The sequence below is a fragment of the Temnothorax nylanderi genome, unplaced genomic scaffold (assembly GCF_030848795.1).
Source record: "Temnothorax nylanderi isolate EJ_2023f unplaced genomic scaffold, tnyl_v1.0 TNYL_tig0382_pilon, whole genome shotgun sequence".
Lineage (NCBI taxonomy): Eukaryota > Metazoa > Arthropoda > Insecta > Hymenoptera > Formicidae > Temnothorax > Temnothorax nylanderi.
Genome location: NW_027249444.1, coordinates 104,746 through 176,834, shown reverse-complemented (window position 1 = coordinate 176,834; position 72,089 = coordinate 104,746). Strand labels below are relative to the sequence as shown.

The 72,089-nt window shown below is 42.1% G+C and overlaps 3 protein-coding genes and 2 pseudogenes across 3 annotated transcripts; 3 read left to right on the top strand and 2 right to left on the bottom strand.

Annotated features, from left to right (window-relative positions):
* Positions 1-910: 910 nt before the first annotated feature.
* On the bottom strand, positions 911-1,603 carry LOC139782026 (uncharacterized; annotated as a pseudogene).
* Positions 1,604-8,456: 6,853 nt separating this feature from the next.
* Positions 8,457-9,299, top strand: LOC139782025 (uncharacterized). The gene has a single exon (XM_071720928.1). The coding sequence runs from the start codon at positions 8,457-8,459 to the stop codon at positions 9,297-9,299; it is 843 nt and encodes a 280-aa protein (XP_071577029.1).
* Positions 9,300-26,292: 16,993 nt separating this feature from the next.
* On the bottom strand, positions 26,293-28,006 carry LOC139782024 (uncharacterized; annotated as a pseudogene).
* An 11,116-nt stretch (positions 28,007-39,122) lies between these two features.
* Positions 39,123-43,436, top strand: LOC139782023 (uncharacterized). The gene is made up of 5 exons (XM_071720926.1): positions 39,123-39,245; positions 39,472-39,792; positions 39,952-41,038; positions 41,272-42,840; positions 42,943-43,436. Exons 1-5 carry the CDS (start codon positions 39,123-39,125, stop codon positions 43,434-43,436), a joined length of 3,594 nt encoding a protein of 1,197 aa, XP_071577027.1.
* A 194-nt stretch (positions 43,437-43,630) lies between these two features.
* LOC139782022 (uncharacterized) lies at positions 43,631-44,794 on the top strand. The gene has a single exon (XM_071720925.1). The coding sequence runs from the start codon at positions 43,631-43,633 to the stop codon at positions 44,792-44,794; it is 1,164 nt and encodes a 387-aa protein (XP_071577026.1).
* Positions 44,795-72,089: the final 27,295 nt, after the last annotated feature.

Here is a 72,089-nt window from a genome sequence, read left to right as displayed (position 1 = left end):
CCATAATACCGTTAGAGTGTAAAGTCGATTCGAGATCGCGCGTTGTCGTCGTTTCGTAGTCACCGTCGTCGTCGTCGTTGTCGTCACGGACCACGCGAATATCGCTATCCACATTTTCGTCTTTTTCATCGTTGCGCGCGTCCCGATTTCGCTTTCGCGCTACGCGAACAAAGTGAAGATATCGCCAAAGTGCCTCTTTATATTTTTTCCATTTCTCCCCGACGTCGAGTGGCAAGGGTGAATTAAGAATGCGACCCATCTCCTCATCGAGTCGCGATAGAGGTGTCCCGGGTGTACGCACGGTAATATTTGTGTTCTCCGAATTTTCGCTGTTTTCCATCGTTCGTTCGCTACCGACGACGGCAAACGCAGCGGGGGGAGCGTTTTGTTGCGATAATTGATGCTGCATTCTTTCGATATTTTCCGTAGTGATCAAAACCATCTTCTTTGCCCTTTCCATAACGCGCCCTTTTAATCTCTACCGCCGCCGATAATCCGCGACAGTAAGGCGGTTAATATAGGTCCGATAATATAGGATAAGAATCCGCCTCGTTGTACCAACAGCTTTCTTTTATCCTTCAAATTACAGCATTTTGACGCGATGCGACGCAGTGTCGCTTTGTATTTGCTCAATCGATTTTTTTCACGTCGCTCGAGCGGCACGTTACCTTTGAGCGTGTTGAACACGCATTCGCCGATACTCCGTATTAATTTATCGTCTGCGGTCCGTAAGAAGGTCGCGCGTTGATTTTTGTTCAAATACAGCAACGCCTCGAGAAGACAGATATTTTTCTTTCCGATCGAACGTCTGGCGTTTTTCGTCGCTCTGTCTGATTTCGCGTTATTTTCCTTCTTTTCCATCGCGAGAAAACTGACACGACTGACCAGCGCGAGCGCTAGTGCGCGCCTTTTATACGTAACCGTTGGAAAATGATCTACGCGGTACGTAGACGAAATGTGCCGTATCGTCGGGAAAGATACACGTTCGAAAACGATATTCGTCCGGAGTTGATTGTTTCAGATCGAGTAGTAGATACCCGTGCGGCCTCGACGTGGCGTCGTAGTATGCCTCTTCTAGAAACTTTGGATCATTGGGAAAGACTTGACGCGCTAAATGACGAATTTGCGCACGATCGCGAGGATTCTTGAAAACTACGATGTAATTTGCATTGAGCGATATATCGCGTTGCCCGCGTCCCTGATGAAAAATATTTTGCGAGATGAGAATTACGCTGAGATTCTTATGATGACTGCCTTTGGTAAAGAGATCCACGATCGCGTCGCTCGATGACGATTCTCTCATAAGATCGTCGATTATCACCAATTTTGGGGAAAGCGGATCGGCTGAATAATCTTCCGGACGTGGCAATTCCTCGCGAAATTCAATTATATTTTTTCTCTACGGCACTGCTTCCTCGCGCGCGTCGTATTGTAATTGACGATAAGCCTCCTGCCACTCCGCGTAATAAAACAAAACTCTCTTGAAACGTACGTCGGACATGTGAGATAATTGTCGGAGAAAGGTTTTCACGAAGATCGTCTTCCCGCAACCGGTGGGTCCACACACGATCGACGTCCAGGGATGTTTCCAGCGCACGTCCATTTTGCGAAATGATTGACTCGAATTCCGCGCGTGACTTCAAAAAGAATAATTTGAAGAGTAGAGGGTGGGAGAGGGGAATAAGCTAATCAACGGCGGCGGCGGCGGCGGCGGCGGCGGCGGCGAACGCGCGCACCAGCGTACCCCCGCAAACGCTCGCACGAGCGAACATCACCGCGGCCGTCGATCAGCTGATTCTCGCGCCGCGGTGCTCATAAGCTTATCCATGTCTTACAAGCTTATTACGATTCCGCAGCGAGAGCATCGCGATCGACGAGCTTGTACGCGATGCTCTGGGCGGAGAATAAAAATTGTGAGAAAAAATAAGCGCGGGGAAAGGGAGGGGATGAAATTATATGATGCAACTATTTACGCATTAAATGTGAAAATATTTTATTTTTTTTTGAGATTTTCTGAGGACAGAAAACAAATTTCAAGAAATTTTATATTTAAACACACACACACAGAATATATTTACATATCGCTACATTATATTTTTAGTTACATATGTACAAAAATCCTTTTACACTTACAACTATTTTTACAAAATTAAAAAACTTTACAATATAATACGAAAACATTTTTTTTTTTTACCCTAATGTGGCAGAAAACGTGTTAGCCTAACTTAAAAATAAAGAAGAAGAAGGAGAAAAAGTTATTCACTCCACGTAACCGTACGGAAGTGAATAACGATTATTGATAAATCTACGTTTTACCAATACCGGTGCACACGTTTTCGTTTCTTCGCGAGTTATAATGTCGTGAAACGCGGTGCGTCGAATTGCACTAAAACGCAGATTTATTGCCGTCCCCGCCGACGACGTTCCTCCCTCTTCCTCTCTTCTACCCTCTCTCTCTCTCTTTGTATTATTAAGTTTTTAATACTATTGAAATTTACAGCTAAAGAATTCTTATAATTTAAAGTAATACCTTTTACTTTACACGACTCTACAGTACGTCCGTCCGGTGTACGAATAATATAAGCGTAGAATTTTGGCCCGCCCGACACGAACTTCTCGATATAGGTGCCGCGGCCGTAGCTCTCGAGCTCGTCCGTCATGTCGCCGAGGAAGTTACCGGTGCGCGGTTCGTACTCGTTCGGATCGCCTGTACTTAAATATATACAAGAGTCGGTATCGTAATATAAAACGCGCCTATCTAATGCTTCTAAATATTCGTATAGTTTTAAGCGCGCTTGTGCCGTCGTGTACGCCGCGATCACGACATTTGTCAGTGGGGAAGCCACGACGGCCTCATCTCGTAGCCGCCACGAAGCATATATCACCTCGTCGTTGACGGGTAATATGTCGATTATCTCGTGTTCGGGACTCGTGAGCAAAGTCATGAAACGCTGACAAGATTTCACGACCTCGGTCTTAGGCAAATTGGTACGCTGGCCGAATTTTCCCCAGAAAGAATTTAAGCAGAGTTTCGCGACCGAGCGCAGGCCAGGATTCCGGACGATATTGTTCTTATCGAGAACAACACCCTCGGTTTCCGCGTATTCCCGTAGGTATCGTTCTTTCGCCTCGTCATCATGACAATCGCTCGGCCACCCACTAGCTTCTTGTTTTAATTTTAAAAACGTATTTATATATTCGGCGAACAAACCGCCCTGCCGAGTACCGGGGTCATATCGCGCAACTTTATATTGCCATATTTCGCTCACTTTTGTCACGAGATAACCTTTCTCGATGGCTTTGCGCAATTCGACGGATACCCAAGTACCCTCGAATTCACGATCGGCGGGGTTATCGTGAGTGCACGCGGCCTGCGAGAACGTTTTGCAGCAACTACGACATAACGCGAACAATAATTTTCCGCGTACGCGATATGGGAGTACCGGGTGAAAAAGATCGCGCGGTGCAAGTACTCGACATCGGATGAGACCTTCGAGCGAATCAAAATTATAGTTCGGCGCAGTTCCGATTAACGCTCGGCATTCTTCGCCGATAAAAATATCGGGGTAACCGATCGGAAAAGCACCGGTTTTCAATACGTACGGGTACAGAGAGCATACGTTCACGTAACGTATTTTCTCCGTACCCCGAATTTCGCGACGGGTGGCGATGTTTCCCGTGCGTCCTCCGTAAAACGCGTCGCGAGGATCGAGAGGCGCGTGTTTCAATAATGAGTGATTTTCTAGATAATCCCTCATCGCCTGATTTTCTCGCAACTCACGGTCGAAAGCGCACTCCCACATCTCCGTCACAAGGTACCCCTTTCTTTGGAGACGACATGTCATCGCGAGTGTTCGTTCGTAGCGCGCGTCGATCGTGTCCTCGCGATTTGCGGTCGAAGGCGTTTTATCGCGATTTACCTGAAAACATGTGGGACATTCGTGCCAAAAGCAACCGTGAAATTGTAGTACGTAACGTCGCGTCTCGTTGTCGTCGTCGTCGTCGTCGTCGTCATTAGTCGGCGTCTCGTAATATCCGTCGACGCGCGTGCCGTCGATTTTATGCTCGCGCCCCCGCCCTGCGTGAATTATGGGATGTCCGAGCTCGCGCTCCATCCACACTAACCACTGTAGAGCTTTGCGCGAGTGATTATCGACGAATCTATATCCCCTCGCAGGAATGACTCCTATCTCTTCCTTGCGCAGAAAGTTTTTGCGAAAAACTCTCATGCACGTAGAGGCGATAGTCGTGCATTCCACGAACGGACACACGTTTCCGCATTCCAAAAAAATTTTTCTGTAAGCCATGCACGCGCGTCGAAGAATATCCACGTCGTTACGGCAATATTTAATAATTTCACTTTGAAAATTAAAAATGAAGTTGTTACGCGTCATCTCCGCGTGCCACGAAAGAAACCGTTCGCGTTCTTCCGCTTTCATATGCTCGGGAGAAAAATATCGTGTGTCGGGTATCGGACCGATATAATCTTGATTTTCGCGGGTGTTAAACAAATGTGGAAAAATGCCTTTATCCGATGTATCCTGTAGCCCGAAAGCTTTAGGTAATTCTAATAATTTCATCGGCATATAATTTAAACTATCGATAAATTTTGTATGTCCGACCGTCATCACGACAATTTTCGTTCCGTTTAAAATTACTTGTGGCTGTTCCGTCATTTCTGTATTTTCAACTAAATACTTTAGAATAAATTGCGCGTCGAACTCTTTCGCATTATGCGCGATGCAAATAATTTTTTTGTAACATTTCGTCGTTCGCGTTACAAAATTGACGAACTCTTGTACAGGATCGCGACGAAATACAAACTCGCGCACTCCGCACCAACGGCATCGCACCGACATGTCGTCTATCGCGGCACACGTTTCGCAAATCTGTTGCGCAACGCAGAGAGTCGGTACGTGAACTTTGACGTTCTCCGTACCCTCGAGCGTCTCGTCTTGACGCGTTTCGAAATCATAGAACACGAATGCGACGCGTTCTTTTTTGCTACGTTTGTTCGTTGCTTCCGTGCCGACATTTTCGTTAGCAGGCGCTACCCGCTCTCCCCGTGCCAACGTAGTACTCGTACCCTCGCCCGGGTCTTCGTTTACTTCGGCATTACGGTGAAGAGGCCGCATGAAACATAAATGATTAGCGGACTGCAACGAACAACACGTCTTGCAATACGAAACGCCGCATTCGTGTCGCGAACCTCTCTTGACGAATCGCCCGCAATTATCGCAAATCTTCACGGAACTGCAGACGCTCGCGAGCGATTTACCGTCGTAAGATTTTTGCGCGAGATGACGTTCGAAACACGAATTTCCGAAAAACGCACGATTACACGCCGCGCACCTGACAATTTCTACTTCGGGATTCTCGCACGAAGGAGTGGTGTAACAACGCGGACATTTTTTCGAACAGCGATGTCCTCTGTCTTTACGATACGCAGTGTTGCACGACACGCAAAATTCTTTTTGAGTACTGGCGGCAGCATTCAAATTCAATATCGGGTTGTAATGGTGCGTACGCTCGTAATACATAATATTTAAACGACACGTAGGTTCGCGTTCTAACGAGGCGAGTAATTCGGCGCCGTCGTACAAAGGATTATCGCCTCTACCAAAGTTGTTGGAATTATATACGATTATTGCTATATTTTCATTTGCGAGAAAATGTTGAAAACGCTCGATCTCCGGAATTCCGCACCCGTCTTCGGGTATCGTAACACCGGCGTTCCTCACCAGCTCCAACGCTAATTCACGCTGAAGCGCGGAAGTCCGGCATCTTACGGTATTCCACCTGTCGTGCAACACTCCCGTACATAGATTTACGCGCTCGCGATAAATTCGTGCCAACACGAGGGAACGAGGTAGACACAAATTATCGCTATTCCCGAGATCTAAAATTGACCGCTTAGTGATGGCCGTTAACCTCTTTATCGCACCCCCACGCCCCACTGACATCGCAACGTTGAAAACGCGCACGTCGAAATTTTGCGCGATATCTATTCCCCCGTTACTTTGCGCGATCGAGCTCACGAGATCCCATATATTCTCGGGAGTTAAGTCTCGTACCGGGCGAAACGATAGCCCCGCCGGACCGTGCGTTAGTTCCGCCGACTCAAACGATAATCCGACGTAATCTCCCGGCCCAGTCGTACGTAACGCATACGCGTGAATCTCGCGGAATGCGTTTTCTAGCCAACGCACGGTATCCTCGCCTACGGGTATCGGACGTACTCGAAAACTGGCCTCCCTACCGAGTAACCGGAAATTTCTAAATTGACGCGCGTTTTCTGCCACTAAATCTATATAATTAAATTGTCCGACCTGGCGATCCTGCTGACGTGCCTGTACCAGATGTTCCTCTTGTTCCCTCTCCACGGGGATATTTTCCCCCTCCTCCGCCTGTCCGACTCTCTGCGACTGAGATCCGTCAGCGTCGGTAGCAGCAGCAGTATTTTCCCCCTCCTCCTCCCCACTAGCACTCTGCGTTTGCGAATCATCATTGTCAGTTTTCGGAGCAACAGCAACGGTAGGACGGTCCGCACCTCCTCCACCCGACTGTACTGAAAAAATTAAAAAACTTAGTCTCATATAATATTGATTTATATTGAGTTTAAAGAGTTAAATTTTTTTTAACGACCGCGATAGAGCATACTAAGGTAACTCACCTTTAGTTGCTTTTATCACTAGCGTAGGTCGGTGTTCTTCTTCTTTTTTAATCTTTTTAAATCTTTGTCTCTTATTCATTTTCCGGAGACAAAGGTCGAACCGGGGAGTAAGAAACATCTAATCAGAAATAATTACTTGTGATTAGATCAATAAATTACGGAAATAAAAATATAATATAATAGAGAAATATTATTACCTTCATATTCGTTAGGTGCGTATCTCTCGTCGTCGTCGTCGTCGTTATCGTCATCGGAATCGCTAATATCATCATCGATATTATTAATATTATTTTCACTCTTCTCCTCCTCCTCCTCCTCCTCCTCCTCCACCTCGTCCATCACCTCCTGCGTATCTTCTGCGTTTCGAACTTCTTCTTCTCGTTCTTGTTCTGGTTCTTGTTCTTCCTCTTCCTCTTTCTCCTCCTCCTCCTCGTCGTCGTCTTCCTCCTCCATCTCTTGCTGCGGCTCTTCTGCGTTTCGAACTTCTTCTTCTTGTTCTTGTTCTTGTGCTTCCTCCTCTTCCTCCTCCTCCTCCTCTTCCTCCTCGGATTCCATTAATATTCGGTCGATCACCTCGTCGATGCCCGGAGTGAAAACATCATCATCTAATTGCGATTCTTCCCTTCCTGGTAAAATGTAACATTTCGGTTATTTCTTTTATTCGCTGCTAAATTTTTATCTTAACTTATTTTTTTAAACTTACGAGGCGTAAACACGGCCGAATTGGGTGAGCTCACAATTCTCACCTCCTCTTCTTCTTGTTCTACTTCTTCTTCATCATCATCATCTAAAACAGTATAAATTATATTTTTTATTATACTAATATTGCAAGAGTTAGCTTTTACGTGTTATTATTAGTCTCTTACCAGAAGATAAATCGATGACGGGGATGTTTGCGGGTGGTGGTGCCGCGAATCTAGCTCTTCCTATAAAATTTAATATTTATAATAATCGTTATATTTAATAATTAATTAATTTTATTATTTCCAACTTACGTGCTGGTACTGCCTCCTCAGCAATGTCCTCTTCCGCTCGACGTCTCTGTCCTCGTCGGACCGGTTGGACAACGGCAATGCGGTTCTCCACTATTAAATTAATTTAAATTTTAATGATAAACTCCGCTATATTAAAATTTTAAGGTACAATTTTTATTTCTAACACTTACCTGTTCCTCCGTTACGACGCAGGAAACTTGCTATATGGCCTCTTCCTGCGTCTTCTTCCACGTGGCCAACAGCTCTGCGCGTTTCTATTTCGTTTAAAATAATGTTCACCAATGCTTCATTTCTTCCACAGTAACCCAGTTCGTTCATCACACATAACAACGTGGATTTATTACTACAACCGGAAAATTTATTGATTTATTGCTTCCGGCAGAAGAAGAGCTTGGATAGATTTTTGTTGTTCCTTTATTTCTTAGAAATATTTTTATTTAAAAATTTTTTAACTATTACACTTTTTGTATAAAATGTTTAGCCGATCTTTTTATTAACAAATTTTCTTAGCTCCCTATACTTCAGAATTTATAGTTTAAACTAACAAAATCTAGAAAAGTCTAGAAAAATCTAGAGTTTTCTAATTTTTTTCTGCGCGCGCCGACTAATTTTTCTAAAACGACGCAAGCGAAGTTAACATTTTGACTAACGTTACGAAGTCAAAATCATTCGAGTCCCATCGTTCGAAGCGACAAGTCGTACACCAGTGAAAAAGTATAACTCTCACATCTGACTTTTCAATTAGTGTGTGTGTGTGTGTCTGTCGATATTACGAAGAAATAAGAACAATGGCTAGTCACAGAGAAGACGCTAATAATTCTGAGAAGCGGATGTTCACACGCGTTATTCCTGATAAAGGGATTTCCGATAAGGGACGCTACTTCGAGGGAAGAAACGAGCAATTACATATGCTGCTATCGACAACATATGGACTCAACAGCTCCCATACGAAGAGAATTCACGTGGGTTTACAAGCAACATCCGAGGGGGTTTTCGTGCCGCTGGTCAAATTAACCGGCAACTGTGCGGACGGCGTTTATTTCGACGAGAAATCGTGGCAGCAGTTTCAAGAGAACATGGGACTCGTGAGCGAATATTTAAATGGAGAAACCAAATTGAAGCCGAACTCTATCTCCATTAACAATATCTCCGTCAATTTTACATCGGCCTATGGAGCAAGATCCATATTGCTGGCGTACAAGGAAAACGAGGAGAGTACTTCCACCGGGATGGATCAACGAACAGACGAGGAAAATTGTCCACCGACGAAGAAACGAAAAACTTTCGCAGTGGCAATTGTGATGCAGAAGCCTACATTTATCGGACTGAAAAATATTGCGAAATGTATCGATGCACATTTATCACAATTAAAATCAGTGGCTGAAAATGTTAACAATTGCGCACGTTATCTTATTAAAGAAATAGAGTTAAATCTTCCTAACAATTATATAGATGAAGATATTGTGAAATTAACTCTCAGAGGAAATTACAACAAAATCGAGCGTAATGTACGTACGCAAATAACCGATTTAACTTTCCTTGATATGTATTTTAATATAGTATTTTTAGAACTTATTTTGCTGCGCTTTACCGAAATTCGTCGTATAATTTTGTCGAATCGCGGATTGTAAATTTTATAAAATTATTGTTTGAACAATTTGTATTTTTCCCATGAAAAAGAATTTGTAATAAACATTTTTTGTAACTTCTACTTTCTTCTATTTTTTCAATCCTCACGTTCTCCGCAACAAATTCCTTTTCTCTTATTTTTCAGAATTAGTTGAAGTCTACCTCGTAAATTTTTTTCGAATGCGTTCAATAATAAAAACTTTTTATTTAAAACGAAATAATTTTGTCACGTTACAAAGCGAACCTGTCCGTTGCTGTTTTACCCTCTCCTTTCTCTAGAAAATAAGTTTCACGTATTTCATTGTTTCGAAAACTCTTTGTCCAGACCCAAGTCCTAAAAGGGCACGGTCATAAATCATATATATAACTTCTACTTTCTTCTATTTTCCAATCCTCACGTTCTCCGCAACAAATTTCTTTTCTCTTATTTTTCAGAATTAGTTGAAGTTTACCTCGTAAATATTTTTCGAATGCGCTCAATAATAAAAACTTTTATTTAAAACGAAATAATTTTGTCACGTTACAAAGCGAACCTCTCCGTTCCTGTTTTACCCTCTCTTTTCTCCAGAAAATAAGTTTCACGTATTTTATTGTTTCGAAAACTCTTTGTCCAGACCCAAGTCCTAAAAGAACACGGTCATAAATCATGAAAACTATTCTCTGAAAAACTAAAATTCCACTTTCCGTTTTCGGCATCTTAGCATCATATCCATATTTTAGCTTAGCGTCGTTTACCACGTGCTCCCGCCAAAATGGCGCTGGTCGACACTTCCGCTATTTTTCCTTGTGACTTAGCGTCGTCCACCACGTGCAGGCCCAAAAAGACGCTGGACCTTTTAGGCGGGAGAGCCAATCAGACGCTGGGTAGGTATGGGGTATCCAATCAGAACGCGCCATTTAGTTACTATTTCGAATCCGACATTTTTGTTTCGTAGTCTTTTACCACGTGCAGCCCCAAAAAAGTCACTAGACACTAGACACCCTAAGCGCGGGAGAGCCAATCAGACGCTGGGTAGGTATGGGGTATCCAATCAAAACACGCCATTTGTCCCCACCATTTTTGTCTACCACGTGCTACCCCCTCAAAGCCACCAGACGCCTCAGGGGGGAGGGCCAATCAGACGCTGGGTAGGTATGGGGTATCCAATCAAATCGCTCCATTTAATTATCTCGTTACCCCCACCCCTCAGGCGGCAGCCAATCAGAGCGCTTCGAGGTCACGTGGGAAGACCGTCTGGCCACGCCCCTGGCGCCGGAGGGGTCGGTGGAGGGGGTTTGTTTTGACGCCCCATACCTACCCACTTACTACTGATACCAAATATCACTTATTTAAAAACATTTGGTTGCTTGGCATATTTTTATGTTAATAAGAATGCGCGTAATAAACTACAACCTAGTGGAAAGAAGGCAATTATGGTAAATTATTCACGAGAAAGTGTAGGTTACCGATTGTTTGACCCGGAACGAAATATAATTATAGAGGAACGAAACGTAATTTTCGATGAAGGTGTGAAAGGCAACTATTACCTTAACAAACAAAATTTAGACCAAGAAAATAATGAGAATTGGAATATTGAAGATGTTCTTAATATATCGGATTGCGATGATACGGTTGTGACTAACGATGATAATAAAAGAAACAATAGTGTTGAGAATCGAATAAGTGAATATTCCTGAGTGCGAACATTCTTCGAGATCGCTCGAGTGGCTCCAAACCGCGAAGGTTTACTTTTTTTGTTGTTTTTGAGCCAACGGCCAGGTGTTTCTCGCGTGATCGCAAGGAGCACGACCAATAGACGATTTGGAGCCACTCAGCATTTCTCACACCACCGAATTCCTCGCGGCCTAACGCGAAGCTCCGGCCGCGATCCCTTGCCTGCTCCGGCCGGGACGGACGAGTGAGCCCTAGAAATCCGTTCGCGACACTCGTGCTTCTTGGCGAGTGTTCCGCGACAAAACGAATCCGATCGTTACGCGTGCGGTATCGTATCGGAGCGTGTGCGCGACAGTAAAGGTGCGAGCGCGAAACCATAACCAGCTGTGAAATAAAGAACTATTTTTACGCTATCTCCGAACGTCTTATTCATTGTGCTTTCCTCGACTTCCACGGCGCAAAAACCGGAGCGGTCCACTAACAAATAGTGACTCGGATCAAAATAATGAAATGGAAACGCGTCCGGTAGATATTAATTTACAAAGGGATGAAAATAGAGACCAAAATATTAGAAATCCAGTAGGTAGACCAAAGGGTGTTACATTGGCCGAAAGTTTGAGACGAAAACAAGAAATGTTAGAGGATAGAGAAGAGAAATTAAGACGGGAAGGTGTAAGACGGTCCAAAAGATTAGAAAAAATCCAACACGCGAAAGTAGCAGATGATATTAAGATACCGTGTAACTTTAATGAAGCATGTAACAATGAGAATTGGTGGCAAGCGATGGAAGATGAGTTAGACTCATTAAATAAACATGATGTGTGGGAGGTGGTAGAACGTCCAGAAAATGTAAAAACAGTTAAAAGTAAATGGGTTTATGAAATTAAAAGAAACTAGCTGGTTACCCGGGCTTCGCCCGGGGGTCGTTTTTCTTAAAACGACTTCATTTATGTTTCAATATCCTTATTATAGACAAACATAAAGAGTGTTCATGGATTAAACATGTCGTAACCAATCTTTTCCTACTCGGTCAATTATTTCCAGAAAAATTGAAAAAATTTCTGATACCGGTTTCCAAAAAGATCGATAACGAAAAATTATACACTTTATGGCACTCCCCGGGAAATTCTACTCCTGTTTTATATACAATTCTTTAAGATTCGGTCAATTATTTCCCGAAAAATTTGAAAAATTTCGGATACCGGTTCCAAAAAAGATCGGTAACGAAAAACTATACAGTTTATAGCACTCCCCGGGAAATTCTACCCCTGTTTTATATACAATTCTTTAAGATTCGGTCAATTATTTCCCGAAAAATTGGAAAAATTTCGGATACCGGTTCCCGAAAAGATCGGTAACGAAAAACTATACACTCTATAGCACTCCCCGGAAAATTCTACCCCTGTTTCATATATAATTTTTTAAGATTCGGTTGAAAACTGTAGATTATCATAGCGGACAAACATACATACATTCATTTTTATATATATAAATAAAGATAAAGATAAAGATAAAGATAAAGATAAAAATAAAGATAAAGATAAAGATAGTGAGAACGATAGTATCAGATATAAAGCGAGACTTGTGGCAGCCGGATATAATCAGATAAAAAATAAAGATTATGACGAGTCATATTCCCCGGTTGTAAGTATTGAAGCGTGGAGGGCATTAATTGTTATTGCTTCTAAGAAAAAAGATTAAATGTAAGATTTTTCGATGTTAAAACTGCTTATTTACATGGTAGACTAAAAGAGACAATATACTTAGAACCACCCCCGGGTTTCGAGAAAAGATTTGGAGAGGGAAAAATATGTAAATTAAAACGAAGTATATACGGATTACCTCAGTTAGGACGAAACTGGTATTTGACGCTAAGAGAGGAGCTGTCAAGAAACGGTTTAAAACCTTTAAGTTCAGACAGTTGTATTTTTGTCAATAAAGATCAAACATGTTTCTTTATATTTTGTTCCTATGTCGATGATTTCACCATATTAGACGATAATAATAATACTTGCGAAAAAATACTCAAAAAATTAAGAGAAGTTTTTGAAATTAGAGAGACGACAAACTCAAAAATGTTCCTTGGTATAGAAATAGAAATGAACCCGTCGGGTATATATTTAAGTCAAACTAAGTATATTGAAAAATTGTTAAGTAAGTATGAATTATCCGAGTGCAATCCTGTCAATACTCCGATGGTAACCGGTGAAGATAAAATATCGCAAGAAACAAGTGAGAAATATGATGTCAAATTATATCAGGAATTAATAAGAGAAATGTTGTATTTAGCAGATAGAACAAGACCCGATATAGCATTTGTAACTTTATATTTACCCCAATATAATCACTGCCCGGAAAAACGACATTATATGTTAAGTAAAAGGGTATTACGTTATTTACAGGGAACCAAAGATCAACGTCTTTATTATGATAGAGAGATAGGTACATTAAAAGCATATTCTGATGCCAGTTGGGGTAATGCCGAAGGTGGTAAGTCATTTTCAGGGGAGCCATATTTTTAGGAAACTCCCTTATTTCATGGAGATGCCGAAAACAACGAACAGTTGGAACTTCCACATGTGAAATAGAATTATTCGCGTTATCAGAAATTGTTAAAGATGTACTATGGCTTCAGAATATGCTTACTGAACTGAATTGTATGGAATATATTAATAAGCCACTTAAGGTCTTTTGCGATAACCAGGCTACCATACAATGGGTGAAAAATGCTAGATCTTCAATAAAGACACGACATGTTAATTTAAGATTCCACTTTGTTCGTGATGAACAGGAAAAAGAAATTATCAGTTTATCGTGCATTAATTCTAATGAAATGATTGCAGATTGTTTAACCAAACCAGTATCCAAAGAAAAACTTGAATGGTGTATTAAACACATGCGTCTAGTTAAGTAGAGGTGCAAATATTTTTTTTATAATATTAAGTTATACCGTAGATCGATTTGTAGGGGGAGAGTGTAAGAGTTGTTTTTATGTTTGACAAACCGATCTGAGTAGCCATCTATGTAGTTATTTAGTTTTGGTTAGTAATGCGGAAGTAAGCCCAGAGGGCACTAGTTTATCTCTCCCAGTGATTTTTCTGTTCGTGCCCACATCTAGGGGAGATATAAGTTTTTAGTTCAGTCTTGACGATTTTGCCGCTGAGTGTAAACGTACGTCTTCACTTATCGTAATAAAGGTTCTTGTATTTTGGAAGTGTGTATCCCTTGCTTGAGAATCCCAACAGTTTTATTGTGACTAATATCTGTTATACTAATTTATGATATACTATTATAAAAATCAATTAAACCTTAATTTAAAAGAATTATATATAAAATAGGGGTAGAAAAGAATATAATAAAATTAGAAAACAGCCCGATAAATTTGCGGACGTTAGAGCAACCACGGACATTTTCAAAATTTTTTTAAAAAAGAACCCTTTTACCGATCATCACCAAATTCAATACCAACCTTCCTTGAATGATACTCTATCGATTAAAAAAAAACATCCCAATATCTAAAAAATTACGGAAGTTATACCATAAACAAAAAAAAAGATAATTTAACACCAACCTACCTTTAATGATACTTTACGATTTTTCGACGTTTTCGAACATAAGCAACACATTGGCATCGAAAACTCCAAAAACAATTTTTACTTTGGTCTTTTCTACCCCTATTCCTATATAATTCTTTTAAATTCGGTTGATTAGACTTAGCTTTATATGCAAGCAAAATTATGGACCTTTGATCGCGTATAAAGCTGGGTCTAATCAACCAAATCTTAAAAATTATATATGAAATAGGGGTAGAAAAGACTGAAAAATATAATAAAATTAGAAATAGATCGATATCTCCAAATTTGCGGAAGTTAGAGCAACCACGGACATTTCTAAAAAAATTCAAAATTTTTTTAAAAAAGAACCCCTTTACCGATCATCGCCAAATTCAATACCAACCTTCCTTGAATGATACTCTATCGATTAAAAAAAAAACATCCCGATATCTCAAAAATTACGGAAGTTAGAGCATAAACGGACAACAAAAGCGTACATACATACACACACACATACACACGGACATTTTGTACAAAAGTGATTTTTCGACGTTTTAGAACATTTTAAACACTTTGCCAAAGATACTTGAAAAAAAATTTTTTCACGAAACAAAGCTTCCTCTATGAGGTAGCAAAAAAGAACCCTTTTACCGATTATCGCCAAGTTCAATACCAACCTTCCTTGAATGATAATCTATCGATTAAAAAAAAACAGCCCGATATATCAATATTTGCGGAAGTTAGAGCAACCACGGACATCAAATCTGCACATGCACGCACACACACACACACACACACACACACACACACACACACACACACACACACTGCCGTCGAAAGTTTCCGGACAGGGGTATAATTCGGGAAAATTCTTAATAAAACTAATTATTATGAAAAAATATTGATAAATTTTATTTAGTTGACAATTAGAAGTAACAAAACTGAAAATCTCACGAATCAGAATCAATCCTTAGCTTAGAGCTCACACTTTCTTTTCATCGAACCAACCTCCCTTGGTGGACAGCACCTTTTGCACCAATCGCGGCATCCTTTGTACGAGTTTTTCCTAAACAGAATTTTGGTATTTCACTCCATGCTTTCTGGAGGATCTTCCAAAGGTGCTCCTGAGAGGTGGGACAGACCGGATTAAGATCCGGAGATTGAGGGGGCCACACCATTATTTTGAGCGCTCCGCTTTCCTCTTTTCGATGCAGATAGTTGGAACATAATTTAAAAGTGTGTTTCGGGTCATTATCTTACTGCATGACAAACCCACGACCAATTAAACGTGTGCCAGACGGGATACAATGCCTACTCAGAATCCAGTGGTAGCCTTTTTGTTCAAGTATTCCCTTGATTCTGTGGAGATCTCCCACGCCCGTATAACTGAAACATCCCCACACCATCACGGATCCTCCGCCGTGTTTAACTGTAGGAGTTATGCAGTCTGGGTGCATTTTTTCCGAAGACGCGCGACGGACATACTTTCTTCGTTTTTGACTAAGAACCTCGAACTTCGATTCGTCGGTCCACAAGACTTGTTTCCACTAGAAAACCGTTCCTCCGGCGTGGGAACAGGGCGAAGAGACATCAGTGGGCTCAAAATCACAAAGACTGGACCATCGAAGACTGGAAACAAGTCTTGTGGACTGACGAATCGAAGTTCGAGGTTTTTGGTCAAAAACGAAGAAAGTATGTCCGTCGCCCGTCTTCGGAAAAAATGCACCCAGACTGCATAACTCCTACAGTTAAACACGGCGGAGGATCCGTGATGGTGTGGGGATGTTTCAGTTATACGGGCGTGGGAGATCTCCACAGAATCAAGGGAATACTTGAACAAAAAGGCTACCACTCGATTCTGAGTAGGCATTGTATCCCGTCTGGCACACGTTTAATTGGTCGTGGGTTTGTCATGCAGTAAGATAATGACCCGAAACACACTTTTAAATTATGTTCCAACTATCTGCATCGAAAAGAGGAAAGCGGAGCGCTCAAAATAATGGTGTGGCCCCCTCAATCTCCGGATCTTAATCCGGTTTGTCCCACCTCTCAGGAGCACCTTTGGAAGATCCTCCAGAAAGCATGGAGTGAAATACCAAAATTCTGTTTAGGAAAAACTCGTACAAAGGATGCCGCGATTGGTGCAAAAGGTGCTGTCCACCAAGGGAGGTTGGTTCGATGAAAAGAAAGTGTGAGCTCTAAGCTAAGGATTGATTCTGATTCGTGAGATTTTCAGTTTTTGTTACTTCTAATTGTCAACTAAATAAAATTTATCAATATTTTTTCATAATAATTAGTTTTATTAAGAATTTTCCCGAATTATACCCCTGTCCGGAAACTTTTCGACGGCAGTGTACGTATTTTTTTTTATCGGCTTCGAAGCATGTTTAGGAGTCGAAACAACTCTTCGAAGAAATTCCATATATTTGATTATGAGTAAATATCTCTGAAACCGTGAGGTATATAAAAAATGAACGCGTGATCGCCACGCGCGTTAGAAGTGAAACTTCTGAAGGCAAGGGCTTTGCCATAACTTTTCTAAAATTAATACAAAAATAATACAACGGCATTAGTCACTCCACGCAGCCGCCCGCAACCTCGAAAATGTGTTACACGCAGACGCAGTTCTCTCTCTACCCGTCTTACCAGTGCCGTACGCCTATTGATTGGTCGAATTTTTGTGACGCTTTGTCGTGTCACAAAATCGAACTTACCACCGTGTCAAAAGAAGTTTTATTTTAAAAGCGAGAAACAGTTTTTGTGTCGCTCGAAATTCTCGGAAACATGCTTATTATTCGAGGAATTAGATTTGACAAATGTATTTAGAAATAAATTTTATCTAACATTTGATTGCGAGATTTACGCGAATTCCGAGGAGGGATTAAATTTATAATATTATAACGCAGACGCGAACACTATCTATTCTAGGTAATCTATAGATTATAATTGAGAACGCTGAACGCACTGTCTGCACTGTCTGGACTGAGAGCACATGCTTTTCAAGTTTTGTGTCGCAAAATCGAACTTACTACTGTGCCAAAAGAAGAACACGCAGTCCTCGCTCTACCCGTCTCGTCAGTGCCGTACGCCTGTTGGTCGAATTTTCGTTACACTTTCGAGTTCGTGTTGCCAAATCGAACTTACTACCGTGCCAAAAGAAGTAGCCGTCTCGTCAATGTCGTACGCCTATTGGTCGAATTTTCGTTACACTTTCGAGTTTCGTGTCGCCAAATCGAACTTACTACCGTGCCAAAAGAAGTAGCCGTCTCGCCAATGCCATACGCCTATTGACCGAATTTTTGTTACACTTTTTCGTTTCCCAAAATTCGTGACGCTTTTTCGTGTCGCAAAATCAAACTCACTACCGTGCCTAAAGAAGTTTTACTTAAAAATGTTTTAGACAAAAAAGTTACGGTATTAACCCATACAGCACACTTGTTCAAAAGCGGACATAAGACGTCTAAAAGACGTCTTACTAAAAGATGGCTAAAAGACATCGAAAAGACGTTTTATGTCCCGATTTTGGACATGGTGCTGTCTAGGAAGTAATCTCTGTAATGGTGTATTTAGATTTTTGAAGTGAAACTTCTAGGCACGGTAGTGAGTTCGATTTTGCGACACGGAAGAGCGTCACGAATTTTGAGAAACGAAAATGTGTAACGAAAAGTCGGTCAATAGGCGTACGGCATTGGCGAGACGGCTACTTCTTTTGGCACGGTAGTAAGTTCGATTTGGCGACACGAAACTCGAAAGTGTAACGAAAATTCGACCAATAGGCGTACGACATCGACGAGACGGCTACTTCTTTTGGCACGGTAGTAAGTTTGATTTGGCGACACGAAACTCCGAAAATTCGACCAACAGGCGTATGGCACTGACAAGGCGGGTATGCCCGTTCTAGACCTGAGGATAAAAATCATACTGAAGTTAGCTTTCAATCGTACCAACCCAATCGCGTATAGCTATGTAGGAATTCATACGTTCGGAATTCTACTATTGGCCAAGATGGCCGTTAAGGTCTGCGTGTTCAAATGATGACTCGTTGATTTTGGACGATGCATGTATTTACAAAAACGTAACACAGTATGTACAATGTTAATAATGTTAAGTAGTATTTACACTGGTAGGTATTAACCCGGTAATGAGTTCCGGATCACCGATCTCGCGTAACAAAGTAATATGCGAAATGCTATACGAACTGTGTGTAGTATCGTCGTACTCATATAAACGAATGTCTATTATGTTTGACTAGATAAACATGAGTTCCGTCTTTTGCTTGTCGAGACGTGAGGCACGAGTGATAAGAGTGCTTGAACTAAGGCTCTATACTTGAACTGTTTCAACCGTTATGGATGTGCACGCTTGCGATTGCGGCGCTAGCGTAGAAAGTCTTACGGCGGCTCTCTATTGCTCCGTATTCCAGCCAATGAGCGGCTGGACAATTTCCGCGTTGTCCGGGAAGATGTGAGTCGCTATAGCTATTGCTAGTCTGGCGCCAGCTAGTAGCTGAGGTACTTATGCTTTATCTAGACCGGAGGATGATCCTACTTTTGGCTCATCCTAGCTTCTAGTAGTGTAGACGGGTTTTTTTTTTTAATTGTGGCGCTCAAGCATAACAGCTTAAATACGGCCAGGTCTAACCAATAGTCTGTAAGTGTAGACGGGTAACAATAATACTAAGTTAGCTTTCAATCTTACCAACCTAAAACAACTTAAAATTGTGCAGTGTAGACGGACACCTCTGTGAAGTTGGCCGGACAACTTTAACATGTCGAACTTTCATTAATTGGTATCAATTGGTGGTTGTTTGGTGGTCTTTGGTAGTCTAGTCAGATCGTTTGGTGGTTAGTCGTTTTCCTGTAAAATAAAAATAAAATTTTGGGTGTGAAGTTAGCCGGACAATTTTATTTTTCAATCAATTTGACTTTATTACAGCTCATTCGACGCAAAATCGTTTGGTGGTCACGGTTTGGTGGCGCTCCAAACTAGAACGTTTGGTGGTCAACCGTTTTCCTAGAAAATAGAAAAAAACCGTATGCGCATAATGTCGGACGTATCACTCCGTGCCATTAGCCGGAAAAATTATATTTATCACCTAATTTACTTTGATAGGCCTCAACGCGCAATCATTTGGTGGTTGCAAATGTTCTAACTAAAACGTTTGATGGTCAACTATTTTGTTAAAAAATATACAAACCCGTATGCGCACTTGAGGTGGGAATGGGTGCTCGTGTTGGTCGTAGGCCTAGACGTAGGCTCGTGATTGGCGTAACGTCAGGGTACTTATTCTTGAAATTGTTCGTTATGAACGAATTTGTTTATGAACGAAAAGTGCGTCAACTGAATTCCCATTGGCGCTCAACTAGGAAATCCTCATCTTTTTGTTCATAACGAATTCGTTTCATAACGAACGATTTCAAGAATAGGTACCCAGTAGTGCGATTCTGTAACTCGTTATGCGTCGTTATGTACTCATAACGACAGTTGCGCAGCTTTCTTATTATATAGTATACCTGCGCTTCTATTTTTAAGAAAACGATTGACCACTAAACGTTTTCATGACGATATTCGTGACTACCAAACGATTTTGCGTTAAATGAGCCCTATCAAAGTCAATTTGGTTGATAAATATTATTTTTCCGACTAATGGCACAGAGTGATACGTCCGACATTACGCGCATACGGTTTTTTCTATTTTCTGGGAAGACAGTTGACCACCAAACGTTCTAGTTTGGATATTCCTGACCACCAAACGATTCCGCGTCGAATGAGCCGTAATAAAGTTAAATTGGTTGAAAAATAAAAATTGTCCGGCTAACTTCACACCCAAAATTTTATTTTTATTTTACAGGAAAACGACTAACCACCAAACGATCTGACTAGACTACCAAAGACCACCAAACGACCACCAATCGATACCAATTAATGAAAGTTCGATATGTTGAAGTTGTCCGGCCAACTTCACAGAGGTTAGACGGACAACCGCATTCGGATGAGCCGCGAGTAGGATCATCCTCAGGTCTAGAACGGGCAGTAGAGCGAGGACTGCGTGTTCTTCTTTTGGCACGGTAGTAAGTTCGATTTGCGACACAAAACTTGAAAAAGCATGTGTTCTCAGTGCAGACAGTGCAGACAGTGCGTTCAGCGCTCTCAATTATAATCTAGATTACCTAGAATAGATAGTGTTCGAAAGCGAACTTAACTCTGCGTTATAATGTTGTAAATTTAATCCCTTCTCGGAATTCGCGTAAATATCGCAATCATATGTTAGATAAAATTCATTTCTAAATACATTTGTCAAATCTAATTCGTCGAATAATAAGCATGTTTCCGAGAATTTCGAGCGACACAAAAACTGTTTCTCGCTTTTGAAATAAAACTTCTTTGGCACGGTGGTAAGTTCGATTTTGCGACACGAAAAAAGTGTCACGAAAATTCGACCAATAGGCGTACGAAGTGAAACTTCTTTTGACACGGTAGAAAGTCGATTTTGCGATACGAAAAAGTGTCACAAAAATTCGACCAATAGGCGCACGAAGTGAAACTTCTTTGGCACGCTGGTAAGTTCGATTTTGCGACACGAAAAAGTGTCACAAAAATTCGACCATAGGCGTACGGTACTGGGGAAACGGGTAGAGTGAGAACTGCGTGTAACACATTTTCGAGTTGCGGGCGGCTGCGTGGAGTGACTAATGCCGTTGTATTGTTTTGTAATAATTTCAGAAAAATTATGGCAAAGCCTTTGCCTTCAGAAGTTCTGCTTCTAACGCGTGTGGCGACCACGCGTTAATTTTTTTAATGTTATATTTTTAATATACTCCCGCTCTTGAATGTTATTTTTGAAAATTCCAAAATTTTTATAAAGACCAAAATTATAGAGAATTTTATGGCACTTCCATCTATATAGAGCTAGACATGCCGCGCTATGTGCACCTCACCATAAGGATATGCGCCGCCTACAATTTGTAGGTGAATAAAGCAAGGAAGATAACAAAGCTCATTTGGCGTTTGTAAATCATGTGATCGACGTGATTATTATCAAGCTTTCGCGAGACGAAAATAAAAGTTTTGGTTCAAGGAAAAGCAAATGTCCTTTATTTCCTTGTTTACACTAATGACGTATTATTCCCTTATGTATCAAATATTATTTCACTGTGAAATACAATATACTTTATATATCCATGTAACTAGGAATTTGTCTATATTTGTTGCCATTTTGTAATCTTAAACACGCAGAATACGTTAATGAAGGTACCAAGCACAAGCATGAGATAGACGCGGCCTGGCGGGGTGTACCCTTATGGTGCGGCGCATATAGCGCGGCATGTCTAGCTCATATTTAAGAAATGCGATTTCGGAAATTACTTTTATTATATATAGATAGAATTGACATAAAATTCTCTATAATTTTGGTCCTTAAAAATTCGGAATTTTTAAAAATAACATTTAAGAGTGGGGGTATATTAAAAATAATGACATTAAAAAAATCTAAATACACGATTACAGAGATTACTTAATACCATAACCTGTTTGTCTAAAACATTTTTTTACATAGCTCACGGTTTCAGAGATACCATAAAAACACCTTTTTAAAAAAAGGTAAAGAAAGGGCGCCAAGTGTTCGCGCCCTGTTGTGCGTAGCTATTGCACAAAACAATACTGTTTTGATATATTTTTGCCATAAAAGTAGTGATATCAGACATTATGCTAACCCGCACAGCATTTTATATTCAGAGAGATAGCATATACATAAAATTTAAAATGTTGCTATATAGCAAATACGTAGCAATACGTATGAATCATGTACCTACCAGATACATGTTTAGTACCGATAATGTCCGCGTCTAAATACGTAATTACGTTACGTATCAGATACGTATATGACAATATATGACAATATATATGCGATACGTGTTAATACGTAAATTATGTATTTGATACGTATCTGTAATATTGCAAATACGCGTTTAAAATGTACTATGGTTCTTTGAAAAGAATTACAGGCTTTATTTTACAAACGAATACTCTTATTGTTAGTGAATTTCCTCACACTGTCGAAGGACTGATAAAATTAAGAACGATGGATTCGTGTTTCAACAAATGCAATGCTCGTGCAAAGACGGATTGACGGGTATATGCAGACATTTAGTGGCTGTGTTGCTTTTTCTCGAACGTACTCTTTTGAAATTATTCGGAGATAAAAATTATTTATATAAAACAAAGACTTGTTAGTTTTCTTTAACCGAATAATGGCTCATCTTCTAGGAAACCTGTGCATCTCTCTTATCACTTGCCCGTACCACAATATATATTGTGCACGTAATCTTTTTTCTCTTAAAAACATTAAACTGATGGATATGAATATAGTAAATTTATTAATGCATGTTTTCTAGATACACACACAGAACATAATATTTAATAGATATCCAGTGGATATCTACATATCCATATAACGTCCCATATCTATTATGGATATTTAATAGATATCTAACAAATGTAAAAATATCCATATCTCTCAAATAGCCAGCAGGGATATCCATTAGATATCCACACGTTATCCACATATCCATGTCCACAAAATATCTATCAAAAATATCCATTAGACATCCACGTGTTATCCACATATCCATGTCCACAAAATATCTACACAATAAAAAAGTTTGTATATTTTGTTTAAAAAAGTCCTTGTTAAAATTTTTGTGTTAAAAATGTAACTTATTTATGTGTTAATTTAACTAATTTTGATTATGTTATCTGATTTTATTTGTGTTAAATTCATATTTAAGTAAATCAAATATTAAAATAATACATTATTATAGGTATATATATGTAATCGTAAGATTAACATAAAATAATATAGTTTTGTTTAAAAAAATATTCTTTTCATTTATAATTTAACATTATACAGATGTTTGTTGAAAATAAAATTTTTGTTTACATATCATCAAACTTTTCTTTACTTTGTGCTAAATTATAGACATAATAACAAATGTTCGCTCGACAAAGTAACAACTAAATAAATTCAAACGGCCAATTTCGAGCAATTATCAGTACTCTTAGAATAATGCGAGATATATATGCGTTTTTGTAATTTTTATTGTTTCTGAGGAAGGCCAAGTAAGAGCGGCGAAACGTTAACGAAATTGTATACTATATTGAATGTATTAAATATTTTTCTTTAACACCTGATAATTGCTCGAAATTGGCCGTTTGAATTTATTTAGTTATAGACATAATATTTGTATCATAATTTTACATATTTACATTATGTTAAATTAACACAATGAGTGGACCGTTTGGGACATGTGATTTATGTTATATTTAAACATTTCTAACTGTGTATCAAAGATATCCTTTAGATATCCACGGTTATCCACATATCCATGTCTACTAAGTATCTACCACATGTCTACCACAGATATTTACTAGTTCGTAACGACGCCGCCAAGCGGCGCATAATGGTAAGACCAACTCGTAAGTATTTCTGTTGAAAGCGAATATAAGCAGGTCCCCGGCGAAGCAAAATCGCGACATCCGCGGGTCTTCGGACCCGGCTCCTCTTTTAAATCTAGAGAAATATATTTTTGAGATGTTGATTCAACGTTTATGTGCTTTATGGGGCTCTATTGTATATAATGGACATATATAAAAATAAAAAACCAATAAAGAAACCTTTTCTTCGCCAGTGAATAAAATAAAAAGGAGTAGTAATAATCGACGTTGACTGGCAATATAGAAATTTTATTATCTCACGACGTTTCGACCGTCACTTTCGGTCCTTATCAAGTGTTCTATCTCTCACAAACAATTCAGTCCTGGCATTGTGCCAACAATCCAAAAGTCAAGTTTGTTGGCACAATGCCAGGACTGAATTACTACTCCTTTTTAAAAATAAAAAACATCGAATAAATATCCACGCAAATATCTAATCAATATCCACTAGACGTGCAATTATTTATATAAATATCCACTGGATATTTAATGGATATCCAATGGATATCTTTATGGATATATTTAATGGATATCTATTAGATCTCGTATTGCAAACATTTGGATATTTAATAGATATCTAATGGATATCTAATAGATATCATAGATATACATTGGGGATATTTAATAGATATCTATTAAATATTATGTTCTGTGTGGGTATGTATACCAAGATTCACCTTGGAAACCAAAATTCTCTTTCGCGAAGTGCAATGAGCAAACTTTCATGGTGTTGGAACATTTTTTTCTAATCTTAAAGCGTCTCAACCATTTCATTCTTACAGTTCATAATTTCAATATACCAGGTTTACCAAAAGTATGGCAATAAATATTTCGAAAACTACGCATTTTAGAAAAAAATGTTTTAGACAAAAGTTGTAGGGTTTCAAGTAACGCATTAAATAGTAATATTAGTGTGACTACAAATAACTTTGTTAATGCCAAGTAAACATAACTTTAAAATTTTTAAGTGGAAATCCCTATTTTTGATTGCATATTCTTATAGCTTACCTCGAGAGCTTTTCAAAAAACTATAATAAAGTATATTTTTATTAAGTATTTTTCAAGTTATGGAGCTTGAAAGCTACGTTACCGCCGGGATCAGCGTTATCCAAGATGTACCGCGTGGAGGTTGCACGGTCGGATTTACACTAGCAGAGTTGTAAATAACAATACTTTTGTGATTAAAGTTCTTAATTAATTTTACATAATTTTAATTTAAATTGAGTTTAAGGATGTATAGGTCGTACAGTCCTTGCTAAAAGTTAAACTTTCAATAAAAGAAGACTTTGCATGTATCCCAAACAACTCAAAATTTTTTATATGTTAGAAGGGATTACAGTTAACAGTTTGAGTATGATTTTTTGTTATTTAAATGATTAGTATTGTTTAAACAATTAAAAAAATTGTTTTGTTGCAAAAAATTTTGAAACTTAAAATACAATATCAATGATGTATGTTTTACACATAAAAAAAGTTTAAAAAATATCTTAATGGTTTATTTATATTTTATTTATATTTACAGTAAAAATGTCGATTGTCTATAAGGGATAATGTTAATTTTATCAACTTTAAACTTAAATAACTCTTAAATAACTTCAAAATTTTACAGAGTATTTTTAATTTAATTTAGAAACAATTTACAGCACTTTCTGAATATATTTGAAATACCTCCAATACATCCTTAATTACAATAACTTTTAAACCAGTAAGAGAATTGTGCTGAAATTTTACACAGATACGTGTATCTTAAACGTAATAATAGAACAATCTATAAAATTTTTAGATTTTTGGTAATGCTTTGAGATGTCACCCATACATCCTTAAGTACAAATGTTTTTCGGAATTGTAATTAAAGTCGTTCAATTACAAATACATTTTGAAATTGTAATTAAACTCGAATTTTATTACAATTAAAAAAGTAAAAAAAGTAATTATTATTTACATTTTCTTAAATTACAAATTTTACAACCTGGATTTACATTTTTTTTTTGTGTTTGAGTGTTTTAGGGTAAATTCTGAAAGTGGTTTCCATTGACTTCTTGACAGTATGCCAATCTTTGATAGAACGCAGAAATAGCTCTACGATTTGATTCAGCAGGTATCAAGGCTGCTTCATCCCTTATTTGCTGCCTCAATTCTTGGATATTTTGAGATTTTGTTTCGCAAACCTTACTCTTCAGATAGCCCCAAAAATAATAATCAAGAGGAGTTAGATCTGGTGACTCCTAGGTGGCCAACTTTCCCCACCCTCATTTCGGTTTCTTCTTCCTATCCACCTTTGCGGGAAAACTTCATTTAAAATTCGACGTAGCCCTGCACCAAAATGAGGCGGAGCTCCATCATGCTGAAACCATATTTGCTCAAAGTTATTTGGAAAAATATTTTGTATGGCTGGAATTATTTCATCTACAAGTAATCTACAAGTAATCTCTCGTACCTATGAGCATTGAGGTTTTCCTTAAAAAAAAATGGCCCTATCACATAAGCATCTATCATGCCGCACCATACATTTATTTTTTGTGGGTATTGTGTATGACTTTCCCGCACCCAATTCGGATTTTCATCTGACCAGAGACGAAAATTTTGATTATTAACCTCTCCCGTCAATGTAAAGGTTGCCTCGTCTGTGAAAACAATTTGATAAGGAAAGTTGGGCGAAGCATCTATTAGGTCCATCATTCTTCCACAGAAGCGTATATGACGCTCATCATCTCCGTCTTGCAATTCTTGAACGTATTGCAGTTTGTATGGATGTAATTTATTTTTTCTTAAAATTCTGTGTACGGACATGGGAGCAATGTCGTGAGCTTGAGCTGCTCTATTAACAGACGTATGGGGATTTTCAATAAAAGTCTGTAGAACATCAAGTTGTTTGTCGTTATTAGTTGCAGACGATGGCCTGCCAGACCTAAAGCGACTTTTTACACTACCAGTTTCTTGAAAACGTCGTACAGTTTTCAAAACAGTGGATTTACTAATTTGACGATTCGGATAGGGGAGACCGGGGCCTAACCGTCAGTTTTTTTTCGGTGCCGATTTTTAACAAAAAAATAAATAATTTTAGTTAAATGTGGTATACCACTGTAAAGAGTGAACCTTTAGCTACAAAATTTATATAGGAAATTTTTATCTACGTCGCTTTGTTTAACCGGTATAGAGCAAAAACGACAACGGTGGAAAAATTGAAATCTCAAAAATGCCGGGGTTTAACCGTCACACTGCATTTTCAATACATATACGTACATCTAATCCTGAAAAATGATAGGATACATCTTAATAATTGTTTTTTAAGAGAAAAATATAAAAATTTATTCAAAATTTTTATGCGAAACATTATTAAAAAATAGTTACGAGGGTTCCTCTTTCCGCAGAAGTCACTCGCCCGACTTGTTTCACTCCTCGACGTCCGATGACTCTATTCGGTGTCTGAACGGTTGTAATTCCCGTCTCATCCATATTCCATATGCAGTGAGCCTGGAAATGCCCGAGAATGCCTTGAAAATGCACCCGGACTGCTTACTGACGGATTAACCCCAAACACAAGTTTCAGGTTTGATCGCCCACGAAATATTAGACATCAACAATAATGAAAAAACTACACTGGATTCGTGTTCAGCATGCATTACTCTTTATAATCACGTTCCTCGAGATTTGGAGAGCAAATATTATTGCAAATATTACAAAATTTCCACGCGCAGAAAATGTAACTTTCACCTTCCGAAAACACGTTTGCCCTCGTAAAAATCATAACACGGCAGGTAACCTGCCGAAACTCCGTTGGTCACATGGGTACCATAAGCAGCGTTTACAATGTTAATAGCGAGTTCGCACAATATACAGGTTCCGAGATATTTGATTTGACGGTTCAACCCCGGCGACGGTTAGGCCCCGGTCTCCCCTACGTGTTATTAAATAATCGAACGACATCAGTGAACGATCGTTCATTATCACCCTATCCGCGCATCATTAGGATAGTGATTCTTTCACGCTCCGATAATTCGTTAGCCATTTTTAGCCAAACGTTTAATTTTTAATTTATTAATTTGCGAATTAAAAAGACAAAAGTCTTCGGCAGAAGCAGAGAGCGCTCTAGGACGCTATCACCCTACCCACGTGATTATGCGCGAGAAAAGAACACTGAACATCTTGGCGCTTGCGTTTTATACCCTCTCGGAGTGTTGATTTAGTGGGAGAGGGTCAGCGCGAGGGTGGGGGAGGGAGAGGGCGATTAGGCAATTGGAGGATCCCACTCTTCCTAAGAGGGTCCAATAGCAGTCTCCAATGACCCAATCGCCTTTTCCCTCTCCCTCCCCTCGCGCTGACCCTCTCCCACTCCCCCTTTCCCCATAGGATAGGAAGACCGAAGAAGGAACCAAAATGCGGGAAGAAAGGATTGGCCACCTCGGTCTAACACTCCTCTTGATTATTACTTTTGGGTAATGCTGAGGCCCTCCCCCCCCCCAGCGATACTAGAACTTTCAAGCTCCATAACTTGAAAAGTATTTAATAAAAAAATACTTTATTATAGTGTTTTGAAAAGCTCTCGAGGTAAGCGATAAGAATATGCAATCAAAAATAGAGGTTTCTATTTAAAAATTTTAAAGTAATTTTTACCTGGCATTAACAAAGTTATTTGTAGTCAAATTAATATTACTATTTAATGTGTTACTTGAAACCCTACAACTTTTGTCTGAAACATTTTTTTCTAAAATGCGTAGTTTTCGAAATATTTAGGGGTTGCCATACTTTTGGTAAACCCGGTATATTGTCGAAGTAATTCGTGATCTTCGATTTTGCTGTTTCTATTTTAGGAAATAAACAAAAAGAAAGATCCGGGTTTTTATTCGGTCCTGACATGCATTCTGGTACGCTGCAATAAACTCTGCTTCTTTTTGTTTGTTGTTTGCCTCGAGAAAATCCGGCACTATTTTTTTTGTCACTGAAAGCTTGCTCAGTGTTATCACTTATCACATTTTGGCTATATATAGATTACAGCGACTTTCATTTACATATAACTAAATATATCAAGAAATTATTAATATGTGAAGTCAGGGCAGTAAGGGTCGGACGCAGATCCTTGTGCGTAAATTCAATATTTATTGATCCTCTTGGTACATTACTCTAAACAATATCCGTACGTTTCGGCTCTGAATCGAGCCATCTTCAGCAGAAGCGAAAGTTTGTCACGCGTTTCTCGTGCCGAAGGCGAGTTAACTGATTAATGTACCAAGAGGATCAATAAATATTGAATTTACGCACAAGGATCTGCGTCCGACCCTTACTGCCCTGACTTCACATATTTGAATCTCGAGGATCCTTATATTAATTTATTCAAGAAATTATTAGTTGCCAATGACACTGCCTGTGGTATTACGATCATACAACTCTCTTATTATTAGTTTTCACAACGGCCGACAGTTGACGCACCATTGAGTAAGCATCGCGAATAGCATCGTTGGGCATACAATTCGATTCGAATTTCGAGGGCCACAAAATAGGACAAAAACGTGTGTTTTTGACGTTACTCTTTCGAAAATCTGGAAAACGTTTAAAGATATTTGATTCAAATTTGGTATGCGTACATCTGGTATTATTTTTTTAGTACCGATAAAACATCTTTAGATTCACCAGGAGCATGCATCTTTGACATCTTGTATTTTGAAAACGAAGCAGTTTAGGATACATGTTTAGGGATCCACGACAGAACGTCTAAAAAATAATGTACCACGACAAAACGTACCACGGCAAAACGTCCCAAGACATAATGTACACTCGAAAAAATATCCCACGACAAAATACCCACGACAAAACAATCAAATAAATATACATGTCATTGTCGGTTCTATTACATCCATACAACAATCAAATAAGTTTCCTCGTCGACTGTACAGACGTTTGAATCTGTTTACAATAGCACATGCGTACATACTAACATACTAATATATGAACATTTCCACGCGTGGAAAGTTATAAACCCATGTGGCACCTCGTTTCGCGTGGAAGGTGTATGCGTGGAGGCAGTAGGTTTCGCCCTTATGAAAAAGTACACTCAACTTTGATGGTTAACACCCAAATTTGAGTGTTAACACTAAACTTACGCCCGAGAGTTAACACTCAAATTTGGGCGTAAGTTTAGTGTTTGTCATCAAAGTTAACTGTCAACACTTAAATTTAGGTGTAGATTGAGTGTTGACCATTAAGGTTTAGGTAAGTTGTGGGTTTAATCCTCAATGATGAGTGTATATTGGGAGTTTATTCTCAATGATAAGTGTAGGTTGGCGATTAAGCCTCAATGTTTAGTGTAGGTTGGAGATTGATCCTCATCGTTGGATGTTGGTTTGGTGTTAACAACAGGGTGTTAACCTTTAATGTTCTATGTCGATTTAATCAGTGTCGCCATGATCCCTTTATCGTTGGGTGTCGTTTAAATGTTATTGTGTTAATCTTCGTTATGTGTCAATTGACGTCTTGGTTTATTGGAAAAGTGTTTCAGATAAAAGTTGAAAGGTTTGAAGGGGGCCAATAGACGATCTTATTAGATTTTGGATCCAGGGCCTGTATTAAGCCCAATAGGGCCTAAGTCAAATTTTTTAAACGAAAACCCCTATTTTTTATTGTACCATCTTTCTTTATTAATTAATTTGAACAACTTTTGTTTGAAAAATTCTTTTATTTGCTTAATACTTTTTGAGATATTCAAGGAAAACTTGATAAATTTTTCAATATTTAGCTTGTGATATCTTGATGATTGTTTGCCAGAGAAAAAAGTGGTACAGAGGATTATTTAACTTAATTTTATTTAAAAAAAATGAACGCGTGGTCGTCACACGCGTTAGAAGTGAAACTTCTGAAGGCAAGGCTTTGCCATAACTTTTCTGAAATTAATACAAAAACAATACAATGGAATTAGTCACTCCAAGCCGCCCGCAACTCGAAAATGTAGTGTTACACGCAGTTCTCACTATATCCATCTCGCCAGTGCCGTACGCCTGATCGAATTTTCGTGACGCGTTTTCGAGTCGCAAATTCGAATTTACTTACCGATCCAAAAGAAGTTTCATTTCGTACGCCTATTGGTCGAATTTTCGTTACACTTTTGAGTTTCGTGTCGCAAAATCGAACTTACTACCGTGCCAAAAGAAGGAGCCGTCTCGCCAATACCGTGCGACTATTGGTCGAATTTTCGTTACATTTTTCGTGTCGCGAAATTCGTGTCGCTTTGCCGTGTCGCAAAATCGAACTTACCACCGTGCCAAAAGAAAGAGCCGTCTCGGCAATGCCGTACGTCTATTGGTCGAATTTTCGTTACACTTTTCGTGTCGCTTTTCCGTGTCGCAAAATCGAACTTACTACTGTGTCAAAAGAAGGAGTCGTCTCGCCAATGCCGTACGCCTATTGGTCGAATTTTCGTTACACTTTTCATGTCGCGAAATTCGTGTCGCTTTTCCGTGTCGCAAAATCGAACTTACTACTGTAGTATTGAAATGTATCGAGATGTGAGTATCGAGATGTGCGTTGTTGAATGTGCGTGTTGTCAAGAAGTGTGAGTTATGTTAGCGAAGACGTGTGTGTGCGTGTCGCGAGTCGCGCATGTCGCGATGCCGTGTTGCCATGCGAAGAAGCGAAGAATCTAGAGAGTCGATCGTCTTATGACAACAGAGTCGCTTGTCTTTTCGGAAGCAAGCGAGCGAAGGGCATTCGTTGCCCAGGCAGCAGTAACAGTGAAGCCTTTGCGTAGAGAAGTCGAGGAGTAACGTTTCGCGTCGTGTGTAGTTTCGAGTCGGAACGAGGCTTAGCCTCAGCGTTAATCGAGCGAGAGTGTTAATCTCAGTTCCTTCCTGTATTTTCTCATCCCATATTAAGCATTATATTAAACTGTTCTTATATCCTACAAACTTGGGGGCTCGTCCGGGATCGAGGAAGCCAGAACCAGGATTGAGAGAGAGATGAAACTAACTCCATTAGCGTGATCTGTGATCGTGTGATGTGCTCGTGAAACTGTACGATGAAGAGGGCTGACGATTTCTCAGCGCAAGCGTTAAAAGATAAGTGCAAGTCCTTAGGTTTGACTACAACCGGGACGAAAGCCGAGCTGTTTAGCAAGCTTATGGAAAAGGACCCGAACGGCACGTGGATTTTGGACAAAGATATACGAGACGATGCTGCCCGTGAAACCGATGTAGCCGCTGCTGGAGTGCCTTCCGGATCAATGCAGTGCGATCAACGTGAGTTAGAACTCGCGAGGAAACAAGCAGAGTTAGCCGAACGAGAACTCGCATTGGCGCGCAAGGAGATAGAGTTGCTACATCAACAGCGAAATCAGCCAGTGGACGGTCATTCGTCGAGAGCGTCGTCGGTAAACGAGTCAAGGCGGCCTAGAACGGACGTTCAAGCTATCGCAGATTTGCTAAGTCCCTTCCATGGAAACAACGACTGCTTCGAAACATGGGAACGGCAATTGCAATTATTGAAGACGACATACGAACTTGATGAAAGCGAAGCGAAAATTCTAGTGGGCAAGAGGCTGAAAAGCAAGGCGAGCGAGTGGTTCCATTCAAAGCCCGAATTTCTTCAGACGAATCTTGAAGATTTGTTAGCGCAGAACGATGTTCTCCCATCGACCGAGCAGAGTAGCTTTGCGAAAGAAATTTGAAGAACGTTCCTGGAAACGAGATGAAAGTTTCAGCGAGTACTTCCACGAGAAAATGATACTTGCGAATCGAGTACCCATCAGCCCAGAGGACATGGTGGACTATCTCATATACGGAATTCCGGACCCGACGCTTCGTGATCAGGCGCGCATTCAAAGATTTAATTCGGCAGCCTCATTACGAAAAGCGTTTGACAAAGTGATGTTGCGAGGAAAGACGGATAGCGGCGCAATCCCGAAGAACGGCGACCAGAAGCGATCTGCCAAGCCCAGCGACAAAGGAGGTGCAGCTACGACTACGACGCAGAAAGACAGCCATCAAAGAAGAAGATGCCATTCCTGTGGTGCAGCGACGCATCTCGCAGCAGAGTGCCCGACGAAAGAAAAAGGTGTAAAGTGTTTCGAGTGCCGTGAGTATGGACATGTGGCCGCGCAGTGTCCGAAAAAGCATACTCCGAAGGTCGTGCCGAAAGAAGTGTGTAGTGTGTCGAGACCCGTGAGTAAAAAATATCGAAAGGAAGTTGTAGTAAACGGATGCAAGACCACCGCGTTAATAGACACCGGTAGCGATTTGACTTTGATGCGAGAAGACAAATATAATAAATTAGGCTCACCGCCGTTTGAGCAAGGTGAAATACGTTTTCGTGGAGTAGGAGCGCCGAATAACACAACGTTAGGTAGATTTTCCGCGAATTTGGTTGTCGATAATAATAGATTCTCAATAGACATTTATGTAATTCCCGACGATCTTATGCAGCACGAATTATTGATCGGTGCGGATTTCTTAAATACCATAGATCTTAGAGCAAGAAAAGGAGAAGTAACGATTGCGAAAATAGAAAAAACGGTACAAGAGACTGTCGATGTTCCCGAAATCTTAAGTATTGATTACGACTGCAATATGAACGAAGTAGACGTATCAAATATTACGAATAAAGAGCATAGGCGCGAAGTTGAAAATTTAATTGAAGCATATAAGCCTGAAAAAACTCGCGACGTAGGCATTAAAATGACAATTGTAGTTAAGGATGATCAACCCGTGTATCAGCGACCGCGACGATTATCCAAAGCGGAAAAGGACGAAGTAAACGCGCATATTAAAGAATGATTGCGAGACAATATTATACAGCCATCATTATCTGAATACGCGAGTCCGGTAGTACTTGTTAAGAAAAAAAACGGCGCGACGCGATTATGTGTAGACTATAGAGAACTTAATAAGAAGATCGTAAAAGATCGATTTCCATTACCGCTTATCGAAGATCAAATAGATTCATTACAAGATGCCAAAGTTTTTACCACTCTTGATCTTAAGAACGGATTTTTTCACGTACCACTGGACGAAGATAGTCGCAAGTATACCTCATTTATCGTACCAGATGGGCAATACGAATTTTTAGTAGTTCCTTTCGGATTGTGCAACTCACCCTCAGTTTTCCAAAAATATATTAATGCGGTACTTAGAGTACTAATTCAAGCGAAAGTTGCTTCGAGTTATATAGATGACATCATCATTCCGTCGTCAGACGAAGAAGAAGGTTTGAGACGATTGAAGATTGTATTAGAGACAGCCGCCGAATGCGGGTTAATTATCAATTGGAGTAAAAGTCGTTTTTTGCAAAAGAGTGTTGAATACTTAGGACATGTTGTCGAGAGCGGAACTATCCGCCCCTCCCCGCGTAAAACGGAAGCTGTGTTGCAATTTCCTGAACCGAGAAATGTAAAGCAAGTGCAAAGTTTTATCGGCCTCACGAGTTATTTTCGAAAATTTATATTAGGATATTCGTTGATTGCACGCCCGTTGACGAATTTGTTAAGAGCGAATGTACCGTTCCATTTTGGCGAAGAAGAAAAGACTGCTTTCCGCGAACTTAAAAAGTTGTTGAGCGATAAACCGGTATTGCAATTGTACAGCCCGAATCGCGAAACAGAGCTACATACAGACGCATCAAAGTACGGGTACGGTGCTATTTTAATGCAACGCAATAGCGACGATCGAATGTTTCACCCCGTGTATTATGCGAGTGGGAAAACCACAGAAGCCGAAGAAAAGTATCATAGCTACGAACTCGAAGTCCTTGCGATAGTGAAAGCATTACGAAATTTAGAGTTTATGTGTTAGGTATTCCATTTAAAATTGTTACAGACTGCCGCGCGTTTACGTTAACTATGAATAAGAAGAATTTATGTGTTAGAGTAGCGAGATGGGCATTACTTCTCGAGGAATTCTCGTATACGATCGAACATCGAGCAGGGAAAAGCATGACCCATGTAGATGAGCTTAGTCGTAACCCGTTACCGAATGTATTTGCGATAGATGAAGACGATGAAGGATTAATTGTCAAATTAAAGAAAGCGCAGAGTGAAGATAGCGAAGTGCGACAAATTATCGATTTAGTGAATCGTGGTTCTACCAAAGATTATATTATGCGTGACGGGCTATTATTTAGATTGTGTGATAACGATGTGCGATTAGTGGTACCGAAGCTTATGCAGTTACAAATAATACGGCGAGCTCATGAACAAGGGCATTTCTCGACAAACAAAACAGAGCTGTTAGTAAAAAGAGATTACTGGTTTGCGAATATGCGTGCGAAAATCGAGAAGGTAATATTTAATTGTGTTGATTGTATTTTAGCGGAACGGAAGAAAGGTAAACAAGACGGTTGGCTACATACGATCGATAAAGGCAGTGTACCGTTGGATACTTATCATATCGATCACTTGGGTCCTTTGCCGTCTACAAAAAAGAATTATCGACATATTCTTGTAGTTGTAGACGCGTTCAGTAAATTTGTTTGGTTTTACGCCGTTAAAAGTACATGTTCATCTGAAGTAATAGATCGACTTAAGAAACAGGCTGTGATTTTTGGAAATCTGAGACGGATTATTTCTGATAGAGGCACCGCCTTTTCATCTCAGGAATTTAAAGAATATTGTAAGCAAGAGAACATTGAGCATGTATTTATCACGACTGGCGTACCGCGATCTAATGGTCAAGTAGAGAGAATCAACCGAACTCTGATACCTTTGCTGACTAAATTGACGACGCCGAAACCAGATGAATGGTTTAAGTATTTAGATATTGCGCAACAGTACATAAATTCGATACCGAGTAGAAGCACGGAATATACACCGTTTAATTTACTTTTAGGAACGCATATGCGCCTTAAGAGTAACCCGCGAGTTAAAGAATTAATTGATTCGGAGTTAGCTACTATTTTTCAGAATGAAAGAGACGAAATACGACTTTTAGCGAAGCAAAATATTCTTAAAGTTCAACAGGAGAATCGGAGATGTTACAATAAGAGACGTAAAGAACCAAGCGATACCAAGAGAACGATTTGGTAGCGATAAAGCGAACTCAGTTTGGACCTGGAATGAAATTAATGCCGAAATACTTAGGTCCTTATGCTGTCAAAAATTGTCTGCGAAATGATAGATATTTAGTGAGTAAGGTCGGAGAACATGAAGGTCCCCTACGGACCTCTACGTCATATGAAATCTTGGGTGGATGTTGCGGAGAATTTTGACAAAGAGTAGCCACAGTTGAGGACAACTGTGATGGCAGAATGGCCGAGTGTAGTATTGAAATGTATCGAGATGTGAGTATCGAGATGTGCGTTGTTGAGTATGCGTGTTGTCAAGAAGTGTGAGTTATGTTAGCGAAGACGTGTGTGTGCGTGTCGCGAGTCGCGCATGTCGCGATGCCGTGTTGCCATGCGAAGAAGCGAAGAATCTAGAGAGTCGATCGTCTTATGACAACAGAGTCGCTTGTCTTTTCGGAAGCAAGCGAGCGAAGGGCATTCGTTGCCCAGGCAGCAGTAACAGTGAAGCCTTTGCGTAGAGAAGTCGAGGAGTAACGTTTCGCGTCGTGTATAGTTTCGAGTCGGAACGAGGCTTAGCCTCAGCGTTAATCGAGCGAGAGTGTTAATCTCAGTTCCTTCCTGTATTTTCTCATCCCATATTAAGCATTATATTAAACTGTTCTTATATCCTACACTACCGTGCCAAAAGAAGGAACCGTCTCGCCAATGCCGTACACCTATTGGTCGAATTTTCGTTACACTTTTCGTGTCGCTTTTCCGTGTCGCAAAATCGAACTTACTACCGTACCAAAAGAAGGAGCCGTCTCGCCAACGCCGTACGCCTATTGGTCGAATTTTCGTTACACTTTTCGTGTCGCGAAATTCGTGATTTCGTGTCGCGAATCAAACTCACTACCGTGCCTAAAGAAGTTTTACTTCAAAAATGTGCTGTTGCAATAGTATACTCCATTTTTTTTAAATATTTGTGTATGCATCTTCTTGGAGTGTTTACAAATATTTAAAAAATTGGAGTGCTATTGCAACAGCATATTCTTAAGACAAAATCAAGTCAAAAAGTCCTCTATACCACTTTTTCTCACTTCAAAGAATTATCAAGATATCAGAAGCTAAATATTGAAAAAGTTACCAAGTTTTCCTTGAATATCTCAAAGAGTATTAGGCAAATAAAAGAATTTTTCAAACAAAAGTTGTTCAAATTAATTAATAGAGAAAGATGGTACAATAAAAAAATAGGGGTCTTTATTTAAAAAATTTGACTATATTGGGCTCAATACAGGCCCTGGATCCAAAATCCAATAAGATCGTCTATTGGTCCCTTTCGAACCTTTCAACTTTTATCTGAAACACTTTTCCAATAAACCAAGTTACAGCCGCAGCGCCAATTGTTAGGTCCGTCGCGATATACTTTAGTATACGGGATGACGGGGAAAGGACGAGGGATCGACGCAACACGGTACACGAAGCCGAGACAGATATTGTTTACAATTACTATAAGTTTAATGTCGGACTGAATACAATAGGTCATAGCGTGACCGTGCTCGGGCGGGGACTGATCCGGGGACCGGTAGCTCGCGCGCCCTCCAGTGCGGCGCGACCACAGCGCCGGATAGCGTCGGTAACGATACCCAACATCTCCCCCCTTAGGAAGTTACCACTGGGAGTAACTTTTAGCGGATGGATCCAAAATTAATCTCTTCGGAGCCATCCGATTACGAGCGGGTCTAGCCGGCGTCGGCTGGTTTACAGGAGAGTTAGGTTCCTGAATAACTGGGGTCTGGGCTGCAGGGGATGCAGCCGGCTGGTGATCAGCTTCCAAAGCAGGAGGCGTTTCCGGCGTGGGCGGCTGCAGGAGCGACCAGTCGTCCATAAGACTCTCGGGCAGGGTTGACGGGTCGGAGCCTCCCTTCCAGATATGGTTGATGTGGCGGTCGATGACTCTTCCGTCATCAAGGCGTACAGAGTAGCGAGTTTGTGATAGTACTCTATGAATAACGCCCTGTTCCCTTTTGTCCTTGCGGGTAAGGACTACTACGCGGTCGCCCAACGTTAGGTAACGAGGTCGGGCGCCATGATGTTTCAAGAACTGCTTTTCCATGGCTAGCTGTTTCTCGACAGAGGCTGGTGGAGCAGGCTCGAGAATCTCCGGTTTCGGGAGCCATTTCGAGAACGGGGAGTTCATTCCACGTCCGAACAAGAGCTCCGAAGGAGACTTTCCTGAGGGCGACTCTGAGCATGGAGTGTAACGGTAGCTGTGAAGGAAATCAAACAGCTGTCTCTTCCAATTGGTCGGGTCCTTGGCGATGGCCCTTTTTACCGTGTCCACTATCCTCTCGGCCTGGCCGTTCGATTGCGGGTGATTGACCGCAGCCAGAAGGTGGGAGATCTGCATTTCCTTGCAGAAGGCAGCGAATAATTCTGATGTGAACTGTGTTCCATGGTCGGTGACAAGCACATCTGGGGGTCCAAACCTGGAAAAGAATTCACGACACAAATCGACAGTGCGAGCTGCAGAGATCGTAGGTGTAATTGCCACGTCTAAAAACTTGGAGTAAGCGTCTACAAAAATGAGTAGATACTGCCCTTCAATTGGACCAGCGAAGTCGATGTGTACGCGTTCCATCGGTCGAGACGGAGCAGGCCATGGATCTAGTGGTACTTTTACTGGGAGTTTCTGGTTCAACGCACAAGCGTCACATTGACGTACAAGGTGTTCAATGTCGTCGGACATTTTCGGCCAGTACACGAGTTCTCGAGCTAACTGCTTTGTCCTTCTGATGCCGGGATGGCCTTTGTGAAGAGTTGCTAGAATTGTTGGCCTGAGAACCTCTGGGATGACCACTCTATCTCCGAGAAGTAAAGTGTCATCGACGATGCTGAGATCTTCTGAGCGTCTTTTGAAATGTTCCAGTGACTCCGAAATTTCTTTCGTCTTCCAATCTTCCTTGATGGCTTGGAAAACCGAACGCAGAAGAGGATCTTTCTTAGTTGCTTTCTTCATATTATTCCGGAGTTTTTTACCAAAGAAGTCTATTGATAGATTTTTTTAACTGGAGGAGTTCGGATTCCATTGCTTGAATGCTAGCTACTTGGAGTTTCTCCGCGTTGTCACGACGAAATTTGTCGATCAAACGAGATAGAGCATCGGCATGACCAAAATCTTGGGTGCGGATAAACTCTATCTTGAAGTCGTAGCCCAAGAGTTGCAGTGCCCAACGTTTGAGCCTAGCTGCTGTAGTAGCTTTGAGTCCCTTGGTGTTAGAATCGATAAGGTAGATTTTTGGTTCGATAGCGCCTTCTGTCGCGGAATATTGTGATTAACTGGAACACGCCAGCAGACGCGCGCGGAAAAGAATGTAACGAGTAACGCCGAGAGACCATTGTAAGACGTTTGCAATAAAAAGCTTTCGTAAAGGAAAATAGTACGTCGAGTGGTTTTATCCGACCAAATCAAGAGCCGACTGAGTATACGTCACATCATTTGGCGACCGGTGACAGGACATTAGTATTTGTGACGTATCTGTAAAGGAAATAATCGGCGACACGATGGATAAAATTAAGAAGTCTCGTTCCATTATGCGAACGGCGTTTACTCGCATTCTAGGCTCATTAAACGCTAAGTTAGATAAGGAGAGGCCAGACATTGCGGAATTACAGGTGTGCCTCGCGTTAATAAGTGATAAAGCGAGCCAACTCGAAGAAGTCAATCAGAAGATCTTTGAGGTTATAATCGCCAGCGATGCCGACGAAGAAGACCTATTGCGTGAGACTGAAACAGCCGATGAGTATCGGATGAAATATCAGCAGGCAAAGGTTGCGGTGAGTAATGTGATTGAGCCTGCTCAAGCGGCGGCCTTTACTCAAGATACGGGGCAGTTTGCTAGAGACAATGCGCGTACATATAAATTGCCAAAGATACAATTGCCAAAATTTAGCGGAGATCTTAAAGAATGGTTGCAATTTTGAAGCTTGTTTAAGCACATCCACGAAGATCCGAATATTACAAAAGAAGACAAGTTCCAGTACCTGATACAGGCGATGGTGAAGGATTCCAGAGCGAGCGTACTAGTCAATAGCTTTCCACCGACGGCGACGAATTACGATAAGGTTATTGCCAGCTTGAAGTCACGCTTTGGCAGAGAGGATTTACTTGTCGAGGTGTACGTTCGAGAAATGCTCAAGTTAGTATTAAATCAGACAATGAAAACAAGTAGTCGCGCTCCTTTTTCCGGTATTTATGATAATCTTGAGACACAATTACGAGCCTTAGAATCGCTGGGAGTGACAACCGACATGTGTGCTGCGATGTTATATCCTTTAGTGGAATCGTCACTGCCTGAAGATCTTTTGCGTGTATGGCAGAGAAATCCGAAAGCAATCAATTCTACCACCTCGAAGCAACGCCTAGATGAACTAATGTCTTTTCTTCATGCGGAAGTAATGGGCGAAGAAAGGATCGCTATGGCAATAAGTGGTTTTGGCATAAATGATGATCCAGCAAACAAGCAGGATAAATCGAAGAAAAAAATTAAGAACAAGCCGAAAGAAATCGCTACTGCTGCAGGGCTTCTCTCAACTAAAGAAGATAAGTCACCCTCTTGCATATTTTGTGGGCAAGGTCACGAGAGTGCTTCATGCGGACAAGCTAGAAAGATGTCATATGAAGATAGATACAAAGTTGTTAAAACAAAGAATGCTTGTTTCTACTGTACAAAGACGGGTCACAGCTTCAAATATTGTCGATATAAAGGCAAATGTGAATGGTGCGGTAAGAGACACTTGCTACTTATGTGTCGCAACACGACATCGAGTCCATCTGAGAAAGACAGTCAAACACAGGAACTTGCCAAGAATCAAGAACAGTCTACGCTCGCTAATATTTCTCTCACAAGTGAAGTATTTTTGCAGACTCTCTGTGTAAAATTATTTAGTCAAGGCAAAGAACGAGTGGTCAGAGCAGTTTTTGATACGGAATCGCACAGATCATACATTCTGGACCATTATGCTGAGGAACTGGGTTTTGTAGTCGTAGGCGAGCAGCAGATCGTGCATATGTTATTTGGAGGTTCGAAGTCTAATCCATTACTACACAAAGCGTACCGAGTTAGCATGCGGAGCATGGATAGATCATATTCTTGCAACTTTATAGCTTTAAACCAGAAGACGATTTGTGAGAAAGTCCCTTCTATAAGTAGAGGACCTTGGCTGCAAGAGTTACAGCAAATAGGAATACAGCTCACAGAGACGTTGACAAAAAAGGCGAGCCGATAGCTGTATTAATTGGCGCTGATATTGCAGGAAAATTGCTGACCGGTAAACGAAAGGAGCTTAAGTGTGGAGCCGTAGCGCTAGAGACATTACTTGGATGGACATTAATTGGAAAAGTAGATGCTCCACCGAAACAGAAAGAAGACACGACGCTCATGGTCGTATCCATGTTCACTCGTGAAGAGAACATTACAGATTTGTGGAAGCTAGACACGTTGGGTATCACGGATCCTATTTTAAAGAAGACAGAAGATATTCATCAAGCAGACGTCAGAGAAACTTTTCGGCAGACCATCAAGATAAATACGAACGGTCGATACGAAGTATTGCTTCCTTGGAAGGAAGACTACTTACCCTTGGCGGACAACAAGAGTTCGGCGATAAAACGACTTGAGTCTACGACCAGAAGACTTAGGACTCAAGATCTGTATGATGCATATCAGCAAGTGTTCGAAGATTGGTTATCGGAAGGCATCATCGAAAAGGTACCGGATAAAGAAGTAAAGAATATGGCTTACTATTTACCTCACAGGAGTGTTATCAAAGAAAACAGCACTACGAAGATTAGGCCAGTGTTTGACGCATCCGCTACAGGAGAGAACTCACCGTCACTCAATCATTGTCTTGAAACGGGCCCTAATTTAATTGAACAAATTCCGAGAATTCTACTCCGTTTTAGACGACGCAAGATAGGAATAACTGCAGATATACGAAAGGCTTTCCTGCAAATAAGCATTTCACCCGAAGATAGAGATGTATTACGTTTCCTTTGGTGGAAGAAATCTCATCCGGAAGAAATGGAAGTATACAGGCATCGTCGAGTGGTTTTTGGAGTTTCCAGTAGCCCTTTTCTATTAGGAGCAACTATCGAATATCATTTAAAGAAGGCATTGCATCAAGCTAAAACAGAAAAGGAGAAAGAAATTATTCGACACTTGATGAAGTCCTTTTACGTGGATAACTGCGTAACCAGTGTTGATTCGAAGAGCGAAGCCACGGAATTCGAAGTTGTCGCGAGACGAGTTATGGATGAAGGCAAATTTGATCTGAGAGGATGGGAGTACACAGGTGAAGAAGATAAATCAACTTCGATACTCGGTTTACTTTGGGATAAAGAGCAGGATACTTTGAGATTAACACCTGCATTGGAATTACGCACTACGTTACCGGTTACAAAAAGAAGTATACTGTCCGCAGCTCAACGAATATTCGATCCCATTGGCGTGTCTTCCCCGATCTCCTTAAAACCTAAATTACTGTTGCAGAAACTCTGGTCGTGCAAAATCAATTGGGACAATGAAGTACCGGAAGATGTAAAAACTGATTTCAATAATTGGTTACAGCAGCTTCACTGGCTAAAGGAGTTATGTATTCCAAGATGTGCCTTTCTTCAAGAGGAAAATCTGTCTTTCCATGTGTTCGTGGATGCCAGCAAGGAAGCATACGCAGCTGCCGTATTTGCAAGGACAGAAACTCCGGAGGGCGTGTATGTACAACTTATTCTAGCAAAATCCAGGATAACACCTATAGAGAGAATCACGACACCTCGTTCGGAATTGCTTGCTGCGACTATAGGAGCACGATCATGGCGTTCGATAAGTGAAGCAGAAGATTTTGAAGAAGCAGAGGTTTTCTTTTGGTCTGATTCTCGTACAACTTTAGCGTGGATACAAAGAGACAGACAATGAAACACGTTTGTAGGAAACCGAGTAAAAGAAATACGCTCATTATCTGATCCGAACCAATGGCATCATGTACCCGGATCTTTAAACCCCGCTGATCTACCCTCAAGAGGATGTGGAGCCAAGCACCTAGTGGAGTCACGATGGTGGGAAGGCCCAGCATGGCTGAAGCTTTCTAGGGATCAGTGGCCCTCGTCTGATGTTATTGAGAATGAAGCGGAAATTAATAGCGAGATCAAGAAATCAGCACGCCAAGATAAAAAGTCTTCATTAGATGACACCTTAGCAGTCGGAACGTACATATCCATTCCACAAGAAGAAATAGGATGGTATATGAAAGGACAATCCAGATACATAAGGATAATCAGAACTATGGCTTGGATTCGTCGTTTTGCCACTAATTGTCGAGCTCAGCAAACTGCTAGATTTTCAGGAGAATTGACTACGAAGGAATTCATTGAAGCGGAACTTGTAGTCTTAAAGTTAACACAAGGAGAATCTTTAACAAAGTAAATGAGCCACGACTCAGTACTTTAGATACATATACAGACGAAAACGGATTTCTACGTTTAAAGTCACCTGTAACTAATCGCGATGACGAATACAACTTCCGACATCCTATTGTATTGGATCCAAGACACCCTTTAGTAAAAAAGTTAATAGAGTATAGGCATCGACAACTGAATCATGCGGGAACTCAGACTGTAATGAATGATTTGCGAGAGAGATTCTGGATTCTCACCTGCAGAGCAGCGGTACGTTCAGTGATAAACAATTGTTGGACGTGCAAACGATATAAAGTCAAGAAGGCCGATGCTATTCCCGGTAACCTGCCATATGAACGGGTTAAGGATGCTAATGTCTTCGAAGTCTCTGGTATCGATTATATTGGACCTTTATTTCTTAAGAAGACACAAAAGGCGTGGATTTGTTTATTCACCTGCGCCGTTTATAGAGCAATCCATTTAGAGCTTACGACGTCCCTCTCCACGGAAGCCTTTTTGCAAGTTTTGCGCAGATTTATTGCACGTCGAGGAAAACCTTCCATAATTTATTCGGATAACGGGACTAATTTTGTGGGAGCGCGCAATCTACTTCAGAAGATCGATTGGAAAGAGATTGAACGATACAGCACAAGTCAAAAAATAGTTTGGCGTCTCAACTCTCCTACAGCAGCCTGGTGGGGAGGATGGTGGGAGCGTCTGGTCAGAATAGTCAAGGACTTGTTAAAGCGGACACTGAAGAAAGCTTGCCTATCTTACGAGGAGATGAATACCATTTTATGTGACATCGAGGCTGTCATCAACTCGCGACCGCTGACCCATCTAGCAGAGGATCCAACACAACTACAACCGTTGACGCCAATGATGTTTCTGCGAGAAATTTCCCAGAGCGATGTACCAGATCTGGACAAGATAGATATTAATCTGAGCAAACGGATGCGGTACTGTCAGAGTTTACGTGATGAGTTACGTAAGCGTTTCCGTTCTGAATACTTGGGACAGTTGGCACGACGAATAACCAAAGGGAGCAATGCACCTATAAAAGTCGGAGATATCGTTCTGGTGGCCCAGGATAACCGTAAGCGATTAGATTGGCCACTAGCCCTAATAATTAAAGTTTTTCCAGGAAAGGACGGTATTGTGCGGGTGGCTAAGGTAAAGACGGCCACCGGAGAACTCGTTTGTCCCATTCAGAGGTTGTATCCACTGGAAATGTCAGAGACTAGTCAGGAAACATCAGGACCGAGCATGGACGTAGTAGATCAATCTAAGACGGACGATGAGGAGTCTGCCCCGCAAGATGTTTCTAATGTTATTCGTACTAGAAGTGGGCGATATGTAAAAATGCCGGACAGACTCGGATATTAGTTTTTCCCTCTTTTTATTATTTGAAATCGCAATTTTTAGTTATTAAGCTATGTCGTTTATTTCGTATTACTTTTAAGTTTTCAAAAGGATCCTTCCACCCCTTTTTTGCAACTTAAGGTGGGAGGAATGTTAGGATCGATAAGGTAGATTTTTGGTTCGATAGCGCCTTCTGTCGCGGAATATTGTGATTAACTGGAACACGCCAGCAGACGCGCGCGGAAAAGAATGTAACGAGTAACGCCGAGAGACCATTGTAAAACGTTTGCAATAAAAAGCTTTCGTAAAGGAAAATAGTACGTCGAGTGGTTTTATCCGACCAAATCAACAGCCGACTGAGTATACGTCACATCACTTGGTGTTCTCAGTTTGCAGTAGGGCCACGAGGGGTTTATGATCCGTTTAGAGTATGAATCTTCTTCCCCAGACGAATTTATGAAATCGTTCGACGGCTGTGACGAGCGCGAGGGCCTCTTTTTCGAGCTGGGAGTAGTTTCTTTGAGCATCGGTGAGGCTCTGTGACATATGATAGACAGCACGCTCATGGCCGTTTGGGTCTTGTTGAAGAAGAACGGCGCCAATTCCAGTGGCACACGCATCTGCTGCCACTATCAGCGTTTTTGATGGATCGTAATGATCCAACAGGAGAGGGCTGAGCATGACCTTCTTGATTTGATCGAAGGCAAAATCATGAGTCTGATCCTATGACCATGTGCGATTTTTTCGTGTGAGATCTTCAAATGGCTGTTTCATTTCATGCAGATGAGGGATGAATTTGCCGTAATGATTCACCATTCCTAGGAAACTTTGTACCTTCGGAACCAAGGTAGGTTTTGGCATGTTCGCTATGGCACTGGTTGCTTCTGGATCAGCTGATATACCATGCGCATTCACGATTGAGCCTAGGTATTTGATTTCTTCCAGACCAAAGCGACATTTTTCAGCTCTGAGTCTCCATCCTCTATCTTGCAGGCGTTGGAGAGTTTTGGCCAGACGTTCGTCATGTTCCCTGCGAGTACGACCTCTGACTATGACGTCATCAAAATATGCGGACACTCCTTCGAGACCTTCGAGTGTGTCGTCCATAGCTTGTTGAAAATCAGCTGGTGCTGTTTTGAGGCCGAAAGGAACGCGTGTGTACCTGTAAAGTCCAAATGGTGTTACAATAGTAGTGATCTCACGGTGATCTTCGTCAATTTCAAGTTGGAAAAATGCGTCGCTAAGATCCAGTACGCTGAAAAAACAATTTCCGTTAAGCTTTGCATTGATATTATCAACAGTAGGCAGGGATGCCTGTTGCTGATTAAAACGCTGTTGACACCTGTCGAGAAGTCCCCACATACGCGTAGTTTGCCATTTTGCTTCTTTACAATGACGATAGGCGATGTCCAGTTAGAAGTTACTACAGGTTCAATGATGCCAAGAGATTCGAGACGTTTCAATTCGGCGAGCAGACCTTCCATAGCATACGGGATCTGCCTACATTTTGACTGGCCTGATCGAGCGTCGCTGGCAATATTAAACTTCACTTTGAAATTGCTACAAGTTCCTAAATCGTCGGCGAATAAGGTCGGAAAGTGTTGAAGGACGTCCTCGAGGTAAACGTTGTGTTGCGATGTGATCCCCTGGTCACTCTTCAAGAGGTTAGGCGGCTGTTCGTGCATCTGGTGCATGCTTGATGCCCTTGATGTCGGCGAAGTTGCGCGCTGAAAGTCTAACGCGGGACTGCCCGGATGCAGCTCGGATAACGGCGTTGACCATAAGTTAAGGTTATTAATGGCGTTAAGACTGAATAGGTTAACTCCGTTGCGCGACGCGACATTAATATAAACTTTACCTTCGCGGCCGAGTGCTCGGATCGTACAGTAGAATCTGCCGATAATGTCAAGTTTACTCCCGCCGGCGTGTTCAACGGTATCGCTAGATACGAGTTTTGGTGAACCGATACGAATCCAGTCTTCCTTACCGATTACCGTAATATCTGATCCGGTATCGTATTGTAGTGTCACTGTTTTGCCGAGTAAAAACGTCTGCACGTATTGTCGTCTGCGTTTATCGGCCGCGGAAAGCGATTAAGTCACGACGCTTTTTGCAATCGCGGGGAATTCGGGCTGTTCCTGGACGCTAGAAACACTTGAAACGTCTGAGCGACATACCTTCGCGATATGGCCCTTGCCCGAACACTTGTAACACACCGCTTCGCGGAAAGAACACTTTGCTCGCGGATGAGCGCCACCACAGCCATTGCACTTAGTCGCAGATGATGGCTTGGCTTTCGACGTGTCTGCTTCCGGTGTAGATTTCCGGTTTGATGCTTTTTTGTCTTTGCGTTTCGATTGCGCGATATTTAACACGGAAATTTGAGAATGCTTAGTCGGATTCTCGAGCGTTTTTAATCCCGACGCGACGTTCATATGAGCTTCGAGCTCGGCGACGACATCTTTAAGAGACGCGGCTTGGTTCTTTTCGATGACACGATGACGCGATCTTCTTTAATTCGTCGTTATCACTAGAGAAACAAAACGATTGCAGCAGCAACAAGATACGAAGATTATCGTCAGTCAGATTGGAACGGTCGAAATCGGCGGCATGACGATTGATACGATCTAGATGTTCCGTAATCGGAGTTGATCTGTCGTAACGATAATTAAGTATTTCTATGCGACGACGAGTAATAGGAATCTTGTTGCGGAAGAGTTCCTTTAACGTCGTTATGAGATCCCCTTGAGTTATAGATGACGGATCCGTAGGTGCGACGTGATCCACGAGCCTATCGAATTCCGTCTGCCCGAGCTTGTCCAATACAAGACGTGTTTGCATCTGAGGTGGCAAGGACGAAGCTTCCGTGACCACAGTGTACTCATGGCGTAGCAGCCATTTTGCGAACGGCTTTGTTTCGTCGCCCGTACCGTAGTGGTATTTCTCTACATGTGCACTCAGATGATTGTACATGTCCGAATGTGATGATGTGTGCGCTGGGGATGATGCTTCGCCTCTTTCTTTGTTGAGTTCAAACTGTAAAAGGCTGTTTACAGCCGCTGTGAGAGCCTTGATCTGTCTTGTAGGGTCGGCCATCTTTGTTGCGGATTGCACTCGTTCTCACTTCGTTTCGCGAGAAAGACAAGTTACAGCCGCAGCGCCAATTGTTAGGTCCGTCGCGATATACTTTAGTATACGGGATGACGGGGAAAGGACGAGGGATTGACGCAACAAGGTACACGAAGCCGAGACAGATATTGTTTACAATTACTATAAGTTTAATGTCGGACTGAATACAATAAGTCATAGCGTAACCGTGCTCAGGCGGGGACTGATCCGGGGACCGGTAGCTCGCGCGCCCTCCAGTGCGGCGCGACCACAGCGCCGGATAGCGTCGGTAACGATACCCAACAATATATATAGGGCGTTCTTTGTCAAAAAGGCCACTCCCCCTGTTCACTTCAATTTTTGAGATAAAATGCTCTGAAAAGGCTTAAAATTTTTGTTGAAGTGACCATTTTTTGATGCCATATGTATGGCCTTTTTGAAAATTTAAAATGGCGGACCCAGAATCGCGACTAAAATGGAAAAAGCCATTGAAAAAATTAATGGTATTGTGAATAAACGTGCAGGATGTGAGTTAAATATTCTTTACAATTAAACATAAAGACACTTATCGATTATTGGCTGAATTGCAACTATAGTTAATTAACTTGTTGAAAAAGCAAAGTCAAAGCAAAAGCTAATAGTCGATTTTAATGGTCTAATATTCAACTTTATTCAGAAATCTTTCCAAGATCAAGTGATCGCTCTGACATAAAGTTATGTACAGAGAATTGTGGGAGGAATAAAAATTTTGCTTGCAGATTGCTATCAAAGTAATATTACAGACACACACACACACACAAGGTATAAGTCCGACCGTACAACCTCCTCGTGGTGTACCTTGGGTTTACTATAATGCCGGCGGCATACCTGATATTTTTGTGGAAAATTTTTCAAAATGCAATAAAACAACGAAAAAAATCGTAAATTAATTGATTAATAAGCCGTTTTAAAGGGCAGACAAATTCATGCTAATAAGTCGCAAAAAAAATTTTGCAATACCGTAGAGTCGTTTGACTTCGCAAAATTTTCGAGGTATAAATTCTTCTTGAATTACTCACCTTTTTTTACGTAGGAGAAACCCTCATGGGTAACCCCGCCCCCTGGGAGGGGCGGGCGGTTATGCCGGACTCTTACCGGCTAAAACTCCTTCGGAATAAGGATTGGCTCTGAGGAGCGGGGCGTGTCGGGCTTGGTCGGGAAGCGGGTTTGGCTGACGTGCCGGGCCTGGGCGAGGTGAACCGATCGGCGTTCTCGCGCCGGTCCCGGGGATCCGAGCTCGGTCCCGTGCCTTGGCCTCCCGCGGATCTTCCTTGCTGCGAGGCTTCCGTGGCGGCGCGAGCCGTCGTGGTCGTCCTCTTCGGCCGCCATTCAACGCTCAGCTCAGAACTGGCACGGACTAGGGGAATCCGACTGTCTAATTAAAACAAAGCATTGCGATGGCCCTCGCGGGTGTTGACGCAATTTGATTTTTGCCCAGTGCTCTGAATGTCAACGTGAAGAAATTCAAGCAAGCGCGGGTAAACGGCGGGAGTAACTATGACTCTCTTAACACCGTACTTCACCGTGGGGGGAGTGGTGATTCCACAAAGATCCCCTGTCGATATCTGGGCGTACCTGGGCTGCATGTACGAAGGTGCTAGGGAATATGCCAATGATCCACCCCTAGCTCAATCCATCGAGCAACTTACAAAAGCGCCTCTGAAGCCGCAACAGCGGCTGAGGCTCTTGCGTGACTTTCTGCTACCACGGTATTATCACCGTTGGATAGTGGGAACAGTCACGGCCAAAACGTTGAGGGGTGTTGATATTTTGGTGCGAAAAGCCATTAGACGGTGGTTACGTTTTCCCCATGATGTTCCTGCTGGATATTTTCATGCGCCGATACAGAGTGGCGGGCTTGGTGTGCCTCTACTCAAAACTTTAATCCCTATTTTGAAGTTCGACCGACTGCAGCGGTTGTGTCGCAGTACTCTGCCCGCGGGCCAACTGTATTCCGTCTAGAGCGAGAGTCTCCCGAGGTCGTGATGGGCGCGAAGTTCGTTGTCGTGCTGGTTGTCCCGATGTCGAGACGCCGGCTCACTGCGTTCAGCGTTGCTTCAAAACGCACGGAGGGAGAATCCTACGGCATAACGACCTTTGCCGTCGAGTTGGTGGCTTCCTACAGCAGAAAGGATGGCATGTCGATGCGGAGTTAGCCTATTCGACCTCTGCCGGCCTGAGGCGGCCCGACCTGACCATTGTTAAGGGTGATGAGGCAGTGGTCGTTGACGCGCAGGTAGTATCCAGTGAAACTGCGTTGGAGGTGTCGCATGACCGCAAGGTGGAGAAGTACCGATCTTGTGATGATCTGGTGGACCGGGTGGCGGAGCGCACAGGAGTGCCGCGTAATAATGTCCGTTTCACCGCCATTACGATCTCATGGCGAGGTGTCTGGAGCCCTAGGAGCGGGGGTGAGCTGCGTAGTTTGGGCCTAACACCTGCCCAGCTGCGTACGCTTACGACTCGGGTCCTCTGGGGCTCATGGCTAAATTGGAAACGATTCAACGGAATAACAACCCGTTATATGCCGGGGCGGAACGTTACCGCGATTAGTGTTGCACATCGGAATGGCACGTAGAGTTGGGTGCCTCCGCATCAGCGGACGAGTAGTAAAAATGTGTGTGTGCATGAGTAGTAGAGTGAGAGCTGCTAGACAGCTCCTTTTAAGCACTTCCAGGGTGTCCGCTGCAACACCGACAGCAAACCACCTTGCAATATCGTTGCAGGTTTGAAATGACTGTCCATATTGCAGTCGTTTTGCCTTTAACGAAACAAATAGCCAAATGCCTCGTCATCTAATTAGTGACGCGCATGAATGGATTAACGAGATTCCCACTGTCCCTATCTACTATTTAGCGAAACCATTGCCAAGGGAACGGGCTTGGAAAAATTAGCGGGGAAAGAAGACCCTGTTGAGACTGGGTGACCTACTTGGTGTCTCGGGATAAAGAGGATACGGCCTTAGAGGCGTTCAGGCATAATCCCACGGATGGTAGCTTCGCACCACCGGCCGCTCGACCGAGTGCGTGAACCAAATGTCTGAACCTGCGGTTCCTCTCGTACTGAGCAGGATTACTATCGCAATGACTGGTCATCGGTAGGGTAAAACTAACCTGTCTCACGGGTGGCCTACTTGGTGTCTCGGGGGGCGCCCCGGGAACATTTATTATAGCATCCGGTGACGCCTCACCACCTGGCACCGACCAGGTGCCCCTACTCCCTGGGGATCCCGCGGAAGCGTGCAAATACACCGCCCTCTCGCGGAACCCCCAGGCCACCGCCGTGTGCGTCGATGATGGCGCACAGGGCAGGGGTACCAGCCTCAGTTGCGGCGACAGGGGACCACCACCCCATCGCCGCGCCTCCTAGGGTGTTGTGCGGGGGCGTGGTCGAGGCTCAAGAATCCCCGCTTGAGCCCCGGCCCTCGCAACCCGAGAGAGGGAGATAAAGGGTAGCACCCCAGTGGTGGGGAGCCAACCCAACCCCTCCCGCGGGCCGCAACCCAGGGGGCCCGAGCTCGGGACCGTAGTCCCGAGTTTCAGCCCCCCAGCGGCCAAGGGGAACGCTAGTGGTGGAGACCCCGTAGGGAGTCCACCCGAGCCCCCCCCTGACCGCTGCTTCTAACCTCATCCGGGCGCATAGGAGGCGGGGTCCTCAGACCCCGACCCCCCGCCGCCCACCTTCACATCCATCGGGAGAGGGGAAACCGCCGCCCGATCAAAGACCGGGTTCATCGGTGGCCCCGTCTCCCGAATCCCTCCTGATCCCGGCGGGTACAGCTCGCCCTCCCCCCAGCCGGTGCCCAGCCGGCAGCTCCAAGTCCGCACAAAGCGGACATCTTGGGGCCCCCGCAGTGCAGCGGCTGGCTCGGTGGGATCTCTCACCGCAGCGATAACAAAGATCGCTGCGGTCCACCGGGGCGGTGCACCGTGCCCGAACGTGTCCTACGCATAGGCATCGGTAACACCGCAAGGGGCGGGTCCGGAGCAGTTCCACCCGGACCCTGCTCCAGCCCACCCAGATTCCCGGCTTAGCCGCCGCCGCAGCAGCGCCCAATGGGCATTGCGCCCATACCACTCCCATGCCAGTGGGGGACCTCCGGATTTCCCCGACCCGGATATCCCCCACATGGCATTCGGCAACCTTGGCGATTGCCGCCGCAATATTTTCAGGGATAGCAGCGTCGTCCAGACCCCCAATGCGCACCTCCGCGCTCTTTGAGGGCCTGGCGGCCTGCACCCCCGTCTCCGCAAGAACCTCCCTCAGCCGAGAGGCCAGGCGATTCGCCCTCCCGGCCGAGTCCTCGCCAGGGACCTCCATAATGAAACCCCCAGCGACGCCTCTCCTCATACGTACGCCCTGGGTGCCGATTTCCGCGAGGGGGATCTTCTCCCTCGCAGTCCTCAGCACCTGGGCGTAAGTGATGTTTTCCCCTTCTGGGACCGTGACACTCACGGCAGCCCTTTTGGGGGGAGCCATCACCTTCCTCACTTTATCCGGTTTGTTACCAGTTCGCCTGACTTGGGGAGCAGGAGAAATCCTGCCCACCGATCTCCCTCTTTTTCCAGAGGGCCGCTTCCCCCCGGGCCGCAGCTCGAGGAGGAGGCGGTCCACCAGAAGTCCCTTCCCTCCCTATGGCTTCTCCCCGGCAAGCCACCTTGGCCTGAGAAGCAACCCCTCCTTTCTTAATGAGGGAGCGAACCTCCCTCATAAACCCAGCAAGTTTACGGTCGAGGGCCTCAACCCGAGAGTTCACCTCTCCCTCGGGCCCCCTGCCGCCTACCACCCCAAACTCCGGGATTTCAGTTCCTTTCTCTCTGGTACGGGGCCCCACCTGCACGGGGACATCCCGTCTGTAGTGTCTAGTATACTTTCAAAAAGCGGTTTTATTTCGGGGTGTCCTTCCCGCCTCTCCAACTCTACCTCCATTGCGTCGGGGGAAGACAACCCCCCGGACGACAATTTGTCCTCCAGTTCTCTGACCTTCTTCTTAAGGTCAGAGATTTCCTTATTCAATACGGATCTCTCGCGGAGATCCGCCTCCCTCCTCTCGCACGATCGTGTGAGGACCCCCTCGAGTTTAAGAGCGAAGGCGTCCAACTCCCTTTTTCTGCGCCAAAGTTCCTCAAAGATCTGCATGATCATCTCCGCCCCATTGTGCACTCGTGACATTCCCGCCTCATAGTCACTCACAATGGGAGGAGTAAACATGATCACCTTCCCTCTCAAAGCTAGGTCGGCAAGACTGAGACTTGCGATCCTCCTGCTACTCAACTCACCCTCGAAAAACGTCTTTTCGTCAACCTCCCGCTCCGACATAGCAGCCCAAATTACCTCGTCCCTCATTTCCCGCATCCCTTGGGCGATAGCTGGTGCCACCTCTGAGCACACCCTTAACTCAGCGGCTATCCCATCATTTAATGACGACGGGAGGGGAGGTGGGACGCCCCCCTCTCGCCGGCCCCTGAGCGTCCGATCGCTCTGGGGCGGTACGTCTTTTCTTGTCCTTTTGTTCATCATCCTCTTCTAAAAAGGAGATGTGAAGTTTATTGTTGTCGCTTTTCCGCGATGCCGATTGGTTCTCTTGCTGCGCTTACTTCATTTGCAGCTGTCATTGTATATTTTGACAGTTGTGTGTATCAAGGAGTTAATAGTGTAATAGTAATAGCATAATGTTAAAGCTAAATAGCGCGCGCAAAGCGCGCGTCTGTAGTGTCTAGTATACTTTCAAAAAGCGGTTTTATTTCGGGGTGTCCTTCCCCTAGGCTGGTTGTCTTCACCGTGACTAACAAGCCCAGCCTACCCGAGCTCGGGTACCTCGGGTTCGCCATACCCCTATCAGTGACGCCTCCCAAGAGCCCCTAAGAGCTCCGAAGAGCCGCCACTGACCCCTGGGGGGGGGGGGGGTAAATTACTCACCTCGCTTTCTAGTGTAAAGCATCTTCGGGAAAAATCAACTCATGGAGGTGAAAGTAGAGGCTCCACTCTTTAAAATGATCCCATGAAGATTGTTGTACGATTTTTTTTCACGAAGTTACAACAGTTCAAAGATCGACAATTTTCTTGCAATAATTTAGTGATCCTTTAATTTAATTTTTCTTTAATTTTTTTCGATATAAAGATTTTATTGAAAAAAATGATAGAAGCACCTTAAAGAGAAAATTTTTACCTTTCTTTTCTTTTTTTTTAAATTAAATATTGAGCACTACTCCGTTCGTCTTCTGTGAGCAGTCAAAGTCAAAATGACGGTTTTTGCTTCAATGTTTAATAACGCGGTGAAAAAAAATCGTACAACGATCAACAAAAACGCAAATCAAAGGTAAAGATTCACTCTTTCGAAAGCTGTAAATTACATTTGTTTGCAATTGTTAATTCACGCCATGGAACCTTGCAAAGTTCGTATAAAATTTTGAGATTTAACGGATCTTCATTTGTATCCGTGTAACTTCGTAAAAAAAATGAATAAAATTATTTTCTGATAACCGGTCTAAAAAGTAGAAACTTCAATCTTTAAAATGCTTTTTGGAACATCTTATTATGATCATTTTTGACGAAGTTACACTCTCTTGAAATTTGCCTATTTTTCGAAGGCAGAATAGGTAATCCTCTAATTTTGTGCCGGAGTGTATATATGTATATATGATCATAATAAGATGTATGTATCGTAATAAGATAAGAATATATATATATATATATATATATATAAATCTTTCAATGGGTCACTAATGGTTAGAAGAATTCTTATTAGAATTTTCATTTTATAACAAATATGTATAATGATTTATATAGACATCATTGAAATATCGATTATTTGGAGAAATATCGGAATAGAAGGATAATTCTTTTAGTTTCGTTTTTATTGATGTGTCTTCATAAAATAACTGTATAAAAGGTTACATCTCACTGATTTTAACACTATTTAAATATGTTGTAGGGAAAGTTTTTCTGAGTAATTCTTTGTAAGAAAAGTGTGGAGGACGGCATTGATTTAGAAGATATAACAAATTAAAATTTTACAATTTTGATGCTTCTTTTAGGTATTATAAAGTAACATTAGGAACAGTGAAGTTTGTGTACGTGTATTTCTTGTAGAGTAGACATGGAGAAAGTGTTTGTTTACATTTACGAGATAGATACAGAGTCATAGATATTTTGTCAATAATATAATCAGTTTCACCTATTTCTCGCAGTTTGTTAACAACTTATAACATGCAACTATACAAATTTCTGAGTCTTGTGTGAATGACTGAGAATATTGTGTCAGTAAAGGAAGTAATTTGCTTATATGTGTACTATCTATACACATATATATCAGCAAATTACTTTCCTTAGTACTGATACAAACTATTATATTTCTCAGTTATATTTGATAATATCTTTTTAATAAACAACAAGCTAATATCTTGTAACTATGCACCCCTAAAATGCATCGTCTCCCGGTCAACACCAGCCGGATGCCGCCCGACCGATCATCCGTCGGGCGAGGACAGGGCGCGGTGCGCCCACCTTTTTAAATCTCACAAGTAATAATCGTGTGCGCAAACATTAGCGGCTCGCGGCAGCAATATCCCCTTGGGGAATAATATAATTCGGGGCTCCGATAAGCGCCGACGATAGCCGATCTTCGCCGAGTGCGAGAGCGCGTAATTCCTCACCGCTCCGACCGGCGCGCGGCTCGCACAAAGATCGGCTACCCCCACCGAGTCTATCGCTCCGGGGGGGGGAGGTATAAAATATCGGTGTCGCGGCAAAAGATTTCACTTCTGTTCGAGACCAGCATCAGCTCCGCTGATCCCGAGAGAAGAATACCTTTCCCGACTTCCTAGGGCGGCACGACAACGGGGTACAGTGCTCTGTGCCTCGTCCAAGAGGTCTTGGTAGTCACCAGAACTCCATCACGTCTTAATTCTCGGTTGTGACGGCCAAACGGGGTCAAGGACACTCGGCCTCCTGACAAGCACTCTTGTCACTCAAGCTCCGGAATTCCCGAACCGACCGGCCAGTTTCATCCTGACCGACCGTTCCTTCTTTTCCGGTCTTACAACCGCGGCTGGCGTTCTTAAAGACCACTGTAATACCGCGCCGTATGCTTTTGCATAGTCCGCTGTAAATATCGCGTTTCGTTTTGTAATACCGCGCCGTATGCATTGGCATAACCCGTTGTAAATATCGCGTTCCGTTTTGTTTAAAAGATCATTGTAATACCGCGCCGTATGCATTGGCACAACCCGTTGTAAATATCGCGTTCCGTTTAAAAGATCACTGTAAGACCGCGCCGTATGCATCCGCATAAACCGTCATAAAATATCGCGTTCCGTTTATACGTATGCGCCCGCGTTCCTGTATAAAATACTGTAATATCGCGCGCTGTATGTGTCCGCGTAAACTACTGTAAGTATCGCGTTCCGTTTCCGTCTAAAGATCACTACAGTACCGCGCCGTATGCATCTGCATAACCCGTTGTAAATATCGAGTTCCGTTTAAAAATCACTGTGGTACCGCGCCGTATGCATCCGCATATCCGTTGTAAATATCGCGTTCCGTTTAAAGATCACTGTAATACCGCGCCGTATGCATCCGCATAACCCGTTGTAAATATCGCGTTCCGTTTAAAAGATCACATTAAGACCGCGCCGTATGCATCCGCATAAACCGTCATAAAATATCGCGTTCCGTTTATACGTATGCGCCCGCGTTCCTGTATAAAATACTGTAATATCGCGCGCCGTATGCGTCCGCGTAAACTACTGTAAGCATCGCGTTCCGTTTCCGTCTAAAGATCACTACAGTACCGCGCCGTATGCATCTGCATAACCCGTTGTAAATATCGAGTTCCGTTTAAAGATCACTGTGATACCGCGCCGTATGCATCCGCATATCCGTTGTAAATATCGCGTTCCGCTTATACGTATGCGTCCGTATAAACCGCTGGATTAAACCTGCATATCATTTACTGTATCATTGCGAGTATTAATTATTATTGCGAATATTGAATAAACTGTGTGTGTGTGTAAATCAAATACTGATTACTGTTTCTGGGCCTACCTATCGAATTCCTGATTCGGCGAGCTAGTCCGCGTTCGATTTCTCAAAACGGCAGGTCGTTATAATCTTTTTTACTCATTATCACAGCATATACAAACTTTAATGTGTTATACTTCATTTTGTTATATTTTCTAAATGCCGTCTCCCACTTTTTTCTCACAATCAGAAGAACCTCTCCTACAACATATATTTAAGTAGCTTTAAAATCAGTGAGATGTAAACTTTTTTATGCAGTTTTATTCTTTTTATATTGCACATCTCATGTTTGATATAAATTCAAAATTTATATGGACCAGTTTTTTAAATAAATACTGTATGTTTATGTTCATTTATTTTTAATGCACATGTATTTATTAACATTTTTGCAAAATGAGTACAAAGAACAAAATGAAACAAACAGCAAAATTGATTTACAATATATTGACAGCTAGAGAGTTATATAAACGAGATCAAGCTGAAGCAAACAGAGATACTCGATTACAAGAAGCGTTTAGCAGACTCCGAGACAAAGTACTGTCAACATCAAAGCTTATTTGAAGCCGTCCGTGCGGAACGAAATCTATGCACCAGAAACCTGGTTGAGACGCAAGAAGAGGTACGAGATTTAAAAAGCAAGTTGAAGGTTACAAGCCAGCAGATTGAGCAATTGAAGGAAGACATTGCAATAAAGGAGGGCAATCTTGTCAAGGAGGAATTCTGTAAGCTATTTCAATTTATTACCTTCAAATTCAATAGCAATTGTTTCATTTTAACTATTAATCTGTTTACTAATTTTAGATATAATTATTATACTAAATTTAAGATATATAATAAAAATATTATTTGTTATTTTGTATCTTCTATCATGATTTATCAGGATTGTCTATTTTATCATATTTATATAAAGAGAACATATACATACATATATGTTGTAACTTTATATCTATTGCTCTATTTTTTGCTTTCTCATAGAGGAAGCTTTGTTTTAATAAAACTCGTATATGGACCTTTGATCGCATATAAAGCTAGGTCTAATCAACCAAATTATAAAGAATTATATATGAAATAGAAAAGACCGAAGAAAAATTGTTTTCTTAGTTTTCAATGCCAATATGTTCAGAATGTTCTAAAACGTCAAAAAATCGCAATTTATATTCATTTGATATAATATTTTATATCTAATTCTTTACTACAGTCAAATAAATAATATAGACGTAAAGCAAATAAAAAAGTATTGTATTTCTATATTTTATTTTTATTAATATTTACATAACTTCTCACAAAAATTAGAAGAACACTTAATTTTTCTCAGAAAACTAACTTTTAAGTTTGTGCTACGCGCGGAAGTACATCATATAGTTCAGTGCCTATATGTCAATTAAATAAAAAATTAATAGCAAATCAACTCAAGCATCCCAAGTATGAACATTTAGACGTAACAAACTTATCTTAAATTTATTTAGGGTAACTCCGGTATATGTATATGTCGTATTTAAGGAAAACTTAGGACATATAAAACTTTAAAAAATTATACCAGTTTCCAAAAAATTGGTCCATTAATGAAAAATTAAACCAACCGTTGTCATCCCTAAAAAATTCGAAAAATTTTAGCACCAGTTTCAAGAAAATTTATACATTAATGAAAAATTAAACCCATCCCCGAAAAATTAGAAAAATTTTGGCACCAGTTTCAAGAAAATCGGTCCATTAATGAATGAGTAGTTCACGGTTGGACATTAGATACTTATTATTTCCCGAAAAATTACGTATTATTTCCCGAAAAGTTAGAAAAATTTCGGAACCGGTTTCCAAAAAATCGGTAACGAAAAATAATACATCACCGACATCCCTGGAAAATTCTACCCCTGTTTTATATATAATTCCATAAGATTCGGTCCGTTAACGAATGAGTAGTTCGCGGTCAGACAGACAGACGGATAGACATACAGACAGACAGACGTCAGGTACTTATAATAATAGATAGGCAAAATTCAAGCAGCTGTAACTTCGTTAAAAATAAACAGAATTTAAAAAAAAAAGCTTTTAAAGCTTAAAATCTCTACTTTCGAAAGGTCACTATTATTTTTTAGTTTCTGTGAATTTGGTAACTTTTACATATAGAAAACTATGAGCTGAACAAAATAGAACATTTTCTTCTCACTTTGTGGGTCTGTCACGTGCACAAAAAAATCTACGAAAATTTTCAACTTCCTAACATGAAAGCTTGAAGTTTTCCCTACAAAATCTTTTTTTTATGTTTCTATGATTTTTTGTTATCGAGTTATCGCGGTTTGAATAAGAAATGAGCATTTTAGCTTTGATTGCTCATAACTCCATTAAAAATTATCACACCGCAATTTAAAAAACAGATTCTTAAAGTTGAAACTTTGCTCTATCAAATGCCTATAATTGCCAAATGTTTTTAAAAAACATGTAGACATGATGCAAATGGATGAAAATAATGGAAAAATTAGCGATTTTTCCCTTTTTTATTTTGACCCAGAAAACAATTGTGCAGAACAACAACACAAATTTATTCTTTACGATCTTTTGTACTTTTAAGTACCCTTAAAAAAATTTGCCAAATAGCTATGAAATTTTTTTCGTGGTGCCCACTATGGTTTTATGAGGCAAAACCTACGAAAGATTGTGAAATTGCTTAAGAACGTTCTGGACGCACCGTCCCAACCAAAAGTATGCAAAAAATATTAAAAACATTAATATTAATTCTCCAGGGATCCAAAAAATGTATATAACTAGTTACGGCACATCTAATAGAATGTAAAAGACGTAGATTTAGTGACTGTAAGTAACTGTTACTACTATTTTTTTTTAAGTGAAACTTTTTTAGGCACGGTAGTGAATTCGATTCGCGACACGAAAAAGCGTCACGAATTTTGCGACACGAAAAATGTAACGAAAATTCGACCAATAGACGTACGGCATTGGCGAGACGGCTCCTTCTTTTGGCACGGTACTAAGTTCGATTTTGCGACACGAAAAAGCGACACGAATTTTGGGAAACAAAAAGTGTAATAAAAATTCGACCAATAGGCGTACGGCATTGGCAAGACGGCTCCTTCTTTTGAAGTGAAACTTCTTTAGGCACGGTACTGACAATGAGTTCGATTTTGCTACACGAAAAAGCGTCACGAATTTTGCGACACGAAAAGTGTAACAAAAATTCGACCAATAGGCGTACGAAATAAAACTTCTTTGGCACGGTAGTAAGTTCGATTGTGCGACACGAAAAAACGTCACGAAAAAGTGTCACGAAAATTCGACCAACAGGCGTACAAAGTGAAACTTCTTTTGGATCGGTAAGTAAGTTCGATTTTGCGACTCAAAAACGATCAGGCGTACGGCACTGGCGAGACGGATATAGTGAGAACTGCGTGTAACACATTTTCGAGTTGCGGACGGCTGCGTGGAGTGACTACTTAATTCCGTTGTATTGTTTTTGTATTAATTTCAGAAAAGTTATGGCAAAGCCTTGCCTTCAGAAGTTTCACTTCTAACGCGCGTGGCGACCACGCGTTCATTTTTTTCAAAAAAATCTTGAAAAAAAGAATTGAAAATTGTTTCAAATTTTCTTGTTATATTTTGGTTTGTTAATGATCTACTTGTGTGTAAAATATCATTATATTGATAGCATTTTTTAATGTTCACACTTTTTTGTGTAAAACGCTATGTAAAACGGATATTAAAAAACTGATAACTTTTTATCTAAATTGTGAATCGATTTGTTTGGCCTCAAACTTTGAAAGAGAATACAGAATATGATATTAAATTTTAATTAACTTCATAGCTTTGACAAACTATCCAGAACATCCTTGAAGAGGGTATGCAAAATTGAGGTTTTGGGAACTGTTAAGGGAACGAATAAATCTTACAATAAAACTCCCAAAACGTAATTTTCTTATGTATTTTGAGTCCTTTCAGATAGCTGGCTCAAGATTCTGACTCAAAGTACGTAAGAAAACGTGAGAAAATAACGTTTGGGGATTTAAACGCTTTTACGTTTTTTCTTATTTCCCTTTACTTATTTCCCTTTACTTCCCTTTACTTATTTCCCTTTACTTTCCACGTTTTCCCCGCTATAGACGTAATTTTTATGGTCATTTTTGGATTTTTTTAACTCAAAATACATGAGAAAACGTAAAAAAATTACGTTTGGGGGTTTAAATGATTTCACGTTTTTTTCGCATCTTTCTCCATTTTCCACGTTTTCTCAGCTACAGACGTAATTCCTGTGGCTATTTTCGGATTCTACGACTCAAAATACGTAAGGATACGTGAGATTTATTCGTTTTTCTAACAGTTCCCAAAACCTCAATTTTGCATATCCCCCTTAAGCAATTTCACAATCTTTTGTACATTTTGCGGCGAAACTTCCAAAAACGTCCATGCTCTGATTTAAATAAAACTTTGTAAATAGGTTCCTTTTAGATAAAAAATACATATACTAAAAGGATTTTTTGCGACTCCAAAGTTTAGCAACTTTTTAAATATTTTTTCACATCTTTTCCTTATGTCCTATATATTATTGTACAGTCTATCATTGTTTGTGTTAAAAAACCAAATAAAACCAAAGAAATAATGTTTAAATTAATATATTAATTTATTTATATAAGAAATAGCCACTCAATTGCCGTTTGGCAATTACTCAATTTTTTGGCCAAAAAGAATCATTTTAAATGGTTATCCGAAAAACACGTTTGCACACAGCTCTTGTCGTGAGCGAATTAACTTAGTATATTACAAACCAACATCATTGGCGAAACTTCAAAAAATCAGAAACGTTTTAAACCCATGTGACAACTCGTCTCGCGTGAAAAGTGTATGCGTGGAGGCAGTAGGTTCCGCCCCCTGCGGGGGGCTCCACTATTGTTAAACTAAACACATAGTGTGCCTTCAAAGTACATGCGTGGGCTTTCCAGGCGTGGAAAGTTGTAAACCCATGTGGCACCTCGTTTCGCGTGGAAAGTGTATGCGTGGAGGCAGTAGGTTCCGCCCCCCCCTGCGGGGGCCCTTATGAAAAAGTACACTCAACTTTGATGGTTAACACCCTTTGAGTGTTAACTCTCAAATTTGGGCGTAAGTTTAGTGTTTGTCATCAAAGTTAAGTGTCAACACTTAAATTTAGGTGTAGATTGAGTGTTGACCATTAAGGTTTAGGTAAGTTGTGGGTTTAATCCTCAATGATGAGTGTATATTGGGAGTTTATTCTCAATGATAAGTGTAGGTTGGGGATTAAGCCTCAATGTTTAGCGTAGGTTGGAGATTGATTCTCATCGTTGGATGTTGGTTTGGTGTTAACAAGGTGTTAACCATTAATGTTCTATGTCGATTTAATCTGTGTCGCCATGCAATGATCCCTTTATCGTTGGGTGTCGTTTAAATGTTATTGTGTTAATCTTCGTTAAGTGTTAATTGACGGCTTGGTTTATTGGAAAAGTTTTTCAGATAAAAGTTGAAAGGTTCGAAGGGGGCCAATAGACGATCTTATTGGATTTTGGATCTAGGGCCTGTATTGAGCCCAATAGGGCCTAAGTCAAATTTTTTAAATGAAAACCCCTATTTTTTATTGTACCATCTTTCTCTATTAATTAATTTGAACAACTTTTGTTTGAAAAATTCTTTTATTTGGTTAATACTTTTTGAGATATTCAAGGAAAACTTGGTAACTTTTTCAATATTTAGCTTGTGATATCTTGATGATTGTTTGCCAGAGAAAAAAGTGGTACAGAGGATTTTTTAACTTAATTTTATTTCAAAAATGTGCTGTTGCAATAGTATACTCCAATTTTTTTTAAATATTTGTGTATGCATCTTCTTGGAGTGTTTACAAATATTTAAAAAAATTAGAGTGCTATTGCAACAGCATATTCTTAAGACAAAATCAAGTTAAAAAGTCCTCTATACCACTTTTTCCTCTGGCAAACAATTATCAAGATATCATAAGCTAAATATTGAAAAAGTTGCCAAGTTTTCCTTGAATATCTCAAAAAGTATTGGGCAAATAAAAAATGTTTCAGACAAAAGTTGTTCAAATTAATTAATAGAGAAAGATGGTACAATAAAAAAATAGGGGTTTTTATTTAAAAAATTTGACTTAGGCCCTATATTGAGCTCAATACAGGCCCTGGATCCAAAATCCAATAAAATCGTCTATTGGTCCCTTTCAAACCTTTCAACTTTTATCTGAAACACTTTTCCAATAAACCAATACTTTCTGAGATAATTGGTGGAAATAATTGGCACACGAAATAAAACCTTATTAGTAGTTATAGTAGGGGAGTTCTAAATAGGGAGCTCTGAGGGGGGTGAGGGAGGGGGGTATCGGATTTCGCGGGGGGGTGAGAGGAAGGGGGAGGGGGAGGGGTATCGGGTTACACAAGGATATCAGATTACAAGGAGACAACGCGGGGGTGAGCGGGGGGGATGGCGGGGTATCGGGTTACACAAGGATATCGGATTTCAAGGATATTGGATTTCAAGGATATCGGATTACGCGGTGAAGGGGGGGCGGGCGGGATGACTCATGTCCGGTATGACTCACCGGGATGACTCACCTGCACAAGTAGGGCGCGGGGGGTCCGCGGTCGCGCCGCGGGGTACGTTCGCAACGACGTCGCTAGGCGGCGCACAATGGGTAAGACTAACTCGATAGCGCACTGCGTAGGAGCGTGTTTTGTCGATGATGCATCGAACCTGTCGGAACATGTTCGTCGTAAACAACATTTTTCTAGGAAAAGGGGGTGTTATCGCGTAGACTAAACAATTTCGCACTGTTTTTTACGACGCAGTACGCTAAACAAAGGAAAAAATGACGGATCGACGATGATCGACCGCATCGAAGCGATGATAAAATTTAGGTAGGGATGGACATGCACGCAAAGAAATTACATCGTTCATTTAGTTGTAAAAAAAAGCCTGTTTATTTAACTCTTCTTTTACACAATATGTCTTACGTACTAAAAAACTAAAGCTGCGAGCTCACAATCGATGAGCTGATTTGTATTGAACGCATCGCTAGCGTATATTACATTCGACGCTTCCTTAAGATCCGTTACAGTGGACGCGATATCGGAGAACTGCGCAAACTTTGCATCGACTGCCGCAAGTATTCTGACCAATCGATCAAATCTTGCATCGATGCACCGATCGAGATCGAACATACGATGCAACGTCGATTCGGTCATCATCAAGCGTATGTTTACAGATTCGAGACGTATGAGTTTGACGTTATTAACCGACGTACAAACTCTCACCGTTAGCGGTCCAACGTTTATAAAACTATGGATATTTTTGTAGTCATTGCGAAAGAAATTCTGAATGTTTCGTCGTTGCTCGTAGAGTGCCTTCCACGTTTCGAGAGATAACAGCAGTGCCTTTCCTCGATGATCTCCAACGGCGATCTCCACGTAACTCGGTGGGCCCACGTTGATACCAATTTCGAGGAATTTGTATCCCGTAGCTGTCAACGCGTATCGTCTGCCGAGTATACGAACCGCGCGACGCTCCAACGAAATGCTGTATAAAAGAAATGAAATTAATTTTTTTTCGTAAGTATTACAATTTGCAAAGATATAAAAACTGGGGGAGGTTCTATATGTTTTTTTCTTAAAAGAAACTTACCTATTACATCTGTTCTCACACGACTGAGTTTCAACGTCGTGAATCGGCACGTAATAATTCACGGCATTCACGCGTTTTCCACCATTGTTGCTGTTGCTGCTGCTGCTGCATCCTTCAAAGGAGAACATTTTTCCTCTCGGCTCTGAGAAGTTGACCGTCAGTACAAGCGATCGCGACAAGACTGGTCATATAAAATTAATCGAGTATACGCGACAATTCCAAAAGTAATAATGTGGTGGGGAAAAAAGGGGGGGATTAATGTTCATAGAACTGCGCGGTGGATTATTTTTTTAGGAGAGGGGGAAGTAAAGCCTACTCTAACGGTGATGATGAGGAAGGGGAAAGGGAGTAAGAAATAAAACATTATAAAAAGTTATATATAATTTATTTTTTAATTCTGGCGATCATCGTTATACGTTAACAATGTATTTAATTGGAAATGGACGTTGGCGTCGCGCGCGACCACCAGTTAAATAGTTTTATTACACTTTGTAATGCGCAATTCTTGACATGTTTTCCGCATCGCATAGTATTGGTGTCATCTAGTTTATTCAAAGATTCGATATCTTCGTAATGCGCATCCAGAGTCTCGACGATTAGGCTTTTTCTCGCATAATTCTCCAGCAGATCCACCAGCCATTCTCGTTTCTGACATCCCTTGACGTACACGAGAGTCGGCATCTCGTCGCCATTGTATCTTGAGTATTTTGATAGTAGGCTCCAACGCGAGACTTCCCACCAGGGAATTGTTGTCGTTGCGCGATCGTATCAAGATCAATTCGTGACGAGCGTTGATCACCACGCGTTTGTAATCCACGCAAAATCACAGTAACAAGTTGATTGGTACGCAGAAATTGAAATATCCGTTCGCGTTATTCTGTGGATCCCAGCCCGCGTTTCTCAGGATCACGCTTCTGTCGGACGATACCGTAACGTAGTTCTTGAGCGTGCTGGTTATTCCTACATTTCTGCAGTGATCAATCTCCATACTGTCGAGCTCGTATCGAATCTCGTCGAACATGAACGCAACGCAATTAGTACCCAGTACCACGTTATCGGCTTGACCGGCTGCTCTGGTCACCGTCAATGTTCCTTCGACGTAGAGAAAACTTTCGCACGGCAACGTATACGTATAACGTATCCTGCTGTTGTATGGGTATTCGTATCTCGTCGCTATAGTCAAACGTTGTGTTGGCGTACGGGTTGTACGTGTGAGTCTCGATCTTGACGATGCGATCGTCAAAGACCGGCTCGCCTCCGATGTTGAGAATTTTAGTCATTGTTCAGATGTTTCGCACCGCGAATCCCAGAGATTGTAAAAACTTAACGTTCGACGCGTTGAGCTTCTTTCTCGTCTCTTGTTTAACGCCACCGAATGTCGACTTGACGATATCGTCGATCGGTGCAGCCGTAAAGATATTACTGTTATCTGTCGCGTGCTCCGAGTCGTTCAACACTAGCATCTCATATGTCGCGCGTACACTCACGCTCACGCATACACTGGTGCGTTATCGCTCTCGCCGTCGTACGTGCAATCTGACGGTGATCTTTTCTCCGCGAAAATCGAGCAATCGTCCGTCTTGATCAGTGACGCGTATCGTTAGATTCGTAACGCTCCGCGCGATGATCGGCAGGTAAATGATCTGCGCCGGCGTTTCCGATATCTTATATTCTGGTGGTACGCTCGGTGAAAATTCGTGTATCGTATGAACGCGTTTACCGTTGCTGTACGCACCCGCGGTCACGTTACACTCCACGCGGATAATGTTTACGTTGATAATATTAACCGGTGCGTCCGATTTGTACCACTGTCCCGGCTGCAATATACGCGTCGACGAGAATCCCAGCAGCGATCCGACGTTGTTCGGTTTGTTAAAGTTCACTCTGAAAGCGCACTTGATCTCGCTCTTCATCGTATTGTAATTTGCGCGGAGCACTATCGGGTATTCCGCGGCCTCGTCTTCGTAGCCGTTTGCGCGAACGGTCTCCTCTCGCGCGATATCCGCGACTGACGTACGATCGTCGTTGGAACGAACCACGCGTCGCGGACGTTTCTGTGAAATTTCACGTTTCAAAAACTCGTGTGTGGCCCGTATCTCGTACGATCCCTCGGGAATCGTAATTTCCGTGTCACCCTCGTCCAAATAAAATTTATTATTCGAAGAATTCACGTTCGGAATCGTGTGATAAGTCTCAAAACACGTTAGACCGAGCTCGTAGTCACCGTCTCTCAGATCCACGGCGAGAAAATAGTGCTCCGCGAGGATGCTGCTCTTCCCGGTCAGCGTGAACGTTATAGACATGTCGACGGAAGCTGTTCGACGAACACTGAGTCTCCACACGGCGCTTCGTCAGGTTTTAAATTAGCGCCGATCGTCGTCGATCGTCCGGAGAAATTGCAAGCACAATTGTCCACAGATGCTCTGATTGTATCGCTGATAAGACGTGCGATTGTACTCAATCTTCGTCACGCTCGGTCCGAAATATCGCACCAGTTCTTTCGGTGGTAGAAGATTGCCGAAACTGTCGAAATATACGACTCGAACTCCCCTCTTGGCGTACGCTACCCAATGAGTACCGGGGCCCGCTGCATCGTCCAAATTCACGATACCGCTCTCGTTTCGACGTACGCCATCGACGATCGGTAACAAATCACGCATGAAAACATCTCTGAAGAACGGTACGCGCATTCGCCTTGCCAGTCGACTTAATTGTACATTAGTCGTAATACCCGTGGGCATATTTAACGATTTCTTTGATGTTTTTTTTTAATCTTTAACGCTACTCCTCGCCCGCGTTTGTGCGGGCCGAGATACAATCCTTGTCCATATTTGTACGGAGCGAGATAAAGTCCGCGACCTTTCATGGCGCGATTGTGATGTTGCGTCTCTTCCAGCTGACGTCGCGCGGCTTTGCTAGCGTTCACCGCCGTTGTAATTCCGGCCGCTCCGCCGCGCCGGCCAGAGAACCGAGAACTCCCAACAACGGTAGAATCGGCAATACGCCACCTCGTTTCGCTGTCGGAAGTATCCGTTTCTTCGTCGACCTTTTCCTCGTTCGTGTTTTCCGTGTTTTCAAACCCATTCCGAGCTTCGTCTTAGCCTTCATGGCCGCCCAGACGGCTGTAGCGGCAGCACTCTCTCCGAGAGCCAAATCTCTCGCGATGACGCGTCCTAGCGCTCTTTCGGCGAGTATCTTGTCCGCCGCGTGTCTCTCGGTGAGGCCTTTGCTACGCGAATAGTCCATGTCGTGCTCGCGACTCGCCGCGTCCAATGGATTTACACACGGATCACCCCTAGCCAATCTTTCTCGTAGACGAGTACCCGGACGGCAAAACTGATAGCCGGGAATGTGCAATTCAAACAGAAGTGCACCTATCGCGCGATTCGCGCGATTAATCAGACCTCTACCTGTTTTTATTTTCGTTGACATTCGCCGCAATTCTTAATCAACGGGGACCGTCGATGTACGTTTGCTGCCACGGTTGATTGTAATGTTCGTCACAGCGACGATAGGTCTGAACCTCCAAATCCGTCTTTATATGCTCCGGAAGCTTGTCCCACACGTAGTGGACGTGATCACCGCACATTTGCAACAGAACGGTTTTCGGCACAAATTGCAGCTGTTCAGCGCTAAAATCACGAATGTCCGAAGATCTCGACAGCAGGACGAACATCTTTGCGACTGAGCGATTCGCGGTGCCGCGCACCTATAAATAGACGTTCGAACAAAAAAGTTCGATTCAGTCGTACAAAGTGCAAGAAAAAAATGAGATTCGTGCGACAACTGTTGGCGATTCGCGTAACGAATTGCGACGACAGATCAAGGTCGATGGAGGGCAACGCGGAGAAGCGCAGACGTGGGTACGATGCTGCCGACTACTATACGCGCGATCATTTGCGGTCCCTCGAATTGCGTAAAACCAACGTTCTGATAAGTTTGCTGGAAAGTCCGCACGGTGTACGTTTTGAGAACGTGTACGTGTACTCGAAATCGCTGCAACAACCGAAATACCGATATCTGGAGAATTTATTGACATTCATCGACGAAATCGGCTACTACACCTTCTCCAATAACAGTGACGTCATTCCACCGAGCGACGCGTGTCCAAACTCGATCTTCGTCTTCGACGACGTGGCGTGCGATAAGCAAGACACTGTGAAGGAGTATTTCTCGATGGGCAGGAACTCGAGCGTCGATTGCTTTTATCTCTGTCAGACGTACGCGAGAATACCTAAACATCTGATACGCGACAACGCGAATCTACTGATCCTGTTCAAACAGGATGGCACTAATTTGAAACACGTGTACAACGATCACGTAAATACCGACATGTCATATGATGAATTTTGCTCGTTGTGCCACAATTGTTGGCAATGCAAGTACGGATTCGTAGTGATAGACAAGGACAGCGCGCTTTTGAACGGCCGATACAGAAAAGGATTTAACGTGTTCGCGATACCGCAAAAGCCAGTCAGTCGTCGCCGATACGTCGTCGAAGGTGAAACGTTAGCGTTACAGAGAGATCGACACTCTGCTTTGTTTTCCCCCGCGATGGCTGCGATTGACGGGAGCGAGAATATTCGCGAACGCGAGAAGATCGTGAAAGATATGCGAAAACGAGTGATTCGATTCGCAAGAAACTTCGCGCTTTGAAGACCGGTAAGATCGAGAAGGACATTGAGTTGTACACGCACTTTAGACCTCTCATCGGGCCGCTGAAAAAGATCGTCGACAACTCGAGCTTGATCGCGGTGAAGAAAGAGGAGCCGACGGAGAGCGTCGCTGACGCGAAAATCGAAACGCAATCCGTTCAACAGCGCGGGGAGAAGAAGAAGAAGGAGGAGGAGGAGGAGAAGGAGGAAGAGGATGCTACACCGAAGAGAAAGAGGAAACGATTAGACTCCTGGTTGGATCTGTCATCAACACCGCGTAAATCTAATCAATCGAAACGATCGATAGTACTACCGATAACCTCTACACCGTTCGCGGCGACGCGAACCGTGCAACGTACAAGTCCCGAATTACTCGAAAACGTGGATGTTTTCGAAACCACGGACGACTCGAGCGGGACGACCGTTCGAAAGCAGTTGCAAACGTCGGAAGATCGAGAATTGTTTATAGAAACGTTGCAAAATCACTTGGGTCCACTGAGCCGATTGTACATCGCAGACGTTTTGGGCGTCGATGCACTGATAGACACCGTGTACGGCGTTTATCTCGGCAAGAATGAAATGATGCTCGGTAATAAACGTTTTGACGTGGACACCGCGGATAACATTTATATCGGCGGCGTACGATACGCCGGCACACCCGGTATTTACGAGTTGATCTTCAAGAGAATACCCGATAACAAGCTCTTCACGGAGGACGATAAGCAAAAGTACAGGAGCAAGCTGTTGGCAACGAGTGCTCATAAATTCAAGCACGATCCTCGCAAGCGAGTAATGGGCAACAAGGGATACAAGTATCAATGTGTAATATCACTGTTGATATCGACCGAATCCAAGAAGAAAAAATCCGGAAAGGATTATTCACGCCTCGCGCAATGACGCTAACCGACAATAAGATCGACTACGTGCACTGGGACGACCCCAACGAGCTGGTGGATCGTCTGCGATTGCTCGACGCTTCGCGTCAAGCTGGCAACAATGCCCACGACAACGAGATCATGTCGATCATCGAGGAACTTCGCGAGGCTGGGCTTATTATAAATTAAACGGCGCGACAGCGATCCGTTCAATCGAAGGATCAAAAAGCGACGTCGCTATGAACGCTTGGCCGCCACAAGCCAGTTATCCCTGTGGTAATTTTTCTGACACCTCTTGCTGAAAACTCTTCAAGCCAAAAGGATCGATAGGCCGTGCTTTCGCAGTCTCTATGCGTACTGAACATCGAGACTGACGGTGACGCGGTTAACAAACTATACGTGGATCAGTGCGTTAAAAGTTTGCGAGATCAACGGAAAGAGTCAGACGAGAAGCTTACCGCGTTCGAGAAGGACGTGCGAGCGTTACAATTAGAAACGGCTAACGAACGGTTAAGAAACGGCTCAGAAACGACTCGCGAACGACGATAAGTGACAAGAAACGGTTAATTGACGACGACGACGAACGACAACGAACGGTTCGAGAACGGTTGTCGGACGGCTGTCGAACGGTTCAAGAACGGCTCAGAAACGATTACGAGCTGTTCAGAAACAGCTACAAACGACGCAGAAACAGAAACGGCTAAAGAACGATGACGAACAGCCAACGAAACGCTAACGAAACATGAGACCGTTAAAATCCGATGTGGATAAAAGTATCAAAAAGCGACGGTTGGTGGACGAATTGCACGCACCGGCGAGAAGAAATTTTCCCCGCAGACATGTCATAGTGCGAGGGTACGACGACCTGTGGCAAGCTGATATCGTCGAGATGCGCCCGTACTCGCGTTTCAACGGAAGCTACCACTACATACTCACCGTCATCGATGTGTTGAGCAAGTACGCGTGGGCCGTGCCGCTCAAGGGTAAAGGCGGCAGCGAGACAGCCGACGCTATCGCTGAGATAATTCGAGATAGCGGGAGGTGCCCTAGTAACTTACAAACCGTCATGGGGAAGGAATTTTACAACACCGACGTGCAACGTCTCGTGAGAAAACACGGAATCAATTATTATAATAATAATTATAATCTTTATTTACGGGTAAAAAACCCTTTAGTATATACACGAGAAAATGTAGTTTATAAAAATTAAATAAAATAGATAAAAAATACAGTCAGAAAACAATAAGTAATGTTAAGAGAGTAAACAAATGAGTTTCCGCTTAAAAGTAGACACATTGCCGCCGAAGAAATCAACCAAGTTGGCATAATTATTTGCCGAGATGATCATCCTATTCAAACATGAGTTTACGCCATATAAAGTACGGTGATATTCAACATAAAAAATGGGAGATTGTCTTAGGTTCCTGATTGGAATATTTAAATAAATATTTTTTAATAGGTCAGGACTATCGATAAAATTGTTTAATAATTTAAAAATTAATGTTGGGTCAAAAATTGATCTCCTGTTCTCTAGAGTGATTAAATTAAGTCTTCTTGATATGGGATAATAGTCATGGCAGGAAATAGCCATAAGACTTTCCATGCGGTAGGCTACCGTGCGTAAGAACTTATGCTGTATGCGTTCAATCTTTTCAATATGACATTTATAATAGGGAGACCATACAGTGGAGCAATACTCCAATTTCGGGCGAACCAACGCGCAATATAACAGTTTTAAAGTGGAGATATTTACAAAATACTTTCCCCAGCGGAGGATAAAGCCAAGTGTTTTATACGCAGATGAAACAATAAGTTGAATGTGATTGTTAAATGATAAGTCGGCGCAAAACAAAACTCCGAGATCACGAGCGTTATGCTTTATTGAGAGTGGTAAACCATCAAGAATGTAGTCATACAGAAGTGGGTTATGTTTGTGGGTAAAATGTATAACAAAACATTTAGAAACATTGAGTCGAA

Bases quoted from the DNA above. Each gene is read 5' to 3' on its own strand.
- LOC139782025 (XM_071720928.1), top strand. From the start codon at position 8,457: ATGGCTAGTCACAGAGAAGACGCTAATAATTCTGAGAAGCGGATGTTC.
- LOC139782023 (XM_071720926.1), top strand. From the start codon at position 39,123: ATGACCAAAATCTTGGGTGCGGATAAACTCTATCTTGAAGTCGTAGCC. The intron at 41,039-41,271 runs GTTCGAAGTCTA...CTGATATTGCAG, and splicing joins CGTGCATATGTTATTTGGAG to GAAAATTGCTGACCGGTAAA. The intron at 42,841-42,942 runs GTGAAGCAGAAG...ACACGTTTGTAG, and splicing joins ACGATCATGGCGTTCGATAA to GAAACCGAGTAAAAGAAATA.
- LOC139782022 (XM_071720925.1), top strand. From the start codon at position 43,631: ATGAATGATTTGCGAGAGAGATTCTGGATTCTCACCTGCAGAGCAGCG.